Here is a 72,089-nt window from a genome sequence, read left to right as displayed (position 1 = left end):
TGACGAACACTACACATTCCCAAGCAGCAGCTCCTCAGTCACTGGTTACCTGCAAGCATGCAGTAAGGGGGTCAACAATAATGCTGAGTGAGTTCACTAGTTATCCAGTTTTAATTACCAAAAACTTGTTTCACCAGTTAATTTATCCGTTTATACATGCCATGGGGAGCTACCCCAAAAGTTAGCGACTAAACTGTTTTTCCAATACCGAACACTAGGTAACCGTTTGCGTTTCCGCAGGATGCCCCGATGTCAATGTTCTATCATCATTGACGGATGCCTGAGTACATTAGTTCACGACCGATCCCATACCATGGCACGGTGTGAGGTTGGTAAAACCTAAATAGCGCTATCAACTAATAACCCGTTCGCCTGGCCCCGACGACTAATCGGTATTAAGTAGTAGGGACTTGAGTGATAGAGTTTCGTTTAGTGCCGTTAGTTGCAATCCGTATAAACAGTAATTAACTAAAGGTTCCCAATAACAAGGGAAGAAAAGTAAGTTGTATTCCTCATACGGGAATAGTGTTGTTTGTAGTTCCGTTTCCCAAACCACCGGGAACGCATGCTTTAGGTTGTGAACTCACCTTGGGTTGCTCGGTAGATTAAATACCCGGTCAATCACGTTGGTCACCACGTCCTAGCATGGTTACCAGATATAGGTCAAGTTGGGGTACAAGTAATCACGTATAGCAAACACGTATAGACACACTTAATCATGCATGCATTCAAACAGTTGGGTTATGCATTCAAACAGTAACAGATATGCATGCAGATAGTCCAACAAGATTTTGGCCCAATAACACTTAGGCAGCCCAGTCAAGACAAGGGCGGTTTCGACTCGAGAATGCACGGTTTCGAGTCGCAACCAAGGGTTCCGACTCGCAACCTCGGTCTCGGTTCATCACGCTTTGGTTTCGAGTCGCAACCAGGGATTCCGACTCGCAACCTCGGTTTCGGTTCATCATGTGCTGCTTGCGTGTCGCAACCGGGAGATCTCGACGAATCACGTTTTGGTGTCGAGTCGCAACCAGGGTTTCCGACTCGCAACCACTGTTACGTGCACCTGGATCCTTCTAGAACCTGTCCTATGTACTAGCCAATAGCATTTGGATTTCATGAAATTTTGTACTATCCAATGAGAAATCACAAACATGTTTTATTGTCTAAATCATAACAAAATCAGATCAAAACAAGCATTTTGAATATTCATATCACCTTCAAACTTGTTCTTCATATGTTCATATTACTCATATACATCGGTTCATGCATTCCTAGATTCAAAAATACATCTATAACTTATAACATGAGATTTTATGAACAAGAATCATGAGACACTATCATTAAACCCAATATTGCCCTATTTTAACATCATAAATCGGATGGTAATCATCATCATCAACATTCATCATTCAAATACAATATCACATTTTCATTAACACTTTTAACACATGAATCATCATTATTAGTAACATTTCTAGCTAAGAACATGGTAAGCACTTATCATCAACTCCTAGCCGTAACATATTATCAAACAATCACTTTCATCATCAAACATTCTAAGCACAAAGGTTCATCTTTCATTCATCATTTAACCGATCAAGCAAAACAACTAAAATATATATATATACTAACCGGTTAGAAGTAGGAGTACAAGAAATTGATAAACCAAGCTCCAAGTGTTGATCTCGAGCTAGAAATCCGAGAGCCTTGATGTTTCGGTTGGATCCGAGAGAGGGGAGAGGGTGATGCTTGGTTGCTAGGGTTTTAGGGTTTTAGTGAGAGGTAGAGAGTGTGAGAGTTGTGAGGGTGAAATGAATGAGAGTGTAAAGGAGAGTGTGGTGAGGGTTTTGGGTTTTTATACCCGTTTCAAGGCCGGCACCTTTGGTTCCGAGTGGCATGGCCCAACCGGCCCAAATGTTCATTGTTCACTCGAGACCGGGTGGTCTCGAGTTGGGCTTCGTGGTCTCGGCTCACTTCTACTCTAATATATATTTATATCATACATACATACAACACATTATCGGCACATAGCGCAAAAGAAATCACAACTTTCATTTTATAACACATATACACGCACAAAGAAATTACAAGGTAGTTGTTCGGAAAACCTAGAGTGTCACACCTCACTACCACTAGCTATTTGTTAAGGGTAATTAGAGCTTATAAATATTATCTTTGACCGGAGCGCGACACTCCGATCATTTACTAAACTATAAAAATCACAAACCTACTGTTAATGAATCAAACACAACAAATACCATGAATCAAACACAATAAACCTACTGTATACAACTTTAATTAATTTTTAGTTTTTTTGTTTATAAAGTATCAGATTTGTTTTTTATTAACTTCAACTTAAATATAGACAAAATTTCAATGGTCCATCTTCCTCTGTTAACGTAATTCAAACGAAAAAGAAAGATATCTTTCAATATTAAATCATTAGCAGCCTTTGCAATTATCTTTAAATAAACGCACTTCTCTTCTAGGTTACGGTTCGGTAGACGATGGCATGTTGCCGGTTATCGTCACTGGTTCTCTTCTCGTTGCCGATTCTTATCGCCGATTACGATGGGTGGTTCGTTGGTGGAGGATTTGGCAATCATCATTGTCGCCTGGGAGGAGCCGTATGCATTGTGGGAGGGAGGGAATGAAAGGTATTAGGGTTTTTTTTATGTTTGAAATTTTTTTCTATGTTTGAAAGGGTATTTGTGTCATCTTGCTACACCAAGGGGAAATATGTAATTTAACTTTTAGGTTGGGTAAATATGTAATTAAGGTTTTAAATAGGGGGATATAGGTAATAATCCCTTATTTTTTTAATAAATATAGAGTTAAATGCCCGTATAGTCCCTGTGGTTTGGTCTTTTTTCACCTTTAGTCCCCAACTTTCTAAAATTATCTCTATAGTCCCTAACTTTTCAATTTTCGTTCCCGGATAGTCCCTGGCGCGGATGAAGGTTAGTTTTTTCAGTTAAGTGGGTGTGAAATTACTAAAATGCCCTTGTTATTAAAAAATAACTTAAAAGTAAAAAGAAATATATTTAAATTAAGTGGGGTCACTAGGCCTGTAAACGAACCGAACGAACACGAACACAGACATGTTCGTGTTCGTTCATTTAACGTTAACCGAACACGAACACGAACACAAACATATAAACGAACACATTTTTTTGTTCGTGTTCGTTCATTAAGAAATCGGGCATGTTCGTGTTCATTTATGTTCGTTCGTTTAAAGCCTAAACGAACAGTTCACGAACACAAACGAACACAAACGAACATAAAAAAAATTAACTGAACATATTTGAATAAACATAAATTAACATGATTGAAGAAACAAGTTTAATATATTACATTTCATCTGAAAGCACATCTAAATAAGTGTTCATAGATATACTAAGTAGTTATATTTATATAAGTAGTTAGAAAGCCTAATATTTATATAAATATAACTATTTATGTATTTATTCAAATTTAAACGAACATAAACGAACGTTCACGAACATAAATGAAGTAACATAAAAGAATGTTCACGAACATAAATGAACGAACACAAGGTGTGTTCATGTTCGTTCATTTAATTAAACGAACAAATTTTTTTGTTCGTGTTCCTTCATTTATTAAATAAACGAACATAAACGAACTTCCCGCCGAACAAGTTCATAAACAGTTCATGAACGTTCGGTTCGTTTACAGGCCTAGGGGTCACCTTATCCTACCCCTACCCCACCCCTACCCCTCTCCCTTTCTCTCTTCCTCTTTCTCGTTTTTTTGTCTGCAAGAATAAAACCACCACCCCCACTTTATCTTCACCACCATCTCCACATTTCACCACCACCACCACCACCACCACTTCATCAGATGTGTGAATTTGAATGATTCTAGAAAACAGGGCATCGGTTGTGGAATGTGGAGAAAAAGATCTGAATGGGTGTACAGAAGCAAAGTAACAAAAGCAAGGGTGTGAAACGTGAAGAAGGGGATCTGATTATGACTTGTTGATATCATATTATAAACGAAATAGGTGTATAATTTTTGGTTAAATTTGACTGTGAATCATGATTCTAGAAAACAGAGCATAAAAAAACAAAAGAAAAACAGAGTATTAGAATGAGGGGATCAAAGAAGGTGGGGGAACTCCCTAAAAGAATGATTATTATTGTTAGCCACTATCTTTTAAAATCTCAAAGTTGTAGCACTAACATCAACTGGATAATAGTTAACATCAATGATTTTGTTGAGATTTGTAGTAACAACTGATGTGATCTGCCCAAACAAAATACATATGATCAGATTGCTAAAAGCATAACCGAAAGTAAGTTTCCAAGAATGAAGGGATAAGAAACAGATCTCAGCTAGTTTATCAAAATCGAAGTATCGATTGCTGGAACCTTGTCTACCAACAAGCTTTGACGGTTGAGATTCTGCTGGAACTCCCTGAAATATAACTTCGAAATAAGCACAACCAAAAGGATATTAGGCCTGTCATATATTAATAAAAGTTACCTTTTCTCGAACATATCGTGGTAATGCAATGGATGCCAGATTCTGTTGGTGGTTTAGAGAGAGAGGGGGGTCTGAAGGTGGTGGTGAAATGTGGAGATGTGGGGAAGGGTGGTGAGGGTGAGCAAGATGAAGTGGTGGTGGTTTGATTCTTGCAAACGAGAAAGAGAAAGTGAGAAAGGGGAGGGGGTAGGGGTAGGATAAGGTGACCCTACTTGATTAAGTATATTTCTTTTTTACTTTTAAGTTTTTTTTAATAACAAGGGCATTTTAGTAATCTTACACTCACTTAACTGAAAAAACTAACCTTCATCCGTGCCAGGGACTATCCGGGAACGAAAATTGAAAAGTTGAGTACTATACAGGTAATTTTAGAAAGTTAGGGACTAAAGGTGAAAAAAGACCAAACCACAGGGACTATCCGGGCATTTAATTCATAATTATACCTCATGCATATAATATATACACACTTATATTACTAAAGAAAATAATAATAATAATAATAATAATAATAATAATAATAATAATAATAATAATAATAATAATAATAATAATAATAATAATAATAATAATAATAATGCCTGCCCGGTTTACACTGGTTTCATGTTCCAAACCAAAAACCTTATACGGTTTGCACATTTCCGTTTATACGGTTTAAGCATATATATTACAAACCCGCCAAAAGAAACCCTTGTAAACCGGGCAGACATTATTATTATTATTATTATTATTATTATTATTATTATTATTATTATTATTATTATTATTATTATTATTATTATTATTTTCTTTAGTAATATAAACTAGAACATTGACCCGCGCGCATTGCGCCGCGGCTAACGAAATTGACATGCTATTGATCAGATTCACAATTACAATGTGTTAAAGATGTTTTTATCGGTTAAGTCTCTATAACTATCTTATACAAATAAGTAATTCACCAAATAAGCTCAATACAATTAATGGTATCATAATTACTATGTTACATAACTTGTATCCATACAAATAACCTATCGTATTAAGCCCCTACGTTGCGGCAAGAGCGTAAAACCGTGACAAATAACACCAATGCCACACTACAACCAACGACCACCAACATTGAAGTTGTGGCGTCTTAACATGGAGAAATTAGACCGACATATAAAACATAGAAATTAATAACTAACTCGATTTAGGACTTGCGTGTTGTGACGAACTTATTAAACGGGAAAAAAATAGACAATGTAAATACACTGAACAACACACGTACGTTGCGCCACGTTAACTCGCAAAATTTAGATCGTAGCGTATAACAAACGTAAAATCATTGAACCACACACACATGTGCCGTGTTAACTCGCAAAATTTAGAATCAAACGTAAAAATAAAATTTTTGCAAAATATGAAAAACATTGGGGATCAAAGTTGAAAGTAAAAAAGTTGTGAGGTTAAATTGAAAAAAAAACTAAAAACTTTTGGATTAAACCTACAATATTGTCACACCTCGATATTTCCACGTTTCACCGGTGGGCCCGGTGGGGGATTACCGTGACGTAGTTGGTAACATTACAGTCAAACAACACAATATTTAAATGCACAGCGGAAGCAAAAGATTGATATATTTCAACCGAATAATATTGTAATATCAAGTATCACAAACAGTTGAAAATACTCCATAGGGGATCCAAAATAAATAGGAAGCATGTTCAACAGTTTGACATCCAAGCTTGCGAGACTTATTGAGGACTCTAGGAGAAAGCCAACCTAGTTCGCTTAGTACCTGCACTTAACCTTTTTGGGAAAATACGTCAGTTTACACTGGTAAATACATTCAACTGACTCAGTTTGAAAAGTTTAGTAAAATTGATTTGAATGCACGTAGCACAAACTTTTATAACTTGGGAAAATTATTTGAATATAATACTTGTAAATGAATTACATGTTCCTCATGCGTTCAGTAGCTCGATCCGTAGACCGGGTTACATATCAATAGACACACCACATTATTTATTCATTTATGCACCGACGGGTGTACGCCTACATCCCGTGCCCAGGTCGTGGCCACCTCGTAAGATGATGCCAAGGATATCCGGGACATGGTCATTAACCCCCCAAAGGCTTTAAGCAAACAAAACATTTCAAAACAAAGCATATCAATGATTTAATCTCTATTCGATTAAAGATTCAATGCTGGACCAAGCGGTATTCTATATACCGTACCCCAAGCCCGTATAAGGGAAATTAAGTTAAAAGTATTTACCTTTGCAAGTATCAATCACAAATAGCAAGTGCGGGTAGCTTTTACCGGGTCTCCTATTCTAGAACGAAGGTTTATAATAATCTATTAGAATCCTAACGGGTCTTTAATTAAGCCTAAGCTTAGACCGGTTAGTTTTAACGAAAGATACGGTTTGAACGCACGATTAGGCAAAGACTGTAATAGAATGTGTTTTAGTGCCAACAAGTTTAAACGCTTGTATAATATGGGTAAACTAAACACCTTCTGGATTTTGAGATAGAAACGATAAAGTTTGACCCGTTTCGGCTAATTTATGCAAACTAGTTACATAAACCGAACCGAACGAGCGAGAGGCGTTACGGGTAACCATAAGAGTCACTTACAGGTTTCCCAAGTTAATATGCTCTAAATATGTTGTGATATCAGTAGGATACCTTCCATTATGCCCAAAACGAGTTTAATCTCAATATAAGCCCCGTAGGGGTATTTTGGTCATTTTAAAGGTTATAAAAGAGTTTATTTATAATTCTGGTGTTCGTGTCTTAAGTAATCAGTAAAGCCACTTACTTTAACAAATTACATTAGTAGGTAATAAGTCTTTATATGACAAAATGGTTTTAAAGTCAAACTATGCGTTTAATACGCGTAAAAAGCCATTTTAAGCGATTTCCGGGTTAAACAGGAAATCTGAGTTTTCTGATCAGGTTACATAGTTCAAAATACTTTATTTATTATATAAAATCAGTAGCAATTAGATATGTGTCAAAATACTATGTAGAACTCATTTTATGCCCGGAAAGGGTGTAATCGATATTTATCGAATCAACGCCATAACCTTAGGTTATGAGCAGGTTAAAAATAATTAAAAATCTTTAAAAATCTAAAAATACTAAATTACATCATTGTGTAAAAGGTTTGGTGTCGAAATTGGGTTTTAGATAGGCCTTATGCTAAGTGCGCCGCTTAATTAACAAAATGCTTCTTAATTGCGCTATTTAGCATAACTCCTATTCTAGACCTCGAACCGTTATGAAACTTTAGGGACAGGTTTATAAATCAGTAACAAAGATTTTTGCCCTCTCACATTCCCAAAATTCTCGTTTTATGATCAAAATGGCATTATGGTCAACTTTTAAGCATTTAACAGAAAGGTGCAAATGACTCGGACAAACAACGAACCAGTCACAGAGGGTTGTACTATCATGTAACCTGGTCCTAAGGAAGTCCTAAGGTATATCTAAACTCTACTAAAATGGGTCAGAATTGAAGTCAAAGCCAAAGTCAAAGTTTTGCGACTTTCGGTTCCGAACCGGGTCTAAACAAAAAATTGTCGGATTAAGCAAGCTTAGACCAGTTCTTATACCTATTACCAAGTTACATGAGTGATAAAATAGGTTACATGCCTTCTAGATTGCTAATTACATGTTAATTCAAAAATTAAGATTCTGTTAACTTTTTCTAAACAACTTTGACCCGACATTTGATCTAGTTATAGTGGGAACCAGGGGGTGCCCTTTTAAGAGTTTAATGCCCACCTAATTACCAACTTATAACTACCTTTGATTCGACTAATCATTGGACCATTAATGATTAATCGCTAAGTCAAATGTTAATTACGACGGTTTGACTTTTAAGCTAAACCTAAGTAAAAACTCAACTAAGAAAGGTTAAGCATACTTACTGAAGTCCTATGCACGATTAGGAAGGCTTAGAGAAGGCTCTTGAGCTCCAGAAAGCACCAAGAATGCAGAAGTGAGGTGTGATCAAAATGGTTGCACAAGAGGCCTTTATATAGTGTTCAAAACTCACTAGATCTTTGACACACAAGCCTATCAATGCCATGGATCATCCCCAGATGTCCCTAAGTGCCTAGGGGTTATTTAGGGGTCGCCCATGCAGTTAAATAACTAACTAAGTCGGTTAAAAACGTTTATAACAGCCAACGGCCAAGCTGCTGTCGCTGGGCATCCCTTACGGACCGTAAGGCAGGTCCTTTACGGTCCGTAAGCCTTTGCCAGAAAGCAAAAAAATTAACCTTTCATGTATTGAACAGGCAACTTGCATAGCATTATTTTGAGCTAGGAAAATGTCAGTATTTGGTCTTTTTACCCATGCTTGATCAGTTGTGTCTACCTATCTTGCAATATTATTGGGTTGAACAATGATAGTATTCACAAACGAATGTTTTATTGAGCATTATTTTCATAGGATCCATTCTTGCAAATTTGGACATCCATTATTATTAGAAATCACCGGATTAAAGGTATACTAGATGTTTATTAATCATGTTAGGGTCTTGGGATTTATAATGAAGTCGTTCAGAGGTATAAATTAACATGTCGACGTGTTTAAAAATCCTGCCATACATCTTTAACTAAATCCGGGTTTATAATGCTTTTGTCGTATGTGACACGTGTCGTATATTTTTTGAACACAAATTTTCGAGGTGTTACATCCTCAGCCCCTTAAAAGAAATCTCGACCTCGAGATTTATTGAAACAACTGAGGGTATTTCTCTTTCATTGTGGACTCTACCTCCCACGTATACTCGGGACCTCTACGGGCATCCCATTTAACCTTTACAATCGGTACATGCTTCCTTCGAAGCTTCTTAACCTGTCAATCCTCGATCGACACAGGTTTTTCAACAAACTTCAAGCTCTCTTCTATGTGCACATCTGTGTGTGGTATGACTAGTGAATCATCAGCAACACACTTCTTCAGATTGCAGATGTGAAATACATTGTGAATACCATTGAGCTCTTCAGGTAAGTTTAACTTATAGGCAACTGATCCGACACGTTCGATGATCTCGAAGGGTCCTATGTATCTCGGGCTTAACTTGCCTTTCTTACCAAATCGCATCACTCCCTTCCAGGGTGATACTTTAAGCAATACTTTGTCACCTACCTCGAAGTTAAAAGGTTTACGCTTTAAATCTGCGTAGCTCTTCTGCCTATCTCGGGCAGCTTTCAGACGGTCACGAATCTGGACAATCTTGTCCGTCGTTTCAAAGACTATTTCTGGTCCTGACAGTTGGACTTCTACAACTTCCGCCCAACAAACGGGCGTTCTGCACTTCCTACCGTACAAGGCCTCAAAAGGCGCAGCCTTAATGCTGGTATGATAGCTATTGTTATACGAGAACTCGATCAATGGCAGGTGGTTATCCCAATTACCACCTAAGTCAATCACACATGCACGAAGCATGTCTTCCAAGGTTTGGATTGTACGCTCACTCTGGCCGTCCGTCTGAGGATGGTAAGCCGTACTGAAGTTTAAGCGCGTGCCCAAAGATTGTTGGAAACTTTTCCAAAAATGAGATGTGTACCTAGTATCTCTGTCAGAGATAATAGACACATGTACACCATGTAGAGATACAATCTTATCTACGTACAACTGGCTAACATGTCGGAGCTATAGGTCTCCTTAATGGGTAGGAAATGTGCTGACTTAGTCAGTCTGTCAACTATCACCCATATCTTATCATTTCCTTTTCTTGTCTTCGGCAACTTGGTGATGAAATCCATCATCACCATTTCCCACTTCCACTCGGGAAGTTCAGGTTGTTGCAGCAAACCCGACGGCTTCTGATGCTCAGCTTTGACTTGCGCACATGTCAAACATTTAGCTACATAGGTAGCTATTGACTTCTTCAAGCCTATCCACCAAAAGTTTGCCTTCAAATCCTGGTACATCTTGTCTGCTCCAGGATGAACGGAGTATTTGGAACTATGGGCTTCCTGGAGGATAACATCTCGAAGTCCTCCATAAACTGGAACCCATATTCATCCATTTAACCTTAGAATTCCGTCCTTGCCATAGGATAACTGTTCTTCAGTTACTCCTAGCTTTTCATTAGGATAGTTAGCTTCTAGTACAGCTTCCTTCTGTGCAGCTAACAACCTTTCATTCAAACTATTCTTTATCTCGATGCTCTTGGCATTAATTCTTATAGGCTTCACCCTTTCCTTCCGACTCAAGGCATCAGCGACCACATTCGCCTTGCCAGGATGGTATCTTATCTCACAATCATAATCATTCAAAGTTTCCATCCATAGTCGCTGCCTCATATTCAAATGCTTTTGGTTGAACAGGTGCTGGAGGCTCCTGTGATCAGAATAGATCACACACTTGATACCATATAAGTAGTGCCTCCATAGCTTCAGTGCGAACACAACGGCACCCAACTCCAAGTCATGGGTGGTGTAATTCTTTTCGTGCACCTTTAACTGACGTGAAGCATAGGCAATAACCTTGCCTTTCTGCATAAGCACACACCCCATCCCGGTGTGTGATGCATCACAATATACCACAAACTCTTCTATTCCATTAGGCAATGTCAACACCGGTGCATTGCTTAGCTTATGCTTAAGGATATCAAAGGCTTCTTGTTGCTTTGGTCCCCAGTCGAACTTAATTTTCTTCCTAGTCAGAGAAGTTAGGGGTGCAGCAATCCTTGAAATTTTTTTGATAAAACGCCTGTAATATCCTGCCAATCCCAAGAAGCTGCAAATTTCTGTGGGCGTCTTCGGCTCTTGCCAATTCATGACAGCTTCCACTTTAGCGGGATCCACTTGGATACCACGCTCACTAACCACATGTCCAAGGAATTGGACTTCTCGAAGCCAGAATTCACATTTAGAGAATTTGGCATAGAGCTTGTCCTGTTGAAGTAGTGAAAGAATACATCAAAGGTGCTTCTCATGATCAGCTTGGTTCTTTGAGTAAATCAGAATGTCGTCTATGAAGACGATAACGAATTTATCCAAGTAAGGTCTGCAGACACGGTTCATTAGATCCATGAATGCTGCTGGTGCATTAGTGAGCCCAAAAGGCATCACTAGGAACTCGTAATGACCGTAACGAGTTCTAAATGCACTCTTGTGTACGTCTTCTTCTCTAACCTTCAGTTGGTGATAGCCTGACCGCAGATCGATCTTTGAGAAGTAACTTGCCCTTTGAAGTTGGTCGAACAAATCGTCGATCCTGAGTAATGGATACCTATTCTTGATAGTGACCTTGTTAAGCTCACAGTAGTCGATGCACAGACGCATCGATCCATCCTTCTTCTTGACAAATAAGATCGGTGCTCCCCAAGGAGACGAACTAGGTGTAATGAAACCGTTGGCTAGCAATTCATCCAGTTGTGTTCTCAATTCCTTCATCTCTGTTGGTGCCAACCTATAAGGTGCTCTAGCAACAGGTGCTGCTCCAGGGATAATGTGATTCTGAATTCTACTTGCCTATCTGGTGGTAAACCAGGTAGTTCTTCAGGAAAAACTTCAGGGTATTCAGAAATGATGGGGATATCTTCAATCTTGGGTTTCGGCCCATCAATGGTTACTTGAGCCATATAGATGACACAACCCTTCTTCAGACATTGAGAGGCCTTGAGCATAGACACTTGCTCCGGCAGTCCATACCGGGTATCTCCCTGAATGATAAGTGACTCACCAGACGGAGTCTTGAGCACTACTTGCTTCTTATTACAAACAATCTGGGCCTGGTTATGAGATAACCAGTCCATACCCAAAACTATGTCGAAACCGGCTAACTTCAAAGGAAGTAGGGACAAAGGAAAAGAGTGGTTCTTAATGCATATGAAACATCCATCTAATATGGTTGAGGCGGTTTCTAAGGTGCCATCTGCTAACTCCACCTCATACTTCACACTTAAGGTTTTGACAGGTAAATTCAGCAATTTGCAAAACTTATTATCTACAAATGATTTATCAGCTCCTGAATCAAAAAGTACTCTTGCATAGACATCATTTTTGAGAAAGGTACCTGTGATCACGTTATCATCCTACACAGCTTCCTTTGCATCCATTCTGAAGACCCAAGCATTTGTCTTCTTTCCTTCATCAGCTTTCTTTGCATACTTTGGGCAATTTGTCTTGATGTGCCCTTTTTCGTTGCAACTATAGCATGTTGCGTCCTTCAGCTTCTTGCACTCTAGGGTTTTATGTTCCGTGGATTTGCAAATCCCACAAGGTCTCGACTGAGATTGGGATTTTGAGTCAAGTCTGCACTTCCCAAAGTGGTATTTCTGACAAGTCTTACACCTAGGCTTATCTCACGATTAATACCCATCCTTCTTTGAACTAAATCCCTTCCTGTGGTTATTGTTCCCTCTGTGCTTCTTATTTGACTGATGTGAAGTGTCATCATCACGCTTCCTCTTCTCGGTATCTGTGTTCCTTAGCGATCTCTGCCTGACCGCGTCCAGTGTGAGGGAAAAAGATATATCAGCTACATACTTGAAAGTAGTTGGCCGAGAGGCTTTTACACTTGCCTTTATCTCTGGGGCTAAACCCCCGATGAAACGAGCTATTCTTTTAGGTTCCGGGGTTACCAGATAGGGAACCAACCTTGACATTGTATTAAAGCTCGTAAGGTAAGCTTGGCAATCTAGATTCTTCATGAACAATGACAGAAAATCCGACTCAATCTTCTCTACCTCATGCTGAGGGCAGTAGTTTTCTCGGATGAGGGCAACAAATTGTTCCCATGACATACTGTACAGTGGAGTCTTCCTAGTAGCCTGAATCAATGATCTCCACCAGGCTAAGGCCTCACCTTTGAACGATTGAGACACATACTTTACCACATCCTTTTTAGCGCACCCGCTGATATCAACCACTGTGTCCATCTCATTCAACCAAGTCATGCACCCGTGAAATCCCGGGGTTTGCATGAAACAAAGTATTTGTAGGAACAACCCTTTTCACGAGGTCCTTGATTCAGCACGATACCTTGAGATGGGATACTATGATGGTTTGAAGAGTGACGATCGTCATCATCTTTCTTTGGTTCTTCCTTCTTGGGGGAGGCTTGCTATGCGCCCCAGAATGAGTCTTGGGTCCTACTCCGAGTACCGCTTGATTTGCTATACTGCCTATCCAAGGCTTTTGCAACAACATTATCAATTAAAATTTGCAGTTCAGCACTTGCTATATTAATCCAAGCATCATTTTGGTTCTCCTTTGGGTGGCTATTTATTTCATCCGAATCAGCCATTGTATCTTGAACTGTCACATAAGATAATGACAAAAATTTATTTGGGAGTTTATTATGGGATTGCCCTTATTGGGTAATTCATTAACCATGGTAAACATAGACTATATTTGGTTAATTTGTTACTCACATTTATTTAGGATTTTAATATAATTTATCCTAATTGTAAACAGTGTTATTAGTGGCACAAAAGCCTAGTCACAGGGACGTTTTAAATTACAGGCCATGATTTCAGAGAATCAAGGCATGAAGGTTTGAACATGGTTCTTTACCTTTTCTTGACAGGGAGTCATAGACTACTACTGTCTCTTGTCTTATATGATAATGAGTATGACCCGTAGGCACTACATCACTAATGGATGCTTGATATGTGATCATCTTAATTGATGATTTAACCCATGCTTTATAGATTATTAAGTTAGGGTTAGGAATCCCTTGAAGGATTCTTATATTAGAATGACGCGTGTGATTTTAACGAATCACGTCTGCCATGAGTGTTAACATGTTTTCAGATGTTAACATAGATTTGAATCTTTTAATCAGGTCTTACCATCTTGGCCAGGTCTTATAAAGACATGTAAGCTAGGGTATACCCTTGAGATTCTTAATATGTGATCATCTTAATTGATGATTTAACCCATGCTTTATAGATTATTAAGTTAGGGTTAGGAATCCCTTGTAATCTTTTAAAAGGAATGATTTTGATTTATCTGTTTCATATATAATGTACATAATGACAAAAATGAATTTCATAAACTTAACATTCCATTAAAACATAAAAAGGATTACACACTGCCCTAAATGGGAGTTTTAATAGACGAATTACCTACGCAGAGGTTAAACTAGAAAACAAGTCCACGCAGGGACCAATACAAGGATAGATGTCCACACAGGGACTGAAAGACAAGTCCACGCAGGGACTAAAAGACAAGTCTACGCAGGGACTAAATACACATATAAATGTCCACGCAGGGACTTGATTGAAATAGGAAATACAATAATACATATAGAGGTTAATGATCCCTCTTCTTCTTTCCTTTTAACAGGTTCGCCAGGCCCTTAAGGAATCCACGGTTGTTCTTACGTTCTTCTTCAAAATCTCGTTCTACCCTGTTTAAACGGTGGAGGATTTCTTCCTGCTCCGGTGGGGAAAAACGTGGCGGCTGCGATAGGTGCTGAGCCGGGGGTCTAGCAGGTACTGGATACCCATGAGTTGAGTATCCCATTCCCCAAGGAGTTCTATAAGGTCCTTCGGGATGAAGGGCATTGTAGTTTGCCACCGCTTCTAGGTATGGGTCGACATCAATATAGTTGTAGTGAGTGTGAGCTGGCAGCTCAAACGGGTTGTACGCTGTGGAACCGGCGTATGTAGGTATCGGGTTATCATAACCAAATGGTGGCGGAGGTGGTGCAACTGGTGCAGAATTCACCTCTGCAGCTGGGTTAGAAGGTCCACCCATTTGTGGGTCTTCATGTAGTGGCGGATAATGACTACCACTGGAGTGTCGAGGGGTGCTAAAATGAAAATCCCCTCCGCGAGTGGACATCCGCGCGCCTGTTCTCATGCGCCTTGGAGGATCTGGAGGTGCTTGATGAACTGGAGGCGGTGGAGGCGGTGGCGTGACTACCACGAAACGCGAATCCTCGGAGGGATCCTGCTGCTGCTGTTGTTGTTGTTGGTGAGGTGAAGAATGGTGAGAGGGTGTAAAGTACCACTCACACTGGTTGAATCTTGCCTGGTAACTGTCTGGACCCTGATAGGGTGTTCCATGGAAGGATGATCCATCAGAGATCTCGATGGGATGGTTGGGGGTACCTCTTGCAGGCTCGACGGGATCCGTGTCCTCATCCATGTCCATTGCATTTTCTTCTGAGAAGTGCTCCTCCGGTCCCAATGGGTTAAAACCCACTAGTTCTTGGACAAAGTTGGCCGGGTTGAACCGGCCCTGAAAGATAGGAGTAGGGTCGCCAAAGGAACGGTGCAAAATGGAACGCTGGAGAGGTATGAATGAAGGTTGAGGGTTATCGGGCTCGTTTTCCGAGTTTGGCCCAAAAGAGTGACGGTAAGAAGGTGTTGAACTGTGCGAGATAGACCGTCTAGCGGGCTCAAAAAGGTTCCTCCTATTTCTCTGAGGATCGGCACTCATTGTGCTGGAAGGAGCTTGCATGTGAGAAGGCCCGGCCTCGTGATCGTTGTGGGTAGTGATTGGCCCTTTGCCTCTTCCTCCTCTTCTGATTCTCGGTGGCATATTTCCTGCTTAAACAATTGAAATAAATAACAAACAATAAAGGACAAACTAAAGCAATAATTTGGATTCGTCCTAAGTTCTTGTCTAGACTCGAGTATGTGCAATTTTGTCATTGAGATTAAACACATAAGGTTAGTGTTTAATTCACTCAACGTTGGCTCTGATACCAACCTGTCACACCCCGATATTTCCACGTTTCACCGGTGGGCCCGGTGGGGGATTACCGTGACGTAGTTGGTAACATTACAGTCAAACAACACAATATTTAAATGCACAGCGGAAGCAAAAGATACATATATTTCAACTGAATAATATTGTAATATCAAGTATCACAAATAGTTGAAAATAATCCACAGGGGATCCAAAATAAATAGGAAGCATGTTCAACAGTTTGACATCCAAGCTTGCGAGACTTATTGAGGACACTAGGAGAAAGCCAGCCTAGTTCGCTTAGTACCTGCACTTAACCTTTTTGGGAAAATACGTCAGTTTACACTGGTAAATACATTCAACCGACTCAGTTTGAAAAGTTTAGTAAAACTGATTTGAATGCACGTGGCACAAACTTTTATGACTTGGGAAAATTATTTGAATATAATACTTGTAAATGAATTACATGTTCCTCATGCGTTCAGTAGCCCGATCCGTAGACCGGGTTAAAGATCAATAGACACACCACATTATTTATTCATTTATGCACCGACGGGTGTACGCCTACACCCCGTGCCCAGGTCGTGGCCACCTCGTAAGATGATGCCAAGGATATACGGGACATGGTCATTAACCCCCCAAAGGCTTTAAGCAAACAAAACATTTCAAAACAAAGCATATCAATGATTTCATCTCTATTCGATTAAAGATTCAATGCTGGACCAAGCGGTATTCTATATACCGTACCCCAAACCCGTATAAGGGAAATTAAGTTAAAAGTATTTACCTTTGCAAGTATCAATCACAAATAGCAAGTGCGGGTAGCTTTTACCGGGTCTCCTATTCTGGAACGAAGGTTTATAATAACCTATTAGAATCCTAACGGGTCTTTAATTAAGCCTAAGCTTAGACCGGTTAGTTTTAACGAAAGATACGGTTCGAACGCACGATTAGGCGAAGACCGGAATAGAATGTGTTTTAGTCCCAACAAGTTTAAAGGCTTGTATAATATGGGTAAACTAAACACCTTCTGGATTTTGAGATAGAAATGATAAGGTTTGACCCGTTTCGGCTAATTTATGCAAACTAGTTACATAAACCGAACCGAACGCGCGAGAGGCGTAACGGGTAACCATAAGAGTCACTTACAGGTTTCCTAAGTTAATATGCTCTAAATATGTTGTGATATCAGTAGGATACCTTCCATTATGCCTAAAACGAGTTTAATCTCAATATAAGCCCTGTAGGGGTATTTTGGTCATTATAAAGGTTATAAAAGAGTTTATTTATAATTCTGGTGTTCGGGTCTTAAGTAATCAATAAAGCCACTTACTTTAACAAATTACATTAGTAGGTAATAAGTCTTTATATGACAAAATGGTTTTAAAGTCAAACTATGCGTTTAATACGCGTAAAAAACCATTTTAAGCGATTTCCGGGTTAAACAGGAAATCTGAGTTTTCTGATCAGGTTACATAGTTCAAAATACTTTATTTATTATATAAAACCAGTAGCAATTGAATTTGTGTCAAAATACTATGTAGAACTCATTTTATGCCCGAAAAGGGTATAATCGGTATTTATCGAATCAACGCCATAACCTTACGTTATGAGCAGGTTAAAAATAATTAAAAATCTTTAAAAATCCAAAAATATTATATTACATCAGTGTGTAAAAGGTTTGGTGTCGAAATTGGGTTTTAGATAGGCCTTATGCTAAGTGCGCCGCTTAATTAACAAAATGCTTCTTAATTGCGCTATTTAGCATAACTCCTATTCTGGACCTCGAACCGTTATGAAACTTTAGGGACATGTTTATAAATCAGTAACAAAGATTTTTGCCCTCTCACATTCCCAAAATTCTCGTTTTATGATCAAAAGGGCATTATGGTCAACTTTTAAGCATTTAACAGAAAGGTGCAAATGACTCGGACAAACAACGAACCAGTCACAGAGGGTTGTACTATCATGTAACCTGGTCCTAAGGAAGTCCTAAGGTATATCTAAACTCTACTAAAATGGGTCAGAACTGAAGTCAAAGTCAAAGTCAAAGTTTTGCGACTTTCGGTTCCGAACCGGGTCTAAACAGAAAATTGTCAGATCAAGCAAGCTTAGACCAGCTCTTATACCTATTACCAAGTTATATGAGTGATAAAATAGGTTACATGCCTTCTACATTGCTAATTACATGTTAATTAAAAAATTAAGATTCTGTTGACTTTTTCTAAACAACTTTGACCCGACATTTGATCTAGTTATAGTGGGAACCAGGGGGTGCCCTTTTAAGGGTTTAATGCCCACCTAATTACCAACTTATAACTACCTTTTATTCGACTAATCACTGGACCATTAATGATTAATCGCTAAGTCAAATGTTAATTACGACGGTTTGACTTTTAAGCTAAAACTAAGTAAAAACTCAACTAAGAAAGCTTAAGCATACTTACTGAAGTCCTATGCACGATTAGGAAGGCTTAGAGAAGGCTCTTGAGCTCCAGAAAGCACCAAGAATGCAGAAGTGAGGTGTGATCAAAATGGTTGCACAAGAGGCCTTTATATAGTGTTCAAAACTCACTAGATCTTTGACACACAAGCCTATCAATGCCATGGATCATCCCCAGATGTCCCTAAGTGCCTAGGGGTTGTTTAGGGGTCGCCCATGCAGTGAAATAACTAACTAAGTCGGTTAAAAACGTTTATAACAGCCAACAGCCAAGCTGCTGTCGCTGGGCACCCTTTACGGACCGTAAGGCAGGTCCTTTACGGTCGGTAAGCCTTTGCCAGAAAGCAAAAAAATTAACCTTTCATGTATTGAACAGGCAACTTGCATAGCATTATTTGGGCCAGGAAAATGTCAGTATGAGTCCTTTTTACCCATGCTTGATCAGTTGTGTCTACCTATCTCGCAATATTATTGGGTTGAAAGTGAAATATCAACAAATTTTTTTGAAAAACCCCCCAAAACATGTGATACAACACCTAATGTGTTCATTTGTTGCTAATTTACATGATGTAAATGTGTATCTATTATATGCATGTGATATAATTATTAAAAAAATAATAATCATATTCATATATTATATATATTATTTATATATAATGTTACGTCTAACTATATAGAATCAAATGTAGGTAAAGATAAATGCGAATTTATTCATGAGCTGTTCTAAGGCGTATGCAAACTCGAATTTATATCAAGAAAGCTTTAACTTAAAGACCCAAAAAAAAGACCTAAGTTGCGGGCCGAAAACAAAGCATAGAAACCTAAGGGACTAAGTAAGCTAATTCAAATATGTTAATTGGATAAAGAATCGACTGAACTATATTACTAAAAGGGGAAAATGAACATGGGGCTGTTTCACATCTAATGTTAGATGCGAAACCATACAAAACTACGTAGTTTTGTTAAAATCCCCTCTTATTTCTTTAAATATACCCAGATTATTATTCTAAATCTTTTATTATTTGGGAACCTATCATCAACAAATTCGTCAGAAGTGTTAATTCTTCTCTAAAATCCAATCCAAATAAGGAAAATTACCAAAATGTCACTTGACCAACTCAATTTACCAAAATATCACCCTCCTACGTCCATCGGTGGACTCATCCGGTATGGGAAGCGTCTGGCAGTAAAGTTGATGAGTCCATGAATGAGGTGGTTGCATGTGTCCATCAAAGCCAAAAAGGCAGCTCATGCGTTAGTGGACTCTTCCGAAGCGTCAGTGGACTCTTCCTTCCGAAGCATCAGTGGACTCTTCCTTCCGAAGCGTCAGTGGACTCTTCCGAAACGTCAGTGGACTCTTCTGCAGCGTCAGTGGAATCTTCCGAAACGCCAGTGGACTCTTTCGTAGCGTCAGTGGACCTTTGTTGGACACATGTAAACACCTCATTCATGACTCTTCAACTTTACTGCCAGACGCTTCCCATACCGGATGAGTCCACCCATGAACACAGAAAGGTGACATTTTGGTAAGTTAAGTTGGTCAAGTGACATTTTGGTAATTTTCCCTTTTAAATAACCCTAGTGCTAGTTGTTTTAAGTGGCTAGTAGTTGGTGTTGCTAATGTGAAAAGTTAACATTAAATATTGATAGGAAGGTACAAGTATGAAGTATCAATGATTTTAATGTTGAAACATGTATCTATTTCTGAAAAAACATTAAAGTTTTTCTGATCAAATACTCACAGACAAGCATTTTTTATTAATACAAGTTTGTTTGGTTACAAGTCTTACAACCAACACCGCTTGGGTGTTAGGGCACCATATTGCTAGATCAAAAGAATGTTTGTTTGTGGAAAATACGAAACTAAAGTTACATTCTTGATAGCCTCTTTTCCTTATGTAGTTACTATTCAATTAATTAACCACGCAATCTTCAACTGAAGAACATCTGAAAATTGTTGAGAAATCAAACATGGTTGGGTGTGTTCTCTGGTGGCGTTGGAGCGGACGCCACCTTCCCACCACGCTCTGAGCGACTGTTCTCCGCGAACTTGAGACTTGCTTGATGCATCCCTTTCTGCTTTTCCTCCTCGGTCCATTCGGAAACATAGTAATGCTCTTCACTACCTTTGACAATGTCTTGACTTGGAGGAAAGAACATGCTCCCCCATTGTGGGAAGTGAACAAAACTCACTGGAATTGTAACCAACATGATCATGATACCCATGTAAGTCAAACCTTTTTCTGTTGAGAAAGATGCATTTGCAAAGAATATCAATTGGGTCAGCCCTGACCCGAAGTTCCCACCAGCCCCGGTCATTCCTGATATGATACCAAGTGATCTCCGAGAAATGAAAGGAATGATGCCGAATGTGGCTCCGCAAGCAGCCTGTGCTCCAATGGAGAAGAGCATCATAAAGGTGATGGCTAACGGCAACGAGCTCACTAAGCCAAGGCAGAGGCAGCAAAGACCACCAGCTGTTTGAAGGAGCCATAGGTTCCAGAGTCGACCTCGCATTCCAAATCGTTTCGCCATGTAATCCGATGTGAAACCACCGAAGGGACGAGCTAGAAGATTTGCCATTCCGAAGCAAGCCGCAATGATTCCGGCAAGATGAAGTTTTAGGTCAAATCTGTAGTTATTAACAATAAAATCTGGTTTATTTGTGGGTTATAAACAATAAAACTATTTTATTTGTGGGTGACATTTACCTTTATGTGTAACAATGTTTTAGTTTATTGAGTTCACAGTTTTTGAAAATTTAACAGTTTATTGTTTAATGATTTTTATATTAGCATATATACATTTCATCTGCCATTAAACTTATATGCTGTTCCAATCATTCCAACTTGAAAGTTCGCTCTAAAATAGATTCGAAAAAAAAAAAAAAAAAAAGAAATGATAAATCATCACAAATTATTTATAGTTAACTGATTTTGATCCGTATAAGTTATTATTGTTTATGAAATTAAAGAATAATTAATTAATGGATACATCCAAATAATTTGACCCTATTTTTATTTATCATTCAATTTTTTTTTCATTTAGACCCTTGTATAATGCAAATAGAGAGACATGTCCGTTTATTAGAGACACTTGTTCAAAAATACTTTTTAACTAAACTTTTCGAGAAAAGGATAATTTCTTATATTTACGGACGCTTTCAAAAGATATAATACAGAGGCCATATGTAATATGTTATAGGGTTGAGATCCTGTACAAACAGTGCTAATTATAAGAACCGTAAGAACAGATCTGAACCATTGTTAATTTAAATCAAGGGTTGATATTGATTATAAATAAAACTCTTATAATTAAAAATTACTACTAACAAATTAGGGGTAATTTTGTAAAATTGCTAGTCATTTGACCATTTTCTATTAAATACAAATTCCACCAAGGTTTTTTAAACTAAAATAACTTTTATATACTTCATTATTTTTTTTTAAAATATATACCATAAAATCAAGTATTTTTTTATCTTTAATATGAGTACCATATTGTTATACCTTTTTATATTTATAAAAGTGTTTTTTAAAAAAAGTTAACAAAAGGTGTTTTATATTTGTGCTAATAAGGTGCTGATTATGTGTTAATTACAAAATAATACAAACAAACACCAAAAGTAGATATAATCAGCACATCTGGTGTGCTGATAATGGAGAACGATTGAAGATGTTGTGCTAATGTCGTTTATGTTGATAATGGAGAACGATTCGAGGACGATGTGCTGATAATGAAGAACGATTAATGATGTTGTGCTAATTATATAGTGTTGTGCTGATTATATTTTTTATAATTATTTTTAATTAGTTATAAATAAATATGGTCAAAAAGTCTAAATTACCCCTAAACTAATTTTTTATTGATGGACACTTGTCAATTATGTATTGGTTCTTATGGTTCTTACAAACTTAAGTGTTTGTATTTGATCCCATTCCATATGTTATATATCCACACTTATTTTTTATTATCACCGTATAAATGCCTATACCTAAAATCCACATCTTACCATCATTTTATATATGTATTAGTAAAATACCTCACACCTATAGTGACTATATTTTTTAACTTTAGCAACACCTTTGTGCGTGAAATGATAGTTTTAATGAATAAAATCAAACATACCTATCATAGAAATATTCAGCGATGACGTTATCAATTGTTAGCTCGACACCCATTGAGTAACCATAGAGAAGAACAAAGATCCATGTCCGATAGTTTGTCACAGCATACCACAAAACCTATAAACAAACACATGTCAACACCTAAAATAATGTAATTAATGGGGCTTGTTTGAGACGAGTACCTATAAATATTAATATTTACCTTGCCGAATTTATCTTTGGCAACATCCCCCTTCTTCTGTAGGGCACCAAGGTTACCATCTGGCAAATCTTGTCCAAGAGTCAACACCAATATGCCCATAATTACATTAAACCATCCCGGTATGAAAAATGCGATCCTCCACGCCGTGAACGGGGTAGCACCAGCCATCTTGATGATCTCAAACAACACTGGCATAAGGAGCTGTGTTGCACCACCCCCCATGTTCCCCCAACCCGCGGCTGTCCCGTTCACCAGCCCGATGATCTTGCTGTTAAACATGGTACTCATCCAGTACTGGCACGACACAAACGTAGCCAAGGAGAACCCGATCATGAACCGGACCGCTATGTAGCCGCTAGCGTCGCTAACAAAGGACATGCAAAACACGGTGGGTGCGGACAACATGATGAGGAAGGCGCAGCCGTAGCGAGGTCCCAACAAGTCGCAGACCGCCCCCATGGCCAGCCTGGAGAAAATGCTACCGGAAACAGATGCCACACCTGCGTTCCCTATGTCGGCTTTCATAAGATCGAGGTTGTCGCGGATGATGGGGACTAGCGGAGCCGCGGCAAAGGTGGAGATGAAAGTGGTGAAGAAAGATATCCATGAGAGGTGGAATGTTCTCATGTGAGGGTTTGCAAATGAGAAGAGTTTGAACTTTGTTGCTTTGTGTTCCGAATCGACTGGTAGGTCGAATTTCGCAGTGCGATCAGTGTGCACCATTGGAGAGGCCACAGAGAAGGCTAATACCGGTTCCCGACCGGTGACTCCATGCATGGAGGTTCCAGGAGAACCCTCAATCTCAGGCATTGTCACTTCAAGCTAGTGTTTAATATCTTTCTAGTTTGAAATGTTTTTGTTGTTTAATTCGGTGTCTGAGACCGAGTTTTAACTCTCTTAGTGTTGATCCGAGCTTTAGTACGTAAATCTATTCCGAGTTTGGTTGATAGTTTGAACAGTTTTGTTTCTTGACTATTGTACTTGTTTGCTGGTCCGAGTTTTGTTCTTGACTGCCAGTCCGAGTTTGTTCAAAATCAATCTGTTCAAGCTTCTTTAGTCCGAGATTAGTCTTTCGAATAGCAGTCCTCGGGTTTCTTCAGAGTTTCCTTTATTTCTTTGCTTGTTTCGAATTCCTTTGTATTTTACATATTGTTCTGATGATCTGATCCAAGGTTTCAAGAGCTTCTGGGTTGTACAGGTTCCAAATTTGCTAAGAATTCTGGGTTACCTGGGGTACCGGATTTTTAGCTAAATTTAGAAGTTTGTGTTGTTCGGAAGTTTCGAGGTGTGCATGTTCCGAGTTTTTCTAGTTATTCCAGGTTACCTGGGGTACCGGATAACTAACTAAGAGTCAGAATTATGTGTAGTTTGGAAACTTGAAGTCGGTTTCGTATTATCGAAAAGTTTTATGGTACTTATGTTGTCCGGATCAAGTGAGGAGGTGAAGAGAATAAGACTTTCTTGGATTTTTGTATTGTTTACAAAGAAAAAGGGGAGTAAAAATTTTTGAAATTCCTATTTTCTTTGTAAACCAAAAGCTCGTGGTGCTACATCGAAACAAGTTCATGTTTACTATCTTTGAGATTAACTTAGTGTTAATCTTACCGGTGGCGAAGTGTTTATAACATGAAGCAAGTTAGAGCTAGTGTATGATTGAGTTTTGTCAAGTTTGTTCGAGGTTCAATCAAGTGTTGACGTGATGAAGCAAATTGTTCGTTTGGCAAGTAGTTGAAGGTCATGCCTTTATCGTATGCCGGTTAGAGTAGAGAAGATTAGTCTTCTTGGTACCTTTTCCAAGTTGGTGACTGATCGGATTCTTGAAATAGGGGTTCTTACATTGAGGGGGAGATCAGAGACGAAAGTCATCGGGTAATTGTTGGATTGGTGAAGATACGAGATTGGATCTTGAAGATTCGAGATGAAATGATCTCAGACACTCAGTTGAAGACCTTGATCAAGATGGTGGATGTACATTTTCAAAGTCTGGTTTGTTATTAACTTATCGAACCAAACTTCATGTCTTTGCGGAATTTGAAGTTTTTGATGTTAGGCATTGGAAATCCGACGTTTCGTTCTTCTACCGGTTAAGTTTGAAGATTAATGTATCGAGCGATATTCTTACATGTGGTTGTAGGTCAGTTCGCGTTAACTTGATTCGGGAGTAGTTTGAGGGGGTGGATCTGCAGTGTTTGATGTCGGATTCTTCGGGTTTCTCAAAGCGGCCATTTAAGTGATCGTCTGCAAGTCTTTAATTAGAAGGGTTAAAGATCGTTGTGCTCTACCTAAAAGATCAAGTCTCAGCTAAAGTTGAAAGCAGGCATGATATCATTAGTTAAAGGGGAGTCTGTAAGCGCAGTATCCGGTGATTGAAGATTATCGATGCCACACAGAACTGATGCAACAGTTAAGGGGGAGACTGTAAGTGCAGTTCCTGCCGGGTAACTGTCGCTTATCAGTTCTGTGTCAACCAAAGCAGAAGTCCAAGTTAAAGTCAATGATAATGAAGATTATCAATTGCTGAAGGCATTTCAGACGACTTTCCAGTGTTTCGGATTATTGTATTGTTTTGTATCCCGGACAATGTGTTTTGTCCGGGTTTAGTCCCTAGCCTATATATATATGTGTATTGTGTAGATTAGGGCAACTCTTGAGTGCTTGGTGCACCGCTCACAAGATCCTATCCATTCCATCACTGTGTGTATTCTAGAGAGAGAGGGAGACTATGTGTTAATGAGAGAAAGCTAGATTTAGATCTTTGTGATCTAAACCAGCTTGTAGATGATGTATACTCCTTTGGTTTGTGTAATCTGTGATGACTGATTCATCAATAAAGAGATTCATCTTCTACATATTTCTATCTTGTTCATATTTTGTTCTTCATGTCTTGAATCAAGTGCAATGTTTGATGTTCGTCATCGATCCGGTGCTTTAACAGGTTAACGGTCGTGAACCGCGGCCCCTTTTGTGTTCAGTCGAGAGAAAGAGAAAGAGAGAGTGGTCGAAGATGCATCGCTATTTCAATGATTATAAGGTATGACTCTCGGAATTTGAACTCGGTTTCGTTGTATTATGGCTTTAGCGATGTCAAATCATGGTTTTATGTGATTAGGGTTTTGAGTAATTGGAGAATTTACGAATAACCATATATGATTGGTGAATTCTCATCAAAGCAAGGTATGTTCTCATGTTAATTTGAATTTTGTAACGTTTTGAGGATCACAACCGTTACAAAATTTAAACAAACCTCGGAACAATCTTTAAACAAACTTTATAGTTGAAACCTGGGAACAAATAAACAAATTTGTAAAACTCGGACCTTAGAACAATCTTTGAATTTTGTAACGTTACAAATCATATATGGTTATTCGAAACAAGCAAGGAAATAAAGGAAACTCTTGTTCATATTTTGTTCTTCATGTCTTGAATCAAGTTCAATGTTTGACGTTCGTCATCGATTCGGGTGCTTTCACAGTGGTATCAGAGCATGGTTACCGAGTCGGAATGGTCTAACCGCCTTCCGAATCACCATTGCTCTTGATTTGATGTTTGTTTCCGCCAAACATCTTGAAGACGTGAAGATTTTGGTCCAGATATGAAGATATTCGAGCTGTGTTGGAGAGAACTGCTGGGTTTTTGGAGATCTAGGGTTTTGATCCAAAAAAGGATTGTCTGAGTTTAAAACTCTGTGTTTGTGTTTCCGGGGTTTTTGGTGAACCAGTGTGAAGTCACACTGGGGAGATAGTCCGGAGACTAGTTACTGGAGCTTGTCCGAGTTTTCTAAGGATAGTCTGCGAGTTAAGTTGTTATTGTTTCCAAGTTTTGATATCTCTGCTATTATATATTCCGAGTTTTTAGTCAGGTCTTGTTCCGAGTTTTCTTTGGAATCAACAACCTCGTTCCGAAATTTTAACTTTCAATGTCCGAGTTTGTGTCAATGTCTGCTCAATTGTACCGAGTTTTCAACATGTTTGACCTTTGTCGTAATAGTTCCGAGTTCTAAGTCTCTTGATAGTTCCGAGTTTTAATTCTCATTACAGTTCTGAGTTTTTAATTCTTTTGGCAATTCCGACTTTTGTTCATTAGTCTGAGGTTTAGCCTCTGTGTTAAAGTTCCGAGTTTCAAACTATGTGTGTGTTCGGAGCTTTAGAAATGTAAAGATACTCCGAGTTTTTATAAAGATATTCATCCGGTCCGAGTTTTAGCATCGGTAAGATTAACAATAAGTCTGACTTATGTTGTCCGAGTTTAACTTATAGTAGATTATCCGAGTTTAAGTTGTTATATAAGATCCGAGTTTCATTTATTCATAGTCCGAAATTAAAGCCATCGCCAGTTTCGAGTTTCATTTATCCGAGTTTAAGTTGTCAGTTTTCATTTATTCATAGTCCGAGTTTCATCGGTTTCCGAGTTTCAATGTTTGAAGTTCCGAGTTTCGAACTTTGTCTTTTCAACACGGTTCCGAGTTTTTTTTGGATATCTTAGTGTTTCAATTTGTGTTCTCCGTTCTGAGGTTTTTAAAACAGAACTTTCACATTCCAAAATTTCAAATCGAGTCTATGTGTCCGAGTTTTGTCATCTTTCACCACTGTTCTGAGTTCCTTAGTTGAACCTGTTCCGAGTTTTTTTTAAACTAGTTGAACCAGTTCTTCAACAGTCTGAGTTTTGTACAAAGTCCTTCAACAGTCTGAGTTTTTACGAGGGTCTGAGTTTTGTTCAATAGTCTGAGTTTTGGTTTAAACTGGCTCCGAGGTTTCAATGTCGGAGTTTTGTTAAAAAAACCTTCTGAGTTTTTTAATGTCTGAGTTTTTTTTTTTAATGTCTGAGTTTTTCAATAGTCCGAATTTTCATTCATCTCTTTGAGTCCGAATTTTCCATACATCTCATAGTCCGACTTTTAGATCTTATTATCAGAAGATCCGAGATTTAAGTATAAGATCCCTAGGTCCGAATTTGTGTCTAGAAACCTTTACCAAGTCCGAGTTTCACCTTTGTTTCCTTGAGTCCGAGTTTCACCTTTGTTTCTTTGAGTCCGAGTTTAAGTTATATACATTTCATTTTCTGGAGTCCGAGTTTTTCCTTACTTCCATTAGGTCCGATTTTTAACCTCTCACCTTAGTCTGAATTTTTAAAATCCCTGCTGTCCAAATTTTTAATTCTACTTTGGTCCGAGTATTTGGATTCGGTGTCTGAGACCGAGTTTTAACTCTCTTAGTGTTGATCCGAGCTTTAGTACGTAAATCTATTCCGAGTTTGGTTGATAGTTTGAACAGTTTTGTTTCTTGACTGTTGTACTTGTTTGCTGGTCCGAGTTTTGTTCTTGACTGCCAGTCCGAGTTTGTTCAAAATCAATCTGTTCAAGCTTCTTTAGTCCGAGATTAGTCTTTCGAATAGCAGTCCTCGGGTTTCTTCAGAGTTTCCTTTATTTCTTTGCTTGTTTCGAATTCCTTTGTATTTTACATATTGTTCTGATGATCTGATCCAAGGTTTCAAGAGCTTCTGGGTTGTACAGGTTCCAAATTTGCTAAGAATTATGGGTTACCTGGGGTACCGGATTTTTAGCTAAATTTAGAAGTTTGTGTTGTTCGGAAGTTTCGAGGTGTGCATGTTCCGAGTTTTTCTAGTTATTCCAGGTTACCTGGGGTACCGGATAACTAACTAAGAGTCAGAATTATGTGTAGTTTGGAAACTTGAAGTCGGTTTCGGATTATCGAAAAGTTTTATGGTACTTATGTTGTCCGGATCAAGTGAGGAGGTGAAGAGAATAAGACTTGCTTGGATTTTTGTATTGTTTACAAAGAAAAAGGGGAGTAAAAATTTTTGAAATTCCTATTTTCTTTGTAAACCAAAAGCTCGTGGTGCTACATCGAAACAAGTTCATGTTTACTATCTTTGAGATTAACTTAGTGTTAATCTTACCGGTGGCGAAGTGTTTATAACATGAAGCAAGTTAGAGCTAGTGTATGATTGAGTTTTGTCAAGTTTGTTCGAGGTTCAATCAAGTGTTGACGTGATGAAGCAAATTGTTCGTTTGGCAAGTAGTTGAAGGTCATGCCTTTATCGTATGCCGGTTAGAGTAGAGAAGATTAGTCTTCTTGGTACCTCTTCCAAGTTGGTGACTGATCGGATTCTTGAAATAGGGGTTCTTACATTGAGGGGGAGATCAGAGACGAAAGTCATCGGGTAATTGTTGGATTGGTGAAGATACGAGATTGGATCTTGAAGATTCGAGATGAAATGATCTCAGACACTCAGTTGAAGACCTTGATCAAGATGGTGGATGTACATTTTCAAAGTCTGGTTTGTTATTAACTTATCGAACCAAACTTCATGTCTTTGCGGAATTTGAAGTTTTTGATGTTAGGCATTGGAAATCCGACGTTTCGTTCTTCTACCGGTTAAGTTTGAAGATTAATGTATCGAGCGATATTCTTACATGTGGTTGTAGGTCAGTTCGCGTTAACTTGATTCGGGAGTAGTTTGAGGGGGTGGATCTGCAGTGTTTGATGTCGGATTCTTCGGGTTTCTCAAAGCGGCCATTTAAATGATCGTCTGCAAGTCTTTAATTAGAAGGGTTAAAGATCGTTGTGCTCTACCTAAAAGATCAAGTCTCAGCTAAAGTTGAAAGCAGGCATGATATCATTAGTTAAAGGGGAGTCTGTAAGCACAGTATCCGGTGATTGAAGATTATCGATGCCACACAACTCTGATGCAACAGTTAAGGGGGAGACTGTAAGTGCAGTTCCTGCCGGGTAACTGTCGCTTATCAGTTCTGTGTCAACCAAAGCAGAAGTCCAAGTTAAAGTCAATGATAATGAAGATTATCAATTGCTGAAGGCATTTCAGACGACTTTCTAGTGTTTCGGATTATTGTATTGTTTTGTATCCCGGACAATGTGTTTTGTCCGGGTTTAGTCCCTAGCCTATATATATATATATATATGTGTATTGTGTAGATTAGGGCAACTCTTGAGTGCTTGGTGCACCGCTCACAAGATCCTATCCATTCTCCATCACTGTGTGTATTCTAGAGAGAGAGGGAGACTATGTGTTAATGAGAGAAAGCTAGATTTAGATCTTTGTGATCTAAACCAGCTTGTAGATGATGTATACTCCTTTGGTTTGTGTAATCTGTGATGACTGATTCATCAATAAAGAGATTCATCTTCTACATATTTCTATCTTGTTCATATTTTGTTCTTCATGTCTTGAATCAAGTGCAATGTTTGATGTTCGTCATCGATCCGGTGCTTTAACAGGTTAACGGTCGTGAACCGCGGCCCCTTTTGTGTTCAGTCGAGAGAAAGAGAAAGAGAGAGTGGTCGAAGATGCATCGCTATTTCAATGATTATAAGGTATGAATCTCGAAATTTGAACTCGGTTTCGTTGTATTATGGCTTTAGCGATGTCAAATCATGGTTTTATGTGATTAGGGTTTTGAGTAATTGGGGAATTTACGAATAACCATATATGATTGGTGAATTCTCATCAAAGCAAGGTATGTTCTCATGTTAATTTGAATTTTGTAACGTTTTGAGGATCACAATCGATTAGGGTTTCAAAGAGGGACCTAACCAAAGGTCACAATGGTTAAAGGGGTGTCGGGGTGGGGGTGACCGTCAGTCGGTGGTGGTCGTGTGGTGGCTAGCGGTGGTGAAATCGTGTTAGCCAATGACAAGGATGACTTGGCCATGGTTTTCAGACCCAATTAGGGTACCAGTGGGGGTGTGTCGGCAAAGGAATTCAGAATTGGATCGACACTGATTAGGTGGTTCAACCACAATGGTAGCCCGGTTGGGTTGTCGAGTGTGTTGAGTCGGCACGAGGTTTGGGATTGGGTTGAGTGAGGGTTCACTATATGATAGTAACTCGGATTATGTGATTCGGGTTTACGAGTTCGCTAGAGACGTGGTGTTAGTGGTGGTAGTGAGTTATGATTTGCAAAGATTCTATGCATTAAGGTAAGTTCTATTGCCTAGTTTTACATCTTTCAGTTTACAGCGGATATAGATGCTTAAGTCTTTCTAAATTATGGTAAGCATACATGCGTTTACATTAAAAGTTTGATGAATAAGATGTGTGCCTACATGTGTTTAATACTTTGACGTTTCTGGAGTAATGTGAGCTACTAGTTGTTGCCCCACGGCAGTGACAAGTTTTCGATGTTATAGACAATATTATAGACAGTGTTATTGATGATGATATTGACGATGTCATTGGTGATGATATTGACGATGTTATTGATGACAATATAGATGATGTGATTGACGATGTTGCGCACACAGTCTCCGTAGATGATACGAAAACAAATGATTTTGAGTACGAGTAAATGTGTTTTATAAATACTGATGGAAACTGTTTTGAAACGACAATTTGTTAAAGTGTTTTAAGTTAAATCTTTTTACTTAATTATTATAGAACTCAGTTAGCATAGCTGATGTTTTAGCATGTATGTTAGGTTAATAGATGCTTTTGTGGTCTAGATGGCGGCTTCCAAACAAAGCAATGATGGTTACTTGTTTTCCCAAGAACTTCGACATTACCATGTTGAACAATTGTCGACAATTTGTTTTGCTACCATGTACTAGTTGTGAGGCAGGCTTCTGGGTTTTTCAAGGCCTTACACTTTGTGTTTGCTTACTTTGTCTTTTGTGTCTTTTTTCAACTTAAATACCCTTTTCAAAGCAATGGGTTTGTGCCAACCTAGTAGATTGGTTAGTTTGTATGTTTGTTCTTTCCTATTAAGTTTATGTCATCCTTAATTGCCTTTTACACCAGGCAACTTTCTTGTTTACTTCTTTGTAATTCATTGATTCTTCATGCATCAATAGGAAGTGATTACCGTATGTGTTAAATCCTTGAATTTCAAGGTCTTCATGTTCGTCCATTACTTGAGCTCTTAGATATACATCATTTAAACCACGTACACCTCTAGCTGGTGTGTCATCAGAGTCAGAGTCCTGGTTCTTATCTTGGTTACTTATTAGTGTTTTCATCTATTGACTTTGTAGATAAATACAAATGAGAAGATCTATTTGGATCTGGAACAAAAGAGTTTGAGTCTGTTAAGGGTGCACTTTGCCCTCTTGGTTGTGATTCTTATCGTGGTGGGGTATTTGGGGTTTCAATTCATCAACATTTTCCTCATAGGTCTCATCCATAGTTATGATCAGTTCTCCTCCAAGCACGGAAACTACCTATTCATATCCTTTATCAGTTGCTGTGAGATTGTCCTTTCAATCCCAAGCCATATGCCTTACTGGTGGTTTCAGTACCCAAATAAATGGTTCTTAACACTTCTATCATTAAGCTCTCTTAAATTTACTGCAAAAATTTTCAAGTGAGCTATACAACCCAATACTCTGAAGTTTTTTTTAATTCAGTTTCCGCCTTGTCATTAATCCGTATGATGTTATATTATCAAAGGCTATTTTTGTTATGCTATTCAACACATATACTGCACGTCTCACTTCTTCACCCCAAAGGCTTTGTTGGATATTCATTCCTTTTAGCAGACACCATGTAGTTCATATCACGGTTTCGTTCTTATGTTTAACCACTTTGTTTTGCTATGCAGTGAAAGGGGCTGATTATTGAATTGATATGAAGTAAATTCTCCTACTTTGTCGATACTTAATCTCTAAATTTTACGAGTCTCTTGACTTCAACTACTTTTTTGATGTTAATAAAATAGTCCAATATTTCATCCATTGATTTTATAATAAATATACCTAAATGTATCGAGAATAAGCATCCAACAATAAAGAATATAATTGTTACAACTTTGTGTTGTTGGAAAGATTGGTCTACATCACCATATATTAACTCGAGCGGTTGTTTTGCTTAAAATTGCTTTTGAGTTGGAAATGAGTGTCGGGTTTGTTTTCCAGCTAAACACATTGTAACATCACAAATATTTACTTGTTTTTTGGAAGGTAAAAAAAGGGAAAAAACACAAGGGGGGGGGGGAGTTGTGGTCTAGGTATGTTTTTGACGGGTTTCTAGAAGTTTTGGACTTGGATTTGGTTTTAAGCAATTTCAAGGTTAGTTTCATGTTTATGATATCATGTTTTTGCAGATCTCTGTATGTTATAATGTTTTCGTATGATTACAACGTGTTTCCCACAATAAAGCATCAATCTTGACCTTAAAATTTGCATCTGAGACGAATAGCCGCCATGGATGAACCTTAGGGTTCTGCATGATGTTGTAAGACCAAAGTTTCTCCCTACTATTCAAGCCAAACCTAATCAGTCGGGGAAACCAAGTTTCAAAGCATGCATAACCTTGTTTCGAGTGAAACTTAATTTTTCTAAGGATGCCTTTTAGCGAAATTGCTTTGAGGCGAAATCTAATTTTGCTACCCTAAATTGGCGAATCCTAGTTTCGCCCAACTGTTTTAGCGAAACCTATGTTTCACCTAATAGGATTTGTGTGAAAATAAAAGGTTAACCTATTTCTTTTAAACTAAAATTAAGTTAACTATGGTTGTTAACGGTCAGGATAGTAAGTACGGTAACCAGTACAATAAAGTTTTTGATTGCATGTGAGTTTCTGGACCCTTCTTTGCATTACTGTTTTAGGATGATGTGCATACTTGGTAAAGTGTTTCAATGTAAAGTGTATTTTTATAAAGAAAATAATTGTAAACTTCTAGCCTCATAGGCATTAGAATGTGATAAGACATGCGTCTAAAGTTAACATTCTCTAAATTACAAACTTATCACATCTATAGTTTTCTAGAGTTAAAGTAAATGATAAGGTGATAAATTATCAAAACTATGCATGTTGTTAAAGGCTAAATTATTAAAAATTTCTGAGTAGGACACTCTAGTTGCTTGAACCTTTTTCAGTTAAAGGCTAAATGTTAAAGATTTCTGAGTAGGACACTTTGGTTGCTTGAATACACAAGGTAGTGGTTTGAAATTAATTTAAATATATTTTAAAGTGATTTATATATTAGACTTTATGATGTAATAATGACATAAGAAAAGTTTTGTTGGGCAGCCTCTCCTACTGACACATCAGCTTTTCTTATGTCATTGGGATTTCTCCTTTTATAGAAAGTATAGATAGACGAAATCACTAATTTAAGTCGTTTTGTACATGTATTATCCTTATATAACAAAACAAGTAGATTCTTAGGAACAATATATTAATTAGGTAAGAGTTAGAAATTAATTAAGTTTAAGCCATTCTATATTATTTTGAGGTTGAAAACCTCGATTGGATAATTAGACAAGAGTTTGACTTTAACTACGAGTCTACCATTCTATATTAAGTTGAGGTTGGAAAACTTGAGCCATTTACGATCTACCCCACTTGTATATAAACTTTCCCAGGATGTCTTCAATTCTTATTTATGAAAATTTATTATAAACTTTCCCAGGATGTTTTCAATTCTTATTCATATAAATTTATTTCACATTAACAACGTTAGGTTTAATAATTTTAATAGCGATAAGTTTAATAATTTTAATAGCGATAAGTTTAATAATTTTAATAAGGGAAAAGTGAATACGTGGATGTTTCACATCTAAGGTTAGATGCGAAACCATCGAAACGACGTATCAAAACTACATCGTTTTGATTAAAATCCATTATAAACTTATTTTATTACTATTGTTATTCTTGTTTCATCTCCGTACCATCATCGAACCACCAAGCAAATCACTTTCCCAGACTTGCAAGCAAATCTTATTCCTTAATCTGCAATTACAATCAGTCAAGTAGGCATGCTTTGATTACATCTCCCCTTTTTTTATTTCCATTAATTTTGAACGTCCAAATCCCAATTGTTATTCCAATTTTGCATCTTCTTCCAGTTCATCACCGTTAGTTTCTTCTCTCAGGTCCTAGTTTTACATCAATTCAAAACAATTAATTTTGAATTTCTCATCTGATTTGTCAATCATGGAGGTTTTAGCTTGAATTTGTAAAATGATTGTTCTTATTCAAATTTTCTACAATTACTTGCTTGAAATTCAATTGATTGATTTGAAATATTAAATTTTAACTTCTGTTCACACATTAAATACCTAACACGATGGATTTTGAAACAAATCTAAATGATGTTAATGCAAAAGGGTTAAAAAATAGAGCGATTGGATTGATTATAATCAACAGATACTAGTTGAAGGTTGTTAATCGAATAAGATTAAAGGAAAGATGATTCAATCGGTCGAAATCAATCGATATTAGTTGTCAGTGGATTCTATTTGGATTGAATTTTAGAGAAGAATTAACACTTCTGACGAATTTGCTGATGATAGGTTCCCAAGTAAAAAAAGATTTAGAATAATAATCTGGGTATATTTAAAGGAATAAGAGGGGATTTTAACAAAACTACATAGTTTTGTATGGTTTCGCATCTAACATTAGATGTGAAACAGCCCCATGTTCATTTTCCCCTTTTAATAATATAGTTCAGCCGATTCTTTATCCAATTAACATATTTGAATTAGCTTATTTAGTCCCTTAGGTTTCAATGCTTTGTTTTCGGCCCCGCAACTTAGGTCTTTTTTCTTTTGGGTCTTTAAGTTAAAGATTTCTTGATATAAATTCGAGTTTGCCTACGTTTTAGACCAGCTCATGAATAAATTCGCATTTATCTTTGCCTACGTTTGATTCTATATAGTTAGACGTAACGTTATATATAAATAATATATATAATATATGAATATGGTTATTAATTTTTAATAATTATATCTCATGCATATAATATATACACACTTATATTACTAAAGAAAATAATAATAATAATAATAATAATAATAATAATAATAATAATAATAATAATAATAATAATAATAATGTCTGCCCGGTTTACACGGGTTTCATGTTCCAAACCAAAAACCTTATACGGTTTACACATTTCAGTTAGTTTATACGGTTTAAGTATATATATTACAAACCCACCAAAAGAAACCCGTAGGCAAAGATAAATGTGAATTATTATTATTATTATTATTATTATTATTATTATTATTATTATTATTATTATTATTATTATTATTATTATTATTATTATTATTATTATTATTATTATTATTTTCTTTAGTAATATAAATGTGTATATATTATATGCATGAGATATAATTATAAAAAAAGTAATAACCATATTTATATATTATATATATTACTTATATATAACGTTACGTCTAACTATATAGAATCAAACGTAGGCAAAGATAAATGTGAATTTATTCATGAGCTGGTCTAAAATGTAGGCAAACTCTAATTTATATCAAGAAAGCTTTAACTTAAAGACCCTAAAGAAAAAAGACCTAAGTTGCGGGCCGAAAACAAAGCATAGAAACCGGGACTAAATAAGCTAATTCAAATATGTTAATTCGATAAAGAATCGGTTGAACTATATTATTATAAAAGGGAAAAATGAACATGGGGCTGTTTCACATCTAATGTTAGATGCGAAGCCATACAAAACTACGTAGTTTTGTTAAAATCCCTTCTTATTCCTTTAAATATACCCAGATTATTATTATAAATCTTTTTTTATTTGGGAACCTATCATCAACAAATTCGCCAGAAGTGTTAATTCTTCACTAAAATCCAATCCAAATAGGGAAAATTACCAAAATGCCACTTGACCAACTCAACTTACCAAAATGTCACCCTCCTGCGTTCATCGGTGGACTCATCCAGTATGGGAAGCGTCTGACAGTAAAGTTGAAGAGTCCATGAATGAGGTGGTTACATGTGTCCATCAAAGCCAAAAAGGCAGCTCATGCGTCAGTGGACTTTTCCGAAGCGTCAGTGGACTCTTCCGAAGCGTCAGTGGACTCTTCCGATGCGTCAGTGGACTCTTCCGAAGCGTCAGTGGACTCTTCTGCAGCGTCAGTGGAGTCCACTGACGCATCACCTTTGTTGGACACATGTAACTACCTCATTCATGACTCTTCAACTTTACTGTCAGACGCTTCCCATACCGGATGAGTCCGCCCATGAACGCAGGAAGGTGATATTTTGGTAAGTTAAGTTGGTCAAGTGACATTTTGGTAATTTTCCCTTTTAAATAACCCTAGTGCTAGTTGTTTTAAGTGGCTAGTAGTTGGTGTTGCTAATGTGAAAAGTTAACATTAAATATTGATAGGAAGGTACAAGTATGAAGTATCAATGATTTTAATGTTGAAACATGTATCTATTTCTGAAAAGACATTAAAGTTTTTCTGATCAAATACTCACAGACAAGCATTTTTTATTAATACAAGTTTGTTTTGTTACAAGTCTTACAACCAACACCGCTTGGGTGTTAGGGCACCATATTGCTAGATCAAAAGCATGTTTGTTTGTGGAAAATACGAAACTAAAGTTACATTCTTGATAGCCTCTTTCTTTTCCTTATGTAGTTACTATTCAATTAATTAACCACGCAATCTTCAACTGAAGAACATCTGAAAATTGTTGGGAAATCAAACATGGTTGGGTGTGTTCTCTGGTGGCGTTGGAGCGGACGCCACCTTCCCTCCACGCTCTGAGCGACTGTTCTCCGCGAACTTGAGACTTGCTTGATGCATCCCTTTCTGCTTTTCCTCCTCGGTCCATTCGGAAACATAGTAATGCTCTTCACTACCTTTGACAATGTCTTGACTAGGAGGAAAGAACATGCTCCCCCATTGTGGGAAGTGAACAAAACTCACTGGAATTGTAACCAACATGATCATGATACCCATGTAAGTCAAACCTTTTTCTGTTGAGAAAGATGCATTTGCAAAGAATATCAATTGGGTCAGCCCTGACCCGAAGTTCCCACCAGCCCCGGTCATTCCTGATATGATACCAAGTGATCTCCGAGAAATGAAGGGAATGATGCCGAATGTGGCTCCGCAAGCAGCCTGTGCTCCAATGGAGAAGAGCATCATAAAGGTGATGGCTAATGGCAACGAGCTCACTAAGCCAAGGCAGAGGCAGCAAAGACCACCAGCTGTTTGAAGGAGCCATAGGTTCCAGAGTCGACCTCGCATTCCAAATCGTTTCGCCATGTAATCCGATGTGAAACCACCGAAGGGACGAGCTAGAAGATTTGCCATTCCGAAGCAAGCCGCAATGATTCCGGCAAGATGAAGTTTTAGGTCAAATCTGTAGTTATTAACAATAAAATCTGGTTTATTTGTGGGTTATAAACAATAAAACTATTTTATTTGTGGGTGACATTTACCTTTATGTGTAACAATGTTTTAGTTTATTGAGTTCACAGTTTTTGAAAATTTAACAGTTTATTGTTTAATGATTTTTATATTAGCATATATACATTTCATCTGCCATTAAACTTATATGCCGTTCCAATCATTCCAACTTGAAAAGTCATCACAAATTATTTATAGTTAACTGATTTTGATCCGTATAAGTTATTATTGTTTATGAAATTAAAGAATAATTAATTAATGGATACATCCAAATAATTTGACCCTATTTTTATTTATCATTCAATTTTTTTTTCATTTAGACCCTTGTATAATCCAAATAGAGAGACATGTCCGTTTATTAGAGACACTTGTTCAAAAATACTTTTTAACTAAACTTTTCGAGAAAAGGATAATTTCTTATATTTACGGACGCTTTCAAAAGATATAATACAGAGGCCATATGTAATATGTTATATATCCACACTTATTTTTTATTATCACCGTATAAATGCCTATACCTAAAATCAACATCTTACCACCATTTTATATATGTATTAGTAAAATACCTCACACCTATAGTGACTATATTTTTTAACTTTAGCAACACCTTTGTGCGTGAAATGATAGTTTTAATGAATAAAATCAAACATACCTATCATAGAAATATTCAGCGATGACGTTATCAATTGTTAGCTCGACACCCATTGAGTAACCATAGAGAAGAACAAAGATCCATGTCCGATAGTTTGTCACAGCATACCACAAAACCTATAAACAAACACATGTCAACACCTAAAATAATGTAATTAACGGGGCATGTTTGAGACGAGTATCCATAAATATTAATATTTACCTTGCCGAATTTATCTTTGGCAACATCCCCCTTCTTCTGTAGGGCACCAAGGTTACCATCAGGCAAATCTTGTCCAAGAGTCAACACCAATATGCCCATAATTACATTAAACCATCCCGGTATGAAAAATGCGATCCTCCACGCCGTGAACGGGGTAGCACCAGCCATCTTGATGATCTCAAACAACACTGGCATAAGGAGCTGTGTTGCACCACCCCCCATGTTCCCCCAACCCGCGGCTGTCCCGTTCACCAGCCCGATGATCTTGCTGTTAAACATGGTACTCATCCAGTACTGGCACGACACAAACGTAGCCAAGGAGAACCCGATCATGAACCGGACCGCTATGTAGCCGCTAGCGTCGCTAACAAAGGACATGCAAAACACGGTGGGTGCGGACAACATGATGAGGAAGGCGCAGCCGTAGCGAGGTCCCAACAAGTCGCAGACCGCCCCCATGGCCAGCCTGGAGAAAATGCTACCGGAAACAGATGCCACACCTGCGTTCCCTATGTCGGCTTTCATAAGATCGAGGTTGTCGCGGATGATGGGGACTAGCGGAGCCGCGGCAAAGGTGGAGATGAAAGTGGTGAAGAAAGATATCCATGAGAGGTGGAATGTTCTCATGTGAGGGTTTGCAAATGAGAAGAGTTTGAACTTTGTTGCTTTGTGTTCCGAATCGACTGGTAGGTCGAATTTCGCAGTGCGATCAGTGTGCACCATTGGAGAGGCCACAGAGAAGGCTAATACCGGTTCCCGACCGGTGACTCCATGCATGGAGGTTCCAGGAGAACCCTCAATCTCAGGCATTGTCACTTCAAGCTAGTGTTTAATATCTTTCTAGTTTGAAATGTTTTTGTTGTTTGCAGATATGTTTGTGTGATCATGACGATATGATGTGTTTATATAGGCGTCGTTTGGAGTTTAATAATGCAAGTTGAGCGGATGTTGAAATGGTTTTAGATTTCTAAATAAGTATACAAGAGTTGACAAATGAAAGGGTTAAAAATTTGGTAGCTAGTGGACATTCCCAAAAGGTTGTAGATACTTTTTTTAAGGAATCCAATATGCCGCATACCATGAAAAGGAATAGTGTTTGGGCTTTTCAGATCTTCCAAAAGATATTTACCACAAATTAACATATGTTAACAGCTAGATATGAAGATGTAATATCTAGCTAGATGACATCTAACTTTAAGTATAGCTATATGTGATTAAGCAAGTGATTTTCACTTAACAATTACACAAGAAGCATACCAACACTACATAAAGACTATTTTCTTTTTTTGTAGTACTTCGATCCCTAAATATTACTTTGGTTCATATCTAATATGTTTTTCATTTGCTGCATAAATTTTGAGACTTCTTCTTTGTGGTTTCCCATTCAACTAAGTCATCAACATAGATGCCTCCTACTATTAATTTTCCATTTCCTTTTCCCCGTGTGTACACCGCTACTTAACTCGGACATCTATTGAAACCAAAGTCCTTTAGAGGATTGTTTAGTTTAACAAGCTCGTGGTGCTTGGCGTAGCCCGTATAATGCCTTTATCAATTTGTAAACTTTGTTTCATGTTCATGGTTTCACGAAACCCTCATGTTGTTCTACATAAACTACTTTGTGTAATTCACAATGTATAAATGATGTTTTGACATTGAGGTGGTGTACAGTCCATCCGTCATGAGTAGTTAATGCAAGTAGTAATCATATGGTTTCAAGTCTAGCTACTTATATGAATACTTCTTCATTGTCAATATCTTGTCTTTGTACATATCAATCCTTTTGCGAAAAGACGTACTTTATGTAACACCCCGAACGTTTAGTCAATAATGTTGTTCTACCATTTCGTAATTGTTCGTGAAATAAAGCAGAATTATCGAGTTTTAGTGTTTTAATCACGAGTGGGGAAAACTTGAAGGAATGAATGCACGAAGTAGCGGAAATTGGAGAAGGGGGACCCTAATATAGGGTTAACGGTCGTGAACCCCGGCCCCTTTTGTGTTCGGTCGAGAGAAAGAGAAAGAGAGAGCGGTCGAAGATGCATCGCTATTTCAATGATTATAAGGTATGAATCTCGAAATTTGAACTCCGTTTCGTTGTATTATGGCTTTAGCGATGTCAAATCATGGTTTTATGTGATTAGGGTTTTGAGTAATTGGGGAATTTACGAATAACCATGATTGGTGAATTCTCATCAAAGCAAGATATGTTCTCATGTTAATTTGAATTTTGTAACGTTTTGAGGATCACAATCGATTAGGTTTTCAAAGAGGGACCTAACCAAAGGTCACAATGGTTAAAGGGGTGTCGGTGTGGGGGTGACCGTCAGTCGGTGGTGGTCGTGTGGTGGCTAGCGGTGGTGAAATCGTGTTAGCCAATGACGAGGATGACTTGGCCATGGTTTTCAGACCCAATTACGGTACCAGTGGGGGTGTGTTGGCAAAGGATATCAGAATTGGATCCACACTGATTAGGTGGTTTAACCACAATGGTGGCCCGGTTGGGCTGTCGAGTCGGCACAGGGTTTGGGATTGGGTTGAGTGAGGTTTCACTATATGATAGTAACTCGGATTATGTGATTCAGGTTTACGAGTTTGCTAGAGACGTGGTGTTAGTGGTGGTAGTGAGTTATGATTTGCAAAGATTCTACGCATTAAGGTAAGTTCTATTGCCTAGTTTTACATCTTTCAGTTTATAGCTTATAGCTGATATAGATGCTTAAGTCTTTCTAAATGATGGTAAGCATACGTGCGTTTACATTAAAAGTTTGATGAATAAGGTGTGTGCCTACATGTGTTTAATACTTTGACGTTTCTGGAGTAATGTGAGCTACTAGTTGTTGCCACACGGCAGTGACAAGTTTTCGATGTTATAGACAATATTATAGACAGTGTTATTGATGATGATATTGATGTTGTCATTGATGATGATATTGACGATGTTATTGATGACAATATAGATGATGTGATTGACGATGTTGCGCACCCAGTCTCCGTAGATGATACGAAAACAAATGATTTTGGGTACGAGTAAATGTGTTTTATAAATAGTGATGGAAACTGTTTTGAAACGACAATTTGTTAAAGTGTTTTAAGTTAAAATCTTTTTACATAATTATTATAGAACGCAGTTAGCATAGCTGATGTTTTAGCATGTATGTTAGGTTAATAGATGTTTTTGTGGTCTAGATGGCGGCTTCCAAGCAAGGCAATGATGGTTACTTGTTTTCCCAAGAACTTCGACATTACCATGTTGAACAATTGTCGACAATTTGTTTTGCTACCATGTACCAGTTGTGAGGCAGGCTTCTGGGTTTTTCAGGGCCTTACACTTTGTGTTTGCTTACTTTTCCTTTTGTGTCTTTTTTCAACCTAAATACCCTTTTCAAAGCAATGGGTTTTTGCCGACCTAGTAGATTGGTTAGTTTCTATGTTTGTTCTTTCCTATTAAGTTTATGTCATCCTTAATTGACTTTTACACCATGCAACTTTCTCGTTTACTTCTTTGTAATTCATTGATTCTTCATGCATCAATAGGAAGTGATTACCGTATGTGTTAAATCCTTGAATTGCAAGGTCTTCATGTTCGTCCATTACTTGAGCTCTTAGATATACATCATTTAAACCACGTACACCTCTAGCTGGTGTGTCATCAGAGTCCTGGTTCTTATCTTGGTTACTTATTAGTGTTTTCATCTATTGACTTTGTAGATAAATACAAACGAGAAGATCTATTTGGATTTGGACCAAAAGATTTTGAGTTTGTTAAGGGTGCACTTTGCCCTCTTGGTTATGATTCTTATCGTGGTGAGGTATTTGGGGTTTCAATTCATCAAGATTTTCCTCATAGGTCTCATCCATAGTTACGATCAGTTCTCCTCCAAGCACGGAAACTACCTATTCATATCCTTTATCAGTTGCTGTGAGATTGTCCTTTCAATCCCAAGCCATATGCCTTACTGGTGGGTTCAGTACCCAAATAAATGGTTCTTAACACTTCTATCATTAAGCTCTCTTAAATTTACTGCAAAAATTTTCAAGTGAGCTATACAACCCAATACTCTGAAGTTTTTTTTTTTAATTCAGTTTCCGCCTTGTCATTCCTCCGTATGATGTTATATTATCAAAGGCTATTTTTGTTATGCTATTCAACACATATACTGCACGTCTCACTTCTTCACCCCAAAGGCTTTGTTGGATATTCATTCCTTTTAGCAGACACCATGTAGTTCCTATCACGGTTTCGTTCTTATGTTCAACCACTTTGTTTTGCTATGGAGTGAAAGGGGCTGATAATTGAATTGATATGAAGTAAATTCTCCTACTTTGTCGATACTTAATCTCTAAATTTTACGAGTCTCTCGACTTCAACTACTTTTTTGATGTTAATAAAATAGTTCAATATTTCATCCATTGATTTTATAATAAATATACCCAAATATACCGAGAATAAGCATCCAACAATAAAGAATATAATTGTTACCACTTTGTGTTGTTGGAAAGATTGGTCTACATCACCATATACTAACTCGAGCGGTTGTTTTGCTCAAAATTGCTTTTGAGTTGGAAATGAGTGTCGGATTTGTTTTTTAGCTAAACAGATTGTAACATCACAAATATTTACTTGTTTTTTGGAAGGAAAAAAAGGGAAAAAACACGAGGGGGGGGGGGGGAATTTTGGTCTAGGTATGTTTTTGACGGGTTTCTAGAAGTTTTGGACTTGGATTTGGTTTTAAGCAATTTCAAGGTTAGTTTCATGTTTATGATATCATGTTTTTGCAGATCTCTGTATGTTATAATGTTTTCGTATGATTACAACGTGCTTCCCACAATAAAGCATCAATCTTGACCTTAAAATTTGCATCCGAGACGAACAGCCGCCATGGATGAACCTTAGGGTTCTGCATGATGTTTTGCTTAGTTATTTGGTAAGACCAAAGTTTCTCCATACTATTCAAGCCAAACCTAATTAGTCGGGGAAACCAAGTTTCAAAGCACGCATAACCTTGTTCACGAAACCTTGTTTCGAGTGAAACTTAATTTTGCTAAGGATGCCTTTTAGCGAAATTGCTTTGAGGAGAAATCTAATTTTGCTACCCTAAATTGGCGAATCCTAGTTTCGCCCAACTATTTTAGCGAAACCTATGTTTCACCTAATAGGATTTGTGTGAAAAGAAAAAGGTTAACCTATTTCTTTTAAACTATAAATTAAGTTAACTACGGTTGTTAACGGTCAGGATAGTAAGTACGGTAACCAGTACAATAAAGCTTTTGATTGCATGTGAGTTTCTGGACCCTTCTTTGCATTACTGTTTTAGGATGATGTGCATACTTGGTAAAGTGTTTCAATGTAAAGTGTATTTTTATAAAGAAAATAATTGTAAACTTCTAGTCTCATAGGCATTAGAATGTGATAAGACATGCGTCTAAAGTTAACATTCTCTAAATTATAAACTTATCACATCTATAGTTTTCTAGAATTAAAGTAAATGATAAGGTGATAAATTATCAAAACTATGCATGTTGTTAAAGGTTAAATTATTAAAAATTTCTGAGTAGGACACTCTAGTTGCTTGAACCTTTTTCAGTTAAAGGCTAACTATTAAAGATTTCTGAGTAGGACACTTTGGTTGCTTGAACCTCTTTCAAAATGTGATTCAGGATATAAGTTTAACTGTCCTAAAATTGGTTGTGGTTTAGACGTGCGGTGGTAAATTACAAATTGAATGGTAATTAGTTAGGGTTAGTGAAGGAAACACAAATATCTGAACATTTGTGGTGCACGAGTCATTGTCAATTATGGTGCCTTAGCTGGTGTCGTACGGTGAAGCTAAAAAACTCTGAAATTCAAGTCGTACATGATCATAAAAATTCAAATGATCTATTTATAATGGACCAGGACCTATATATTTGTATATAATTATTTATGTTAAAGTTAAACTTGTATATAATGTTAAGTATAATATAAAAGAAATTGAACATGATAAATGTCATATGAAAATGTTAAGTTTATATTGAATGCTAACTTTTTTCTCTGAGTAAGATTTTATGTTAAATGTTACATTGATAAATTTCAGATTCATATAGAACGTCATGTTCAAAATTAAATAAACTGATAAAATGGAAGAATAATTAATACATAATAACATTTGTCGCATGTTCTTAGGACCAGTGTCCTAGTGATAATTTGTGTAGCAACCTCATTGGTCAAAATGAAGTAATATTGCTTCTTTGAAGAAGACCAGCGGTAAGGGGGACAGGGCACCTCGTGGTAGCAAATTGGTCACGCGTTGAATGGCGTGAAACACTATCGTTGCTGCCATTCACCACGCGTGAAAGATTAGAACTTTGTATACGTTGGAACTTTTTCAAGATTTGCAATTCATTTTTGGGTGGGGAGGAAGAAGAATGAAAACCTGTTGAAGAACAGATGATTCTTGAAGAACAGAGGAGATCTAGATTCTTGGGGAGGAAGAAGACATAAATAAAATTGAAAATATTCATATTCCCCCCTTATAGTTTATGTAAAGTTAAAAAATGCCCCTTTTATTTTTACAAAAATGCTCTTTTTTCTTTGTTTTTTTTTATATTTTAATGTTATATATATTTAATTATTTTATCAAAATTATATTATATAATTCACATTTCAATTAATTTCATTTCAATTGTTATATTTATTTAAATATTTAAGTAAAAAAACATCACTAGTGATGGACATTTCCACTAAAATCCATCACTAGTGATGGAATAATGCTCGATCACATGGCGAAACTTGATTAAATGTTGTGAGTTATGGAATTCAATCACTAGTGGAGCAACCCTACCCCCTAAGAGGAGAAGATGACCGGTGGCAACAAGTATAGTTTCTTTGAAGAAAACTCAACTTCTTTTTTTTTTTTTTTTTTGAACGGCAAGTTACTTTATTCATCACCCAACGGGTACAACCACAAAGACAACTAGCAAGGTGCTAGAGTGAAACGTACAGATACATCACCCCAAATAAACTAATAAAACATCACAGTTTACTCATTCAAAAAACTAGATATTCCAACCCTATATGCCTTATTTTGTGTTTATACCACAAGTATGTTATCGCTTGTAACTCCCCGAAAATTGCAACAATGAGCGACTTCTTCCCAGCAAAAATCAGTTCGTTACGACCCTTCCAAATAATCCAGCAGGCTGCCAAAACGATTCCTTGCGCGATTTTCTTCTTTTGTTCCGAGAGGTGCATATGGTTATGAATGTTGAGGAGGTCTTTAGCAGCAAAAACAAAGATGTTCGGGGTCTTGCACCACAAGCTGACCCTATACCACAGCAGAGATGTAGCAAGCTGAGAATAAATGGTCTGCATCTTCCTCCCTTTCTACGCATAATATGCAAATCGTCTCTCCCCGATGTATGTCTCTTTTGCAGCCCCATAACAGTTGGAAGTCGATCTTGTTCTAGGCGCCACCCGAAAATGTTTATGTTTTTCGAAATCCATTTGTCCCAGTCGAAAGGGCGGTATGGAACTGAAAATTTTTCCAGCATCGAGCAAGCCGAAGAAACTGTGAAGACTCCATCTTTGTTTGCCTCCCAAATCCACTTATCGTTCTGGCCCAATAACGTCACGTCATTCAAAATATGACTACACCTTACTAGTTCGTTGCGTTCCGTGTTCCCGCCTCCATTCCCACTCCCCAAGTTGCTCTGCCACTGAAACACTTTTCCTACTTTCAAGGATAAATAGGGCAATGAATAAATCTTTTAGTGGGCACTCATCCAACCACTTATCGATCCAAAAACGAACCGAAGTGCCGACCCCAACTATCCCTCTTATCTCTACACCCATGTTTATATCGGTTTTCTCTAGCTCTTTTCCAGCTTTTGAATGTCGTTGTAAACTCCCAGAGTCCTAGCCTTTACCGGGAGATATGACCATGAATTTTCTTGGAAGTGGATCGCTGACACGACCTTCCTCCATAATTGACCCGTCTCTTTTTTAAATCTCCAACACCACTTCAGCAAAAGACTGATAGTTATATTATATAACGAACCCAAGCCGAGCCCGCCCTTATCAATGGGACCAATGACTCTTTCCCAGCAAACCCACTCATCTTGTTTTTCACTTCGTTGCCCCTCCCCCCAAAAGAACCGTCTTCGAATTGCTTCCAAGCTTTCCAAAACACACTTTGGTGCTTTATATAGAGAGAAACAATATAATGGTAGACTGTCCAAAACGGACTTGAGTAAAGTGACCCTACCGCCTATCGATATGGTGTTTGATTTCCATTTTGACAAACGTGCTTTGAAACAATTGACAACATCTTGCCAATACCTCGCTTGATTCATGCTGGCGCCGACCAATAAACCCAAGTATTTGCAAGGAAATTTACAAGTGTTGCAATTTATTAATGTTGTCATCCTCTCGACTTCCGTTTCCTCCACCCCTAACCCAAAAAGGCTAGACTTTTGTGATTAATTTTCAAGCCCGAGATGAGATAAAAGCATCCCATTAGACGAGTAATGTTACGAATTTTGTTGTCGCCCCATTCCCCCAAAAAGACAACATCGTCCGCGTACATTAGACGTGTAATATTCGGTACGCTATTTGTTAACCGGATACCATTAATAATACCGATTGTGGCAGCCTTTGAGATAAACCCGGTTAATGCCTACATAGCGATAATGAAGATGAACGGAGATAATGGATCGCCTTGTCTAACGCCACGGTAACATTGGAACTCTAAGGTTGGCGAACCGTTTATCAAGACCGATGTTCTAGATGAGACAAGAATGCCCCTCACCCATTTTCTCCATCTATCCAGAAAGCCCATTTGGAAAAAAATTTTGTCTATGAAGTCCCAACTAATAGAGTCGTAAGCTTTTTCTATGTCGATTTTGAAAACAAACGCTTGTGCCTTCACCTTTTTAACCCAAGACACCACTTCGTTTAAAATCAATGGGCCGTCTAGTATATTCCTATTTGATAAAAATCCAAATTGGTTTTCCGAGACCACCGAGCTCACCACCGATTTAATCCGGTTAGCGAGTACTTTGGAAATAATTTTAGAGATGCTCCCGACTAAACTAATCGAACGATAGTCGTCGAAGGATATCGGATCCGTACCCATTGGAATTAGCGCCAAGAAAGATGACCCACATCCCCTACTAATCTCCCCATACATATAGAATTTATCTAGAATATTAACCACATCATTTTTTAGGTACTCCCAGAAATGTTTAAAGAATCCAAACCCGAAGCAATCCGGTCTCGGGGCACGGTCACTGCCACATTCCCAGACGGTTTCTCTGACTTCTTGTATAGAGAAAGGTATTTCAAGTTCGTTTGCCTCTGCCCCTGATAACTGTTTCAGATTTGTGCAAACGAAATCTGGTTTAGATCGTCTCGGCTCTCTAAATTTGTAAGCAAAATGCTTCCTAGCCTCGTATTTAATACGTATTGGATGCGTAATCCAATCGCCATTGATCGAGACCCCATTCAACCTTTTACAAGGGTTGTTTTGATTTATAATACCATGAAAAAATGTCATGTTTTCATTGCCCTCCACAACCCATTTGACCCGTGATTTTTGTTTTAAATCATTCGCCTCCGATGCTCTAATCTCTTCCAGTAACTTCCTACTTTCCACGGATTCTTTCTTCTCGATATCAGACAACTGCCTATGTTCCAAGGTTTCTGTTTTATTAACATTATGCTTTTCTTACAGTACTGTAATGAACGGAACATGATACCGATCAGATTCCGAACAAGTCCTTGTGGCAATGCGCATTTGTCATTACGGACAATGCATTTTGATGCCTTTGATTTTGGCCACCAAACTTTGTTTGATGGTCAATTTTGATCCCTCCAATTTTTTTCTTTATCTTTTGGTTAAAGATTTCTTTTACTTCTTAAATTTCAAACATGTCACTTCTGGCCCGTTTTCTAAATACTTTATATAATATTACTTTAACCCATCAATTACCCATTACCTATTATACATTACCCAATACTATAATTTCCAACATTTTTAAACATAGAGGTGTTGTACCTCATACTTCTGTAGTTTTTCAAAAGAAAAAAAAATTACTTTTAAGTCAAAACTGTTTGATTCTTTGCTTTTAACCAAAAACTATTTGATTTTTTTTACTTTTAATCTAAAACTATTTGATTTTTTTAACTTTTAACCCCAAAACTTTCCATCTTTGGTAATTTAACCTCACAACTTTTTTACTTTCAACTTTTGTCCTATATACTTTTAATTTTTCGCAAAATTTTCGTTTTACGTTTCGTTCTAAATTTTGCGAGTTAACATGGCGTAACGTGCGTGTGTGATTAAACATTTTGACATGGTCTATTTTTTCCCGTTTGACATGTTCATCGTAACGCACGGGTCCTAGATCGACTTAGTTATTCTTTTCTGTGTATTACGTTTCGGTTTAATTTGTTCACATTAACACGCCACAACTTCAGTGTTGGTGGTCGATGGCAGTAATGTTGGATTGGTATTCGCCCCCGCCGCAACGTAGGGATGCTTAATACTAGTTATCAGGGCCGGCCCTGGGGGTGGGCGGGGAGGACCACCGGCCAGGGCCTAATATTTCGGAGGGCACGCTATATTTAGAAAAACCCGATATGTATACGTAAAAATTTCTTTTTTAATAGAATATACCTATACAAACACCAATATAGGCTCACTTACAAAACTAGAGTTAAGTTCCTGTGAAAATAAAATAAACGTACGAATTGAAAGAAAGTAAAAAAAAAGTGGCGGTGACATTTTGGTAATTATCAGCAACTTCAAAATTACTCTAGTAGAGTAATTTTGAGCTTCTGTAGAGTAATTTTGTAAAAGTTCATATAGAGTAATTTTGGTCGTGTAGGCTAATTATCAAAATTGTAGGGTAATTATCAAAATTACACTAACCCCCCCACCCCCCCCACCCACCCCCCAAAAACCTAACCCCCCCCCCCCCTCCCAAAAAAAAAAAAAAAAACTAACCCCACTCCCCAACTAAAAGCTAAAAACTAAACCATAAAGCTAAACCCCATAACTGAATGCTAACAAAATTACTCTACAAAACATTTTCCAAAATTACTCTACAGAAGTCAAAATTACTCTACTAGAGTAATTTGATAATTACCCTACATTTCCCAAAATTACCCTACAGATGCTGTACATGTGTTTCGGGTTCATGATTGATAATTATCATGTGTTTCGGGTCTTTCACCGTAATAGAGATCAACAATTTCAGAGCAAGCAACAACAGTTATTTCGGGTATGTGTGTTTCGGGTACATGTGTTTCGAGTCAGTGATAATTACCAGATTGCCACCGCCACTTTTTCCTTTTAACAGTAATTTGAAGTTGCTGATAATTACCAAAATGACACCGTCACTTTTTACTTTTTCCCTCAATTCGTACGTTTCGTACGTTAATTTTGTTTTTATTTGATCCTTTACCTACAAAACTATTCTTATGCTTTAGATTAGTTATTAGCCCGTTGGAATTAGGTTTAGACATTTATTGAGCCAAATACCCAATTTTGTTAAGGCCTAAGGGCACGTTTTTTGAAGCTCGAACAGGGTACGTAAATTCTCAAGACCAACCCTGCTAGTTATGTTATAAATACTTTTTAAAGTATCATTAGCCCGAATCTACCCCTTTCACCAGACGTTACGTTGGTAGTATGGTTTTACCATCGCGCAACGCTGGCTTAAAACTAGTTTAATTTAAATAAGTCGATGAAATGATGAACGAATCTAATTATAATTTATAAATAAACATACGTCATTCAAAACTCTAAATTAATTCCAAGTCCACATGACACGTAATCAAACATGCCAATAATAAAATTTTAGTCAAATACTAATTTACACGCTGGCGTCATTAAACGCGAACTGTCGTCGAAATTTGGAGGTCCCAGATTACTAATTCACTTTAAGTGAATGATTTCATATACTTAATTACTTATAGTAAAAAAAAAAAAAAAAGTACCAAAAAACTATACCTTGATTAGGTAAGCAGTTACCATGCATTTTTCCCAATCATATACTGGTTGGAATTTTAAATGAAAATTAACCTTGTCAGAAATAGGAGACATATATGAGATAATTTGATGGCATAGTAAATTATATTATTGATATTATGTTAATCTTATTAGTTTGTAAGATATAAGGGTAAATAGGTGTGGGGGCATGAGTTGGGTTATCAATTATCACGTAGAATTATTAATGGATTGGTACACCACCTCCTTACCTCATCCATCATTGTTTGCATGGATTAAAAAACAATAAGCCTCCTTTTCCTTTTCCTTTTCCTTTTCATAAAAATAAATTAAAATAAGGGGATAGTGCTTTTGGTCATGACTACACTCTTAAGGTAGTGATTTTGGATGATGGATTAAAAGTGAGTGACATGACGCTGATGTGGAGGATCATGGTGACCATAAGGGTTATGACCACACCCTATAGCCTAAATAAATCTAAAGTGTTACCTAATACAGTTATTAATTACTAATCACAACTTGCATCAACAAAAGTATGCAATAAAACATTACAACCTATATGGATTATTAAAAGAGTTTTGTGGCGTCCTGATAAGTTGGTCTAGTGGTTAGTCACTTGGTTTCTCATCTTGAGGTCACAAATTCAACTCCCACTAGCATCACTTTGAAGGACATTAGTAGTGGCAATGAAGTTTAGAACTAGGCCTCTCTGGAGGTCATCAATTCGAAACCGAGCCGAATCGGGTTTTACCGCAGTGGGCCTTCGGGCGGCGGGTTTTCCCCAGAACTGGTGGTTTGGTGGCTCGGGTATGCATCCAACTCTGACCGTTATGGAAAAGGGGATGTATTACATTAGTAGTGGCAATGAAGTTTAGAACTAGGCCTCTCTGGAGGTCGTCAGTTCGAAACCGAGTTGAATCGGGTTTTACCGCAGTGGGCCTTCGGGCGGCGCGTTTTCCCCGGAACTGGTGGCTTGGTGGCTCGGGTATGCATCCAACTCTGACCGTTATGGAAGAGGGGATATATTTGCTTAATTGAGGGCATTACAAGATGCTTATCCGATGATTTAGTTGGCCGTTGAAAAAAAAAAAAAAAAAAGAGTTTTGTGGCCCACATGCAACTCCTACGAAAAGTCTTGGGCTTTTCACCTATCTCAAGGGTTTAATTCACCTAACTAAAATTCTAATAGAGTTTATTGACTTGATCTTTTAACAATGATAATGATTTAAAGCATGCAATATAACTATACAAGAGCATTCCTAAGCCAAACCAATAGAAAAAGATGATTGTGTTACTTGATATTCCTTATTGCTAGTTGAAATCACAACTCAATCAAGTTATTGTTGAACTTTAAGACGACACTTTAGAACTGACTAGTCACATCAGTTGCCAATGGCATTCATAAAGATGATGAATGTTTCATCTTCTTTCTTCCAAATTCTTTGCCATTTATAAGATGATTATGTGAAACCTTTTCAATATGATTTTGCCATTTTTAAGAACAACAAATGAGTTAATTATTTGAGTTGGTGTTACATCCAGGTGTCGTAGTAAAGATATCTTTTAAGTGCACATGAAAAATTATCCATAAGTATCCTTGAAGTTTAAAGCGGATCACCTACTTTAGAGTTAAGTTGTTTGCTTATTGTTTACCCATTATGTAAAAGTTATGACAAACAAAAAGCACAGTTGGTTGAGACAACAAATAATAGACCAAACGTAGTAGCGAGGGTCGTTAGGCAGAAGGGTTAAAAGGTTTAACCTTGCCTAACGCAGGTCGTGGGGTCCCTCCACATTTGCAAGACGTGGAAGAAGGTTCACTAGTTTGTTTTTCTTGTTTGAAGATCCAATTCTGAAGTGTTATCCAGAAAAGGATGAAGGAACAAAAAGAATAAGTGTGAATTGAATGTGAGTGAGGGACACTTGTGTGAAGCAAGTGTACGATGTGAAGGACCAGAGTTTAAGGAAGCAAATCTGATCGGGAATGTCCCAACTCAGTAAATGAAGTGTCACTTATATAGGAGAAGACATCTCCCAAAGAGGCATTCATTTGACTAGTGAACTAGCTTGCAGCGAGGGGCTTACCCTTTCGAGGGTTGAAGCCTTTTGACCCCTGGATAATAGCATGTGCTCTGTGGACCTGCGTTGCTTTTACGGCTGTGGTTGGTGAGACTGTTTTGGGGATGTGACTTGTTTACTGTTCCCGTATTACTTTACTCTATCTTCTCAGCTTTTTCAACCATTGAACCTTTTAACCTTTTGGGCATTTACATATTTGGTCATTTTATTTAGTCTCGGGCTACCCCCGTCATCAGCCCCCCAAGTCAGAGGTTTTTGGGAGTAGCTCAAAGACTTATGACTTTTATGCATTTATCTTATTGCCTGAAGGTTTTAAGGGTTCAGCGCTTGAAGGCTTGGAAGGTTGTCAACAGTTAATGTTTGAATTTTGAATATCTGACAACTGATTTGATGTATGGCAGTTCGTAGGGTGGCGGTTTTGCAGGGTTTATTGTTTTACATTATTACCCCTATATTAGATTATTACATTTACATTTTCTCATTTGCTTTCCTCATAATTCCATCAAGTTTCTCGCTGCAACTCCTTTCCTTTTTCTCAAGGTTAGTTCCGGTTCCCTTTATTTCGTTACATTCTTCATATTTTCTTTGCAAAAAATGGGTGCTCTTAAGGATTTAGCAAAATCCTTTTCCCGATTAACCCAGGAAGAAGTAGAGTTGTTTTGTATGGAATATGGTATTGGGACTAAATTTAAACCTACTGCCCCTGCGTGTGATGCTTCGATTGACAAATGTCCGGTTGGTTTTGTCGCTCTTTATTGTCGTCATTTCGAGTTTTCAAACCTTCGTTATCCGTTTTCCTTGTTTGTGTTGAACTTACTGGAGTATTATCGAGTCTCCTTCGGTCAGATTCATCCAAAGGGCATGGCTAGGGTTTTACATTTTGAGGTTTTGTGCCGTGCCCTCGGATATGATCCTTCGTTATTGCTTTTTCGCCGTTTTTTCCGTTTGGTCAAAAATGGCGATTGGTTTACCTTTGAAACATCCAAGGTTGATTCCTGCCTTATTTCATCTATGGTTACAACACTTGGGACTTGGAAGAATCGTTTCTTCTGGGTTTCCGATACTATTGTTCCATTTAAAATGGTGTGGAGGCACCCGGATGCTGTTCTCAATGAACTGGAACCCCTTGAATCTGACTTGAATGATGCTTTTCTGAAAGCCATCCGGGAATGCCCTTCAAGGGTTTGTCCCTTTCCTGAGCATTTGCTAGTCTTGTTAGGGGTTAGTAAGTTATGGGAAAACGCTAATCGGGATCCGGTTCTGATGAGAGATGGCACGGGTATGCATTTTCTTTTCCACTTTTCTCGTGTTTTTCTTAATTTATGTCTTATGTTCTGTCTGTTTGTTTCTTGTAGTTATGTCTGCCTTGGATTTCATTAAGAGCGACGACACTTCTGATGTTGTTTTTGGGGACGTTTCTGTTATCCCTGATGAGAATTTTGTGGTGAAAGTTGCTGAACAAAGGTTTGAGGGTACTGGGTATGTTAGTGTTTCCAACGTGAAAGGTTTTTCTAAACCTCTTGTCCCCAAGACTTCGACCCGGCGATCTACTCGTCGTTTAAAATATGTTCCTCAATCCACCTCTACTGAACCGGTGGAGTTGAGTGATGATGTCGAAGTGTCTGGGGATCAAGGTGTTGAAGCGGGTTCTGAGAAAGAGAAGAAACTAGTTGTTCATGGAAAAAAGGCTTCGGCCAAGAAGGTTGCTGCTGCTCCTGTTCAGGGTTCTTCGAGCATGGATGATGAAGGGTTGGATCCGGATGCGGTTTATGTACCAGGTTGGTCGGTGAAAATTGACCACAGTTTTAAAGACGCTGCTATTTGTGAAGTTGCCTTGAGTCATATTGCTCCTCCTTCTGTTCATAATACTATCTCCGAAATGGATGATGATGTCATGTTATCTCGTATGATTCTAAGCACTTGTAATCTTGCTGCCATGCTTCCTCAGGGCGTTGCCCGTTTTCGTCAGAGGATGCAAGAGTACGAAGAGTTTTCTAAGAACAAAGACAAAATGAAGTCTTCGATGGCAGCGATGAAGAAGGAGATAAGTGGTTTTGCTGAGAAGGAGGAAGCTTGGTCGAAAAAGGTTGAAGGCTTGTCCAAGCAGCATGAGATTGAGATGAGTGCTTTTAAGAAGAGTTTTGAGGCCGATCAGTTGAAGCTAAAGGCAGACAAGGTGGCTTTGTCTGTTGCTCAGAAAACTTTTGATGAGGAAAAGGAGAGCTTGAAGGCTTTGGTTTCCCGGGCAACTAGTGATAACCAGTGGTTGATTGAGCAGGGCTTTCAACAAGTTGTCACTTATCTGCTTCATTCTGCTGAATTTAACTCTGTTCTTGGTGAGGTTTATACAAAGTTGCTCAATTTGGGAAAACACCAAGGCCTCATTGCTGGTTATAAGTTGCATGAAGCTGGGCATCCTTTAGAAAAGTCCCCCTTGTTTCATCCCGATGCTTCTGATGTTTTTAAAGGCTCAGTTGAACAGATGGAAAGGCTGGCCTATCCTTATGTTCATCAGGTTTCCTCTTGTTTTGGTAAGCCTTTATCTATTTTACAGGGCTTGAAACCAGAGGGCCTTAATGAAAAGGTTGGTGCGGAAGTTTTGGGCTCACTTTCGAAGAAAGGATCCTATTCCGGAGATAGTGATGATACTTTTTCAAGTGTGCCGGATGTTTCGAAGGATGCGGGCTTGGAGGCTTCAGCGGTGGGTGGTGATGGTGGTGCAAAGGCTAAGAAGTCCAAGAAAGCAAAGAAGGCCAAAGCTGAAGGTTCTGGTGTCTCTAAGCCTTTTGTTGTTTAATGGTTATTCGTAGCTTTCTTAGCAAAACAACTTATGGTTTGTAATGTTACTTTGAACAATATTAGGTTTCCAGGAACCTTTAAGGTTCCTGTTGGTTGTGTGTTGGGCCTGTATGGCCGTTTGAATAGTAGTTAAACTTGCAAGTTACTAGGACTTGCCTTAACTTTTATTTGAAAGTCTTTTATGACTTTCTTTGCTATGGTATGCTGGTTAATTATGCTACTTTTGTTATGTTTTTATACTTATGCCTTTTTTGCTGAGTTAGTTTGATTGGCTTTAACCCTTCGAGCCTTTTGGCTAGTCGCGGGTGGGTTGAAGCCTTCAAGGTTTCGGGCTGTCATGTGGGTAGCTTGAAGCCTTAATGGCTTGTTATGACTTGATTTGGTTTGTATGTTTTGTTTAAAGGATTTTCTTTTTGCTTGTGTTTTTCTTTCTTGTAACTTTGTCTTTGTTGAGTTTGTGTTGTCTTTATGTTTTTTACACCTTAAAGGGTTCAGTGCTGCAGACACTTAGCCTTGGTGTTTTTTAACAATAAGACATAGCACCTATCCTCTTTATTATTTCTTTGTGATTTATTCGACTTCGTAAGCCTGTTTGTTTGTTATATTTCTAAGGCTTAAGGAACGATTGGTGTAGGTTGTTCAGACGTGTCTATGAGACAATTTTGTTTTGGTTTAGTAAGTCTCATGGAGTTGTATTGATTTAGGAACTCACCCCTTATATAGGTTCATTCAACCCTTGAACCTATTGAGCGATGTGGCCTGGGAGCTCATCCCCTTACATGGCCCTTGCCATGGAGTTTTTTGCTAGGTTCTCAGCCTGACCTTAGGATAGAAAGACAAGTTTGATAAAACAACTTCATTCATTCAAGCAATACTTGCTTTTTACAAAAGGTTTTCATAGTGTTGTTTCGAGATACATTTTGATACAAACCAAACTTTCCTGTCTAAACATGGAATCTTCTCAGGGCTTTGCCGTTCCAATGCCTTGGAAGCCTTTTGCCTTCTGAATCTGCTAGCTTGTAGGATCCACCCTTGTGTGCTTCAAGGATGGTGTATGGACCTTCCCATTTTGGGCCCAGCTTTCATCGATTTTCCTTTTTGCTAGCTTCATTGTTTCTGAGGACTAGGTCCCCTGGCTTGAATCGTTCATTCTTGACTTTCTTGTTGTACTAGGCTTCCATTTGCTGCTTATACTTGGCTTCTTCAAATGGGGCTTGATCTCGAGCTTCTTCTAGGAGTTATAAATTCAACATGGTCTCTTTTTGGTTTGTTTCGGGATCCATGTTGACGATTCGTTGGGTTACAACTCCTATTTCAGCAGGGATTACAGCCTCGGATCCAAATACCAAGCTATAAGGTGTTTTCTTGTGGCTTGTTTTTCGGTTGTTCTAATTGCCCATAGAACACTAGGCAATTCTTCGAGCCAGTTGCTTTCATATCTTCCTAATCTTGTCTTGATACCTTCCACTATGCTTCGATTTGCCCTTTCAACCTGGCCATTTGATTGCAGGTAAGCCACTGAGATGAAGATCTGGTTGATCCTGTACTCTTTACACCAAATGCTGAAGGGCTTTTCAGCAAATTGCTTCCCGTTGTCGGTGACAATCACTCCCGGCAATCCGTAGCGGCAGATGATGTTTTCCCAAACGAAGTCGATGACCTGTTTGCCTGTGATCTTTGCAAGGGGTTTAACCTCGGGCCATTTGGTGAAATAATTTATTGCCACTAGCAAGAATTTCACTCCTCCTTTGCTTGGAGGGAATGGTCCAACAATGTCCATTCCCCACTTATGGAATGGCCATGCCGAGGTTATTAGGACAAGATCATGCTTGGGATTTTTTGGGATCAGTGCATGAATCTGACAAGCATCACATTTCTTCAATTGCTCAGTGGTGTCACGATGCATTGAGGGCCAAAAATATCCGAGGTTCATGAGTTTTGCAACCACCGACCTAGCTCCAAAATGGGCTCCACATACGCCTTCGTGAATTTCTTTGATCAAATACTTACTTTGCTCGGGACCAACACATCTTAGCAAGGGGGCAAGGTAACCCTTTTTGTAGAGGGTTTCTCCTTGCAACACATATTGTCTTGCTTTGATTTTAACCCTTTCAGCTTCTATTTGATCACTGGGTAGTTCACCATTTTGAAGGAATTTTTTGATGGGAGTCATCCAGTTTGGATCTTCCTCGGTGACTACGTCTTGGACCTCCAATTCATCAATCGATGGGGCCTTCAACACTTCTACCAACACCTTCTTGGTGAGGTGGGCAAAGGTGAGAGATGCTAGCTTACTTAAGGCATCAGCCTTTTTGTTTTAGGATCTGGGAATTTGTTTGATACTGCATGCTTGGAAGGTATTCATCAGCTCTTTGGATTTTTCCTTATATCTTCTTATATTGGGTTCTTTGGCAACATAGCTATCGTTGACTTGGCTCGAGACTAGTAATGAGTCTGTGAACACTTCAAGCTTTTGAACTTTCATTTCTTTAGCAAGCCTAAAGCCGGCGATCAGTGCCTCGTATTCAGCCTCATTATTGGTGGTCTGAAAATCAAAACGAAGAGCATATGTGAATTCCAACCCTTCTGGGTTGATTAAAACTAACCCAGCCCCTGACCCTTCAACGCTTGAAGCTCCGTCGGTGACTAGCTTCCAGGCTTCAGGGTTGAAGGGTTCAGTGGTGGTAGTGTTTACTTCGTCAATTGTTTGGTTTGGGATTTCCACAATGAAGTCGGCCAAGACTTGGGCTTTAATAGCTTTTCGTGGGACATAGGTGATGTTGTATTCACCTAGCTCCACCGCCCACTTTGCCAATCTTCCCGAGTTCTCAGGTTTTTCAAGCACATTTTTAACAGGTTGGTTAGTGACCACTTGTATGGGATGTGCTTGGAAATACCTCCTAAGCCTTCTAGCTGTTTGAACTAAGGCTAGGGCAAGCTTTTCAAGGGGAGGATATTTGGTCTCAGCCAATTTTAAAGTTTTGCTGAAGAAGTAAACAGGTATCTGAGCCATGTTTCGTTCGATTGTGAGGACTGCACTTATAGCTTCTTCAGCAATTGATAGGTAGACTGAAATTAACTCTCCTGTTTCTGGAGCTGCGATGTCTGGCAAGGAAGCAAGGTGTTGCTTCATCTGGTTGAAGGCTTCCTCAGCCTCATCAGTCCACTTGAAATCCTTCTTATCAGAACAATTTTTGAGTGTTTTGTAGAAGGGTAGGGACCTTTCAGCCAGCTTGGAGGTGAAACGCTTCAAGGCAGCCAGTTTCCCATTTAAGCTTTCAACATCCTTTTTGGTTTTTGGTGGCTTGGCTTCGAGGACGGCTTTTACTTTGTTTGGGTTGGCCTTGATGCTTTGTTTCCCGACAATGTGACCCAGGAACTTTCCTTCCTCGAATCCAAATGAGCATTTTTCGGGGTTAAGTTTCATTTTAACCTTTCTGAGATTTTTGAAAGTTTCTTGGATGTCATCAAGCATTTGATATTCCGTCTTGCTTTTAATTACCAAGTCATCGACATAGGCTTCCATGTTCTTGCCAATTTGGCTTGCAAAAGCTTTGTCCACCAGACGTTGGTAGGTTGCTCCGGCGTTCTTTAGTCCAAAGGGCATCTTCTTGTAACAAAAGATTCCTTTATCAGTGTGGAACGCCGTCTTTTCTTCGTCTTCCTCTTTCATGAGTATTTGATGATACCCTTTGTAAGCGTCGAGAAAGCATTTGAAAGGGTAACCGGTGAGTGAGTCAACCTTGAGGTCGATTTCAGGTAGTGGATAGCAGTCCTTAGGACAAGCTTTGTTGAGATCTTTGAAGTCTATGCACATTCTCCAAGAGTTGTCTGGTTTCTTGACCATAACCGGGTTTGCAACCCATGATTGGTATTTGACTTCTCGGGGAATGTCAGTAGATACGAGCTTCTCCACCTCCTGACAAGCAGCCAGGCTTCTTTCTGGTGCTAAGCTTCTTTTCTTTTGGACCACGGGCTTAACATCAGGTGGTATTCTTAACTCATGCTCAGTAATGTTTCGGGGTATTCCTTTCATGTCTTCTGGACACCAAGCGAAGACATCGCTGTAATGTGTCAACAACTTTTCCAGATAAGAGAGAGTTTCTTGTGAAAGGCTTGGATTGACCCTTATTCTTTGTTCAGGGTACTTAGGATTTATGATAAGCCTTTGCTTGTCTTCTTCACTTCTGGGATGTTCGCCTTCAACCATGTAGGCCTCTTGAGAGGGTTGAAGGGTTGCTATCCCCCTCTCGGTTGGGAATTTTACCGTACCACGCCCAACAGACACGGCCATGAAGAAGGTACATTGTCCCGGTCTTCCTATGATCACATCATAGTTTGAAGGTATGTTGATAACCACAAAGGTGAGTGGCTGGATTCTTTCCTTCTGACCTTCACTGAAACGAACATTCAGTGTAAGTTGCCCTAAAGGCTTGAGGGGTATATCAGCAATGCCTTTTATGGAGGTTCCAGAGGGTTGAAGCCTTGAACGTTCTTCATTACTCAAGCGGTTGAAGAACTTCTCGAACATGATTTTAGTGGTCGCCCCAGTGTTTATGTATGCCCTATATGTTTTCATCGTTCCAATGGTAGCTTCTACGATGAGAGGGCTTGAAAGAGGGCCTTTTTATGTTGGGGGAAAGCAAACGCATTGAAGCTCCCAAGCTTCCAACCGCTGCCTTTTATGAGGAACCTTTTCATCGGAGTTCAGCATATTAACTTCCTTTCCCTTTCCTTCAGCCATTTTGTCTCGAACCCCTTTTACCAGATGGGCGAGTTATCCTGACTTAACAGCCTCTTCGATTCTTTTCTTGAGTTGGAAGCAATCGTTGGTGTGGTGACCCTTTTCTTCATGAAACTCATAGAACTGTGTGGAGTTCTCATTTTTTCTGCTTTTGGAGAGAGGCATAGGAGGCCTAAAGTTCTGCTTGACTTCTTCTGTTGCAAGGATTTCTTGAGGAGTCTTTGTGAGGGGTGTGAAGCTCATGCCTTTCTCCCTGGTTGGAGGGTTCCGGCCTTCAACCTTCGATGGTCTGAACCCTTTTGTCGTCTGTCATAGGAGTTGTAATTCCCTCTTTTTCTGACTGGGCTATTACTTCGCCAGCTAGACCCTCTTTTCCTTTGTTCTTTGATGTCGACCGCCTCCTCTCCCCGGATGTGGGCTTCTGCCCTTTCGAGGGCTTCTTCCAAGGTCTTGGGCAGGGACTTGTTGAAATCTCTTGTGAGGTATTTCAAGGTGATAGCGTTCATGAAACCGGCTACCCTCAATTTTTCATCTGCCCCTACATAGGTTAGACCTTTCTTTTTGTATCGTTCAATAAACTCATGAAGACTTTCATTGTCACGTTGTTTTATTTGAAAAATGACTGTTGCGTCTTTGACATATCGTCTCTGCTGGGAGAAGTTGGCCAAAAAACCCTTGCTAAGGTCATCGAAGCTTCGAATGCTTCGAGCAGGTAAATCGTTGAACCAGATCCTGGCAGATCCGATAAGGGTTTGCATGAACATTAGACAACATTCAGCGTTTGACCATTTCTCTATCCTTGCTGCACCGGTAAAGATCTGAAGATGGTCCTCTGGGTCCTCAGACCCATCATACGTTCTGATGTGGGACGACATCTTGATCTTTGTTTGAAAATCATAAATCGGCTATTTGCTGTGAGAAGCATGAAAGGTTACCTGGCTTATAGGGTTTGGCCAAGTCGTCTTCGACCCTTGTACCTATATTGTTATTACCGTTGTTGTTCCCTTGAGTAGCTTGCACTTGATTGATGAAGTGTTGCCACGGGAAGCTGGCCATCATCTGATTCATCATCTGGGTCATAGGGTTGAAGCCTTGAAGGCTTCCAGATGTGACTGGGCAGCTAACTCCAAGAGGGGTGCTCATTACTGCGCTTCGTGCCAATGGAAGCACAGACAAAGCCTATTCCCACGAATTGGCTGTAGAAGCTGGAAAGCTTGATATTGGGGAATGTAGGAGCTGATCCAAAGTCAGCTCATGGCCCAGAGGAGCGCCACTCGTAACCGGCTGAGATGAAAAGAGGGGATGTGTTGTAGGGTTTGTCATGGTAGACAAATATGGAACAGGGTTTGGAGGATTACTGGGACCGGCGTCATTCCTGACTGTGAAGGGTGGAATGGGAGGTCCGGGAGACAGCGTTGGTTCAGGTTCATCATAGTCTAGACGAATCCTCACTCGCTTATCCTTCTCTTTGTTCACGTACTGGTTGAGGAGAGTCCTCAACTCAAGAAAACTGTTGGCAACTCCCTCGGGGGTAAGTTCAATACGTGATGGAGTGTCAGTGACGCTAACATTAGGGGAAGGAACTCCGGATCTGGAAGGAGTTGGAGTGTTAAAGGTAAGAAACTCGGGTGTGCTCCCCGGAGTTGAGAAAGAGGTTGGAATAGCCACGTGAGCTTGGCTGCTACCCGGAGTTGAAGTGTTTGGTACCTGATTCACTTCACCCGGGGATCCACTTTCAGACATGGCGAATTCAAGAGAGAAGAGCTACACTACTCGGTCTTTTTGAGGAGAAATAGCGGCGTAGCCCCACGGTGGGCGCCAACTTGTTGAGACAACAAATAATAGACCAAACGTAGTAGCGAGGGTCGTTAGGCAGAAGGGTTAAAGGGTTTAACCTTGCCTAACGCAGGTCGTGGGGTCCCCCCGCGTTTGCAAGACGTGGAAGGAGGTTCACTAGTTTGTTTTTCTTGTTTGAAGATCCAATTCTGAAGTGTTGTCCAGAAAAGGATGAAGGAACAAAAAGAATAAGTGTGAATTGAATGTGAGTGAGGGACACTTGTGTGAAGCAAGTGTACGATGTGAAGGACCAGAGTTTAAGGAAGCAAATCTGATCGGGAATGTCCCAACTCAGTAAATGAAGTGTCACTTATATAGGAGAAGACATCTCCCAAAGAGGCATTCATTTGACTAGTGAACTAGCTTGCAGCGAGGGGCTTACCCTTTCGGGGGTTGAAGCCTTTTGACCCCTGGATATTAACATGTGCTCTGTGGACCTGCGTTGCTTTTACGGCTGTGGTTGGTGGGACTGTTTCGGGGATGTGACTTGTTTACTGTTCCCGTATTACTTTACTCTATCTTCTCAGCTTTTTCAACCATTGAACCTTTTAACCTTTTGGGCATTTACATATTTGGTCATTTTATTTAGTCTCGGGCTACCCCCGTCATCAGGTATAAAAGTTATACAAAAAATTTAACCACATAAAAGATTGCTTAGGACAACAAGAAGTATGAAGAACCTTGTAACAATGTATGTGGTTCAAGCGCAGGGGCGGACCTTGGTTATATGCTGGGTGGGCGAGCGCACCCCTTGAAAAGAAAAATTAGTGTATTTTATAGGCAAAAATCTCAACCGCACCCCTTGAGATGTTGGTTAAGACCCACGTACACACCCCCAATAAATAATTTCTGGGTCCGTCACTGTTCTATGGCCATCTCCAAAAATTCACGAAAATCTGTGGGCCCTGTGCGAATTGAAAATACGGCCCTGAAAATATGTATATGTATCTATACCTTATTATAAAACAAAACAATTTGAAGCCACTTATCACCCTCTTAGGCTTATAATTGCCACGTGGCAGTGCCTTACTCCACCTTCGTTGTGTTTAGGCGGGATTTGAAATAACTTTTTCCTCTCACCTACATGTTTCTTTCCCGATTGCATCTCTCTCTCTCTCTCTCCTTCCTTTCACAAACCCTAATTACACGTCACCTCTCACCCACTTTATCATCCAGTTAAGGCCACGTTACCTCTCATCCAATTTCTAACTGTTCGATCTCTTATCCCATGTTCTTCAATTTTCTTCTCAAGCCTTAATTTTCGACCGCCAAGCTTCGTCCAAATCAACCAATCGATCTTTGTTAGAATCACAGGTTTGTTATTAAGAATTCTTATGTTTCTTCAAATAAACAATGCGGATTAGTATACTGCACCTATAGGCTTATACGGGTGTTGTATGGTATCCTATAGTATTGTTGTTAGGATCTGAGTTTGACTTGATTGTGTTGTTTTAATTAAGATGATTAATGGAAGAACATAAAACAAAGAATAATTACGACGGAAATGAATGTAAAACTTTGTAACACAATCAAGGAAAGATTAGCTTTGATCATACAATGCTTTCATAGTCAAAAGATTGAAAGATTACAATAATTCAACTTATGCATGCATGAAACACTAACTCCCCCTCAGCCTGAGCTCACTATGGTTGTTCGTACAAGATGAGTGTGTGTGCAAAAGAAATAAATAGAACAATACAGGCGCTGTCTATTTATAGTATAAATCCTAACCACTGAGCATCTTTGCTGACATCACCTAGACAGTGACATCTAACAGTTATAACAACCTCTAAACACTAATTACACAAAACACTGTTACATTGATAAACAAACTACACTAAGCACTGATGAAGCAATCCACTTATGATGCTTTAGTCACTGATGAGTCTGAGCAGTGCTTTCTTCTTAGGTTGATCAGGCCTTTGATTCCAGTAGTACTTTGTCTTCAACAGCACTTTGACAATCAGCAGTTGATAGTCCTTAACAGTCTTTGTAATCAGCAGAGCTTTGATAGAACAGTTTTTGTGCATAATAGTCTTTAGGATCATCAGTTGTTAGAAGCCACTACCATTGGAGGGAATTAAGTTCAAACACTACTTATTGTGGATCAACTGTTGAGAACCAGTTTTGGCTTTTGTATCATCTGTTCTTCAAGGAATGATTACATGGGCCAACAATCTCCCCCTAGAACAGATGATGCCAAAACACTTCCTTATTGTGATCTTTATTCTCTCATCTACCTTTCCCTGATTTGCCCTATAAACTGAAGCTCAAAATTCAAGGAATCGGTATCATCTTCATCCCTTTGAAGTTGAAGGTTCAAAAGATCTTAGAGGTCACCTGCACTCAGACCTAGTGCATCCTCCCTTGATATATATTCAACTCTACCATTAGACTTGAGCAAAGTCAATACGTGGGTCTTTTTGTCAGACTTCCACTTTAGTATTTTTGGGTCTAATGGGTTTCTTGGGAGAAGTTTTATTTTTGATGAGTTAGTTGAGCTTGAAGTTGCAAGGAAGCCTCATCCATTCCAAAGTCTATTTGATTCCTGATAGCCTCTTTTCTAATTTCTTCTTCTCTCTTTTTATCTTCCTCATCAATCAGTTTTTGTCTTTTTCTTTGGTTCAAGACACTGATGGATACATCTGCTGATGAGAACTGCTTTTTAGAGGGAAGGGTCTGCTGAGGTCTAACAGTGGTTTCATCATTGTATACTGGCTTCTGAGGCACTGTTGGATCTGTCTTTCTTAGTTCTTCTAACTTTTTGTAAGGTTAGATCAACATTCTGCTTAGACCATCTTGCAATGGCCCTAGCAGTCCCATAATTAGCTGCTACAAGTTCTGCTCTCTTTCTCTTATACCTTAATGCTTCATCTACATCAACCTTCTTGTATTGTTTCTACTTGGGAGCAGATTTTCGCATTTTAGGATCATTATTCATCTTTTCAATTCTGTCAACTTCCTCCTTAAGAGCTTCAAGAGGCCAGTCTTTAAAATCAGACTTGTAGGATTGTGTCACAACCCCCGCCCCCTATCTGTCCCAGGTGTCACACCCCAACCGATGGCGGAAACATCAGGGCGCGGCACTGAGCGAAACAAATTGTCCAGGAGAATCCATAACAACTATTAGTTATAATATATTTAAGGTTCGTGTCCCATACCACAAACATATAAAATAAAAACAGTTATTACAGACATTGTTCTCAAAGACAAATTATCCATTCCGACAACTCAGATTTCATTAAATTGTTTGTTTGTTTCTAGACTCTTCCTAACTTGATTCCACATAGCAAGCATCCTAGCAGATAGCATCCTAAACACGTGTCACATACGTTAAAATAGAGGTCAATACACATAGTGTAAAGGTGAGCATACAAGTTTGATAATAGTAATAGAGTTCGAAATAGTTTACGCATAACCAATATGAAACATGTATAAAGTGAAGGCAAGTAGGTTATCGACAGAGAAATATGCACAGACGTGACTGCGAGTTGTAGAATGCGTAACACGTATCCCCACTGGGACACGTGAAGTAAAGCCCTTAATAACCCCTGTCCAGGACAGGTGCTGAGTCCAAACTATAGTACTATCGGTGCTAAGGTGTCAGGCAACAATCACTGTGTTAACATAACATACAAGCAATCATCGAATAACACGTAGCATGCAATAATAGTTAGCGTATAAATAGTGTTTGCGTTGTGTGTCGATTGTTATTTCAATATAGATAGCGTATGTAACACCCAAAAGTGCGTAAAGCGAAAAGGGGTCGAGTATACTCACAGATTGTGTTTAACAAGTAAACACTCTCTTGGATTGAAGGGAGCGCTGGAAGAGATTAGCCTGAACAGTTAACGATAGCATAAACGATAAGCGGCGTGTAAAACGGTGCAAAGGTGATAGATGTCAGATGGTAATCCAATCGGATGTCAATCCGATCCAATGTCCAGTCGATCGGATGTCAATCCATTCGGATGGTCCTCCGATCGGATGGCCATTCGATTGGATTGACATCTCGTTTGGTAAGGACGTGTTTGTGTATGATGGCTTTGAAGTTTTCGTTGTAGCATTTTGAAAACAGAGAAGTATCTCTACCCTTCAGGTCGATCGATCGAACGGCGGCTCGATCGGGTAACGATCCGATTGGTGGGACACTTATTGAGAACAAGTTCACAGCAGGGTTGTCACTCGATCGGATAACAATCCGATCGGGTGGCAATTCATTGGTTGTTGTTCATGCACTGAACATGTTGAAAAAAATTTTAAGTGTTGAAGTTCCAAACATCACATGCTCAGGTGGTCGTTCGATCGGATGGCAATCCGATCGGTCAGCACTCCGTTCGACGTTTAAAACTTTGAAAAGTTGAAATAATAGTTTAAGTGTTGAACCAAGTGCAAGCCAATCAGATGGCTGTCCGATCGGATGGCAATCCGATCGGACGACAATATGTCCCAACGACCTGATCGTTCTTGACACTTGATTGTTTTGAAAGTTTTGCGGTTTTGATCGAGACGATGTGATAACGTGCTAAACGACAGAAACCTCGTCGAGACTCAAGCGACCCGATCGGACAGGAACCACCCTAGTCCGACCAGTTAACTGTTCGAGATGGTTTTTCATGTTTAACTCGAAATCGGTAGTCTCTTGGATAGAATTCAGATGTTGAACCAACACATCACTAAGAAGGAGTAGAAGATCAGAACAAGCTCCGATTACATTGGTTTTGAGTGCATTGAGTGTAAAAGAGTTGAAAGAAAGCTGGAAAACCATCTTTCAATCTTTTTAACCATGAATCTGTGTAGATATGTGCGAAATCGTTGTTGATTCATGTGGAAATCCCTCAGATCTGAGTCGTTCTTGATGGAATGAGGTCAATACTTGAAGTTCATAAGAACTTCATGATGACATCATCCTAGAACACCTCAAATCCGTTGATTTCACGGTCAAAAGTTAAGTTTCAAAGGTGAAAAAGATGAAGGAGTGCATGTAGATCATAGTAGTACAAGATTTAGGTTGAAAACTTACAAGAATCGCGAGAAATCGAGAGAAAGGAGGCTGAAGTGCGGCTAGGTCGAGTAGAGAGCTGTCACATCAAGTGATGTGACAAGTGAGGGTATTTATAGGTTGCCAAAAAGAGGAAAGGTGCAAAGGATCGGATGGGCCACCAATCGGATGGCGACTCGATCGGGTGGCAATCCGATCGGATGGCAATCCGATCGGATGGTCACTCGGTCGGGTGGCCACTCGATCCTGGTGTCTAGCGTGTTGAGCTTTGTCGTTTCGATTCGCGTGTTGAGCGTGGCGAAGCGTTTTGAATGGGCGCTGCGATAGATTTATAATAAAAACATAAATACTATATCTAACATACAATCATCATAATTAACTGGCGTTTAGTATTAGCGAATTCGATTGCGATAGAGTTGCGATTGCGTTTTGATTAATCACCCCACCATAAACATAAATAAACATGCACAAGTAGCACCTAATTAGCACACACACGTAAAACAATATCCAGAACACATAGTTCGAGTTGCGAATGCGATTGCGATGCAATAAGCGATAAAACATGCGATAAACATCGATTAAACCTCGGTTATTAATAAGTACTCCACATAATACAACTAAAGCAAATAAAATAAAGATTCGATTACAAGTCAAAGAGGTCAAAACAGTAGATGAGCAAGAAGTGACAGATCGCAATTAGCAATCATTTCTTCCTTTGACTTCAATCTTGACTTTAACTTTGACTTTCGAAACACGGGGTGTTACAAACTCCTCCTCTAAAGGGAATTTCGTCCTGAAATTAGGCTTTAGCCGTAACAAACAACTGCGGGTACTTCGCCTTCATGTCGCTTTCGAGTTCCCAAGCGAACTCTGCGCCTCGTTTGCCTTCCCAGCGAACTTTCACAATGGGAATGCGTGAGCGCCTGAGCTGCTTGGTTTGTCGGTCCATGATCTCGACAGGCTTCTCCACGAAGTGTAGTGTTTCGTTCACTTAAAGATCCTCAAGTGGTACGTATAAATCATGCTCAGCCAGACACTTTCTGAGGTTCGAAACATGGAAAGTCGGGTGGACGTTGCTAAGTTCCTCCGGTAGTTCGAGTCTGTAGGACACTTTGTCGATCCTTTCAAGAATCTTAAAGGGTCCAACATATCGAGGCACGAGCTTTCCTTTCTTACCGAATCTGACCACACCCTTCCAAGTTGTTACCTTTAGGAGTAAGTGGTCGCCAACGTCAAATTCAAGGGGCTTGCGTCGTCTATCGGCGTAACTTTTCTGACGACTCCGAGCTTTCAGTAGACTATCTTGAATTTGGAGGATTGTGTCAGTCGTTTCTTGCAGTAGCTCAGGACCGGTCATTTGCGAGTCACCGATCTCGTGCCATACAATAGGCGATCAACATTTTCTTCCGTATAATGCCTCAAACGGTGCCATTTGAATGCTGGAATGATAACTGTTATTGTACGAGAATTCGACTAAAGGTAAGTATGCATCCCAACTACCACCGAAATCTATGACACACGAACGGAGCATGTCTTCAAGGGTACGAATCGTCCTTTCAGTCTGATCGTCGGTTTGGGGATGGAAAGCGGTACTTAGATTAAGCGTAGTACCGAGAGCGGATTGAAACATTTCCCAAAGACACGAGGTAAACCAACCATCACGGTCAGAGATGATGTCGTGAGGCATCCCATGTCGACAAATGATCTCGTTGGTGCAGATCCGGGCTAATTTTTCTACCTGGTAGTCTTCTTGTATCGGCAGAAAATGGGCAGATTTGGTCAAGCGGTCAATGACAACCCAGATGCTGTCATGACTTGATGGCGTGCGCTGAAGTTTCGTTATGAAGTCCCTAGCTATACTTTTCTACTTCCACATGGGGATCTCGGGTTGGACGAGTAAGCCAGAGGGTCTTTGATGCTCGGCCTTGACTTTCGAGCAAGTCAGGCACTTCGAAACGTAGAGGGTGACATCTTTATTCATGCCCGGCCACTAGTACTTGTAGCAAAGGTCCTGGTACATCTTATCGGCACCGGGATGAATAGAATATCGGGACTTATGGGCTTCGTCCATCAGTGTGACAACTCGAGTTTCCAAGATTCTATCTTCTCATTAATTGCGCGTTAACTATTTAGTTGTTTGATTGTTTGCCTTGTAATTGTACACGTGTCTGATTTGTATTGAAACGTTTTGTGATTGTTTCCCCTGTATGTTTGTTGAAATAACATGCAACCTGTTTGAAAACTTAAACTGTTAAACCTAAAGGTGATCGACGAAACAGGAGTGTTTCGCCATAACCCACACTCGACGAAACGGAGTCATCCGTCATAACCCATACCGACGAAACAGATAATGTTTCGTCATAAACACCCCGACGAAACGAGGTGTTTCGCCGGCCCATGATTCGCCGAAGCCCATTAAGGGCCCAACACGTTGCACGGATATTTATTGAGTCCCACTGTTCATTCGTCACACTTTTTAGTAGAATTGATAAACCCTAGAGTCCCCTCTTCTATGTGACGGCAGCTTTGTGTCTACCAAGCCCTTTTTAACGGTCAAACCATCATTCCTTCTATCTCGGTTAGTGTATAATCTTTGTTGGTTGTTTGGGTGAAATCATCGCTAACCACTTAATTGAAATCGGTATGGATTGATTAATAAGTATTGTTCATGTCATGTTTAGATGATGAATTGATTATAATAGGGTCTAGATTATCGGTTATAGATTCGTATGTCGAGATTGGTTTTGCGTGATGATTAACCGGTTAGTAGTTAGGGCTCGATGTTCTGTCTCGAACCATTTTGACTAAGCCCGATGTTCATGAATGAAATTGTTATGCTATTGTTCATGTTTGATTGGATATCTGTATACCATAATCGTCATTGGATTGAATGTTAAATGAATACATGTATTAGCCTTGGGTGTATCAATGATTACTGACTGTATGATTTGCCGTATGATGATGCTCGATGTTAGTGTATAACGGATGTGGTTATTGGTTAGGGTTTTTGGGTAATCGTCAGTTACGCGACGTAACTGACATTGTAGACGTAACACAAATCACGGCGAAACAGGGGGTGTTTCGCCTATAGTATATATGATGAAACGGAGGGTGTTTCGCCTAAGGATAGCCACGATGAAACAAGGGTGTTTCACCGAGATCATGCACGACGAAAGGAATGGGTTTCGTCGAAGGGTTGTACGATGAAACATGTGTGTTTTGTCGAGTGGGTAAACTGCACAGTAACTTGGTTAGGTCTGTTAAGAGTTAACTGGGTTAGTTAACTGTTATTGATGATGACTTGCATGAACTTGTATAACTGATAAATGCTATGTGTTAGTGGTTACTTTTATGAACGTGATGATCTTGACTGCTAGTCGAACTTTGTGAATGTCAACTGATTATGTATACGTGCGTACTCTAGGCCTTGACTGATTATTTATGAGCATATACCTTAGCATACCGAGCAAACCAAGGTGAGTTCACACTCTTCCAAGGCATGGGATTCCCGATGGGTTGGGAATGGGATTTTATGACTACCCGTACTTACATCAGTACTAGACTACTTAACACCGTCCTCGGTTTGGGAAGGGCGCCAGTGCTAAAACCTACGTAAAGCCTACGTACTATTGTCCTCGGTTTGGGAAGGACCCCAGTGTTAAAACCTACGTAAAACCTACGTACTATTGTCCTCTGCTTGGGAAGGACACCAGCGCTAAACCTACGTACTTGATACATACTACTGTCCTCGGTTAGGGAAGCGCACTTACGTAAAACCTACGTAAACTCATACTTACCAATGTCCTCGGATTGGGAAGGACACCTATAGATACAACTAGTCTAGTACATATAACATGGGAAGCCCCCACTTACTATTGTAAAGGTTTGGGAAACAAGGGTACTGGGTAACGCATGATAATGAAACGAACTTACGATTTCTGAACGAACTCATTAGCTGAACAACCAACTGTGAACTCGCTCAACTTTGTTGTTGACTCTTTGTTACATGCCTTGCAGGACGCTAGGTACTCATGGAGCTTGCACTGGGAGGCGCAGTCGTTGTGGGACATGGACAGTGGATGCCATGTTAAAAACATTATGACATTTTGAACTCGTTACTTATGTTGGGTTTTCACATTTATGCTTCCGCTAAACACTTAACAATGTTTTGATTTGAACACCTTTTGTATTGATGGGTTGAACTTTATTTATTACTTGCAATGTTCAATATGATTGGTGGCTTGATCCTGGTCAGTCACGCCTCCAAGCGGTGATACTCCGCATGTGGATTTTGGGGGTGTGACAGATTGGTATCAGAGCCATTGGTTATAGTGAACTTGGTTTTAATAAGGGGAAAGAGTTTTATTAAAACCTGACTATAACCTGTACAATGCTCAACGATCCATAATGATGCTTCGCTCCACGTGCAAGACTCAACACTATAGGTGATATGGTTTATGTTTTATTGCCTACTTGCTAGTTACATAGAACTTTGCTCATGGTATGCTTAGATAAACGTAGCAACTGTTGATTGAAAACACATGTGTGCTTACTCTCTTCTGTCATCGCACTTTCGCGAACCTCTCTCACTCATGTTTCCCTTTTGTTGTGAAGATCATGAGTGGACGTGTCAATATGACTCAAGCCCAGTTGATGGCTTTGATTAACGAACAAGTTGTTGCGGCACTTGCAGCCGCTCAAGCAGGAGGTATATCCTGCAGTCGC

At 38.9% G+C, this 72,089-nt stretch overlaps 3 protein-coding genes across 3 annotated transcripts; all 3 read right to left on the bottom strand.

Moving 5' to 3' along the window:
* Positions 1–20,470: 20,470 nt before the first annotated feature.
* Positions 20,471–23,774, bottom strand: LOC110875029 (high-affinity nitrate transporter 2.1). The gene is made up of 3 exons (XM_022123299.2): positions 22,916–23,774; positions 22,715–22,830; positions 20,471–21,218 (listed from the first exon to the last, which is right to left on the bottom strand). The coding sequence occupies exons 1-3, from the start codon at positions 23,723–23,725 to the stop codon at positions 20,552–20,554; spliced, it is 1,593 nt and encodes a 530-aa protein (XP_021978991.1). The 5' UTR covers positions 23,726–23,774; the 3' UTR covers positions 20,471–20,551.
* Positions 23,775–37,086: 13,312 nt separating this feature from the next.
* Positions 37,087–39,780, bottom strand: LOC110875017 (high-affinity nitrate transporter 2.1). Its single transcript, XM_022123291.2, has 3 exons — positions 38,912–39,780; positions 38,711–38,826; positions 37,087–38,011 (listed from the first exon to the last, which is right to left on the bottom strand). The coding sequence occupies exons 1-3, from the start codon at positions 39,719–39,721 to the stop codon at positions 37,345–37,347; spliced, it is 1,593 nt and encodes a 530-aa protein (XP_021978983.1). The 5' UTR covers positions 39,722–39,780; the 3' UTR covers positions 37,087–37,344.
* A 21,925-nt stretch (positions 39,781–61,705) lies between these two features.
* On the bottom strand, positions 61,706–62,269 carry LOC110929435 (cell surface glycoprotein 1-like). The gene has a single exon (XM_022172598.1). The coding sequence runs from the start codon at positions 62,267–62,269 to the stop codon at positions 61,706–61,708; it is 564 nt and encodes a 187-aa protein (XP_022028290.1).
* Between the last annotated feature and the right edge of the window lie 9,820 nt (positions 62,270–72,089).

This window comes from Helianthus annuus, chromosome 1 (genome assembly GCF_002127325.2).
Source record: "Helianthus annuus cultivar XRQ/B chromosome 1, HanXRQr2.0-SUNRISE, whole genome shotgun sequence".
Taxonomy (NCBI): Eukaryota; Viridiplantae; Streptophyta; class Magnoliopsida; order Asterales; family Asteraceae; genus Helianthus; species Helianthus annuus.
Note: the sequence above shows the minus strand (reverse complement) of the source record. Positions and strands in the feature narration are given on the sequence as shown.

Coding starts and splice junctions, on each gene's coding strand:
- LOC110875017 (XM_022123291.2), bottom strand. CDS start 39,721: ATGCCTGAGATTGAGGGTTCTCCTGGAACCTCCATGCATGGAGTCACC. Junction 38,827..38,911: donor CCAAAGATAAATTCGGCAAG/GTAAATATTAAT, acceptor GTTTGTTTATAG/GTTTTGTGGTATGCTGTGAC. Junction 38,012..38,710: donor GCTGAATATTTCTATGATAG/GTATGTTTGATT, acceptor TAATAACTACAG/ATTTGACCTAAAACTTCATC.
- LOC110875029 (XM_022123299.2), bottom strand. CDS start 23,725: ATGCCTGAGATTGAGGGTTCTCCTGGAACCTCCATGCATGGAGTCACC. Junction 22,831..22,915: donor CCAAAGATAAATTCGGCAAG/GTAAATATTAAT, acceptor GTTTGTTTATAG/GTTTTGTGGTATGCTGTGAC. Junction 21,219..22,714: donor GCTGAATATTTCTATGATAG/GTATGTTTGATT, acceptor TAATAACTACAG/ATTTGACCTAAAACTTCATC.
- LOC110929435 (XM_022172598.1), bottom strand. CDS start 62,269: ATGTCTGAAAGTGGATCCCCGGGTGAAGTGAATCAGGTACCAAACACT.